The 72089-nt window shown below is 43.3% G+C and overlaps 1 protein-coding gene across 1 annotated transcript; it reads right to left on the bottom strand.

Annotated features, from left to right (window-relative positions):
• Window positions 1-4135: 4135 nt before the first annotated feature.
• On the bottom strand, window positions 4136-47319 carry TMEM154 (transmembrane protein 154). Its single transcript, XM_065878188.1, has 7 exons — window positions 47232-47319; window positions 24341-24598; window positions 24212-24250; window positions 18044-18071; window positions 16773-16858; window positions 14663-14723; window positions 4136-4151 (listed from the first exon to the last, which is right to left on the bottom strand). Exons 1-7 carry the CDS (start codon window positions 47317-47319, stop codon window positions 4136-4138), a joined length of 576 nt encoding a protein of 191 aa, XP_065734260.1.
• Window positions 47320-72089: the final 24770 nt, after the last annotated feature.

The following is a 72089-nucleotide window of genomic DNA, read 5'->3' on the forward strand; positions in this document are numbered from 1 at the left end:
CCTTTAGACTGTTCTCTGAATCCCCTCTCCTCGCGCACCAGGAAACAATGGTCTCTTGCCTCTTCGGCAGGTCCAGACTTTTCCCCGGACTCCTTCCCGGCTAGCCGTGGCACACTAGCCCCCTTCAGGCTGTGTTCACGCCGCCAACCCCAGTCCTCTCCCTGCGCTCTGACCAAAGCCCGAGGCGAGCCTGTCGGGCTGGTGAGTGCCGGTCGGCACCGATCCTCTGTGCGGGAATCTCTCCGCTTTACCCTCCACACCCCTGTTGCTGTGATCTCCTCTGCGGCTCTGAAGCTTTCCCCCTCCACCACCCGCCGTCTCCACCCGCGAAGGGGCTCCTAGTGTGTGGAAACCTTTCCTCCTTCACAGCTCCTTCCCACTGGTGCAGGGCCCGTCCATATTCTTTGCCTTTGTCTCTTTTTTCTTTTGCCCTACCCAGGTACGTGGGGAGTTTCTTGCCTTTTGGGAAGTGTGAGGTGTTCTGCCAGCGTTCAGTAGGTGTTCTGTAGGAGTCGTTCCACATGTAGATGTATTTCTGATGTATCTGTGGGGAGGAAGGTGATCTCTATGTCTTACTCGTCCGCCATCTTGAATGTTCAGTCAACTGATCTTTACACTGGAAAAGATGTCACCTACTGTTTGTAGTATCTAGAGATCATTATCTTATTCCTTTCCATGTGGACCAAAGAAGTGAAAAATGTGATGAATAGGCTTTTTGTAAAAGTCTATTTATTTATTTATAACCTACCAAAGGCCAATGATAATAATACGATGGCAACGAAGGAGGATGATTCACTGAGCCTTCTGCACCTGGAGACCAATGGGCACGGGACACCATCCACATCTGGTTGTCTTAAGCAGGTTCAACATATATTTCTAATCTTGTACAGCAATGAGATTAAAGTCCTTATGTTACTGTAAGTACTTTGGTTTAAGAATTTAGCTTCTTAAAATATCATTTCAGAAAGGGCTTAGAGTATCCACAGAGGTGATTTTAAAAGTTTTATTTTATATAATTTTATGGATTGCTGTCTCATGAACATGACGTATTATTTAGAAAAGATAAGAGGGCAAAAAACAATACAACCCCCACCAGATATCTACAAGAGGACTAAGAGGAAAATAAAATTTGGCTACTAGATAAGACAGTATCAAGGCAAGGTGAAAGAGCTGTTCAAAAAAATAAATAATTCAGGCAATTGGGTGTTTGGTTTTAGCAATTATTAATAACCAATTTGACTACTTCCACACCATACTAATATACGGTGATCTTTTGGTTATTGTAAGAGCAAAGAAATGTAATCTATGAATGAAGCTACTCTGGCCCACCTATTGTAGATATTAAATAGACAGGCCAGAATTCATCCTGAGTGTGAAAAAGCAGCATGTGTAAATTTAATTCAGTAGAAAATGTCAATGTTTTCCTCACAGTGAGAATTTCAGCCATGTCTTCCCAGTGTGAGCCATGTCTTATTGCTCTACTATATTCAGAATATGTACTAATTCTGACAGAAGTTGAAACTAATGTGTACACTTTATGTTTACTCAACATAAGGGCCTTCTTACAGAGATGGTGAAAACTGATAGTTTAAACAACCAAAACAAACGAATAGACAAAAGTATTTTTTAAAGCACCCGTTTACATTGCTAGAGCTACAAGGGTGATCAGAAGCATCTGTCACCCCATGGATGTCAAGATTGATCCGTGCTATGTGTTCGCTGTTTGGATGACAATGACCTTCCCAGAGAGAGGAGTCACATCGCTGAGTTAAGACTGAGATTTTCACATATTTATTACAACAAGTTTCCTGAGGAGTTCAACAAGGCAATGTTGCTAACTTAGCTTACTTAATATGTACAAAAATACAATAAAATGTACACATTTGAAAATATTCTAAAGTCAGATTTTGCTCTGATTGGCTACCCAATTAGGGCAAATTATTAAGATTTTTACTAACAGTAATCTGAAACATAAAAATTAAGATTAGGTTTAAATACAATTCTTGGAATGATCATAATCTATGATGCCTCTTGACTGGACAGTAATAAAAAGATACAGAGCACTGAACTTTGGCTGTTTTGACTCATACTAATGTCATGTATCTTGCCAGAATAAACTCTTCTTTTAAAGTGCTTTGCACGTGATGCAACTATAGAGGTTAGTACATTTTTCAGATATAAACACAATGACATATTGCTGAAGCTTGCTTCTTCTGGAATTTGAAATCATTTCAAGTACTGAATGAGAATATATGTACCATATCATAAAATATCACTTCATCAAAATGAGACTCCAAGACCTCCTATCCTTCTCTGAACCGCTGAAGTCCATTATTTGATAGGGCTGGATGACGCTTACGGGCCTAAAAGTTCAGCAAAAATCTTAGCTACCTAGAGAAAGAAGAGACTCTTTACAGAGTCAAAATGTGGATGAGAAACAAGGTAACAAAACAGCCAGAAACGATGATTTGGAAAGTAGCGATTTGGGCATAAATATCTTGAGAGTCACTATGGACCACAAGTTGGATATGAATATGCAAAACAGCAAGGAAAACAAAAATGCCATATTAGGATGTGCTAAAGAGAATACAACAGACAGCTCTGTTGTGCTTCTGTACCATGAAGACTGCCTTTTGCCAAAGCTCTTTGCAACCCCGGGATGGCATAAGAGCAGTGGTTAAACACAGCCAGATAGTTCTGTCTTTCACTGCGGTGGAAAGACCTCCCTGGCTTGGAACTCTGCCTTTAAAATTGTGGGCATAGTTCAGAAGGCAAGTGCTGGTTAAAAGGATTCTGAAAAAAAAGGACTGTTTTCGTTATGCATTAAGGCAGCCTTTCAAACACAAGACTCCAAATAACAGCAGCAAATATTTGGTGAACCTCAACCCCTCCTCCGTTTATATGCGGGGAGTAAGATACAGTTTTCGTTCTTGGTTTCTTTCCTGGAATAAAACATCAGGTGCCGTGGAAGAGCTGAGGGCTCCTAATTTGCTAGATTGCTTTAAAGGTCAGAATTGGAAAATTAAGGATTAAATGGCGATTGATTTGACGTGAGTGGGAGTGATAACTAGGCCCTTCTGCATTTTGCACCATTGCTTCTAGCAGGAGGATGTCAACAAATATCACGTAGAATGTCATCTCTGATGACCGGTGGTGGCCTCCTGGGAGCTGCGTTGAGGACACGAGCCCTGGTCAGGCTGGCAGGAAAGATCCTGAGTACGAGGAAGGGTACCTGCCTCGGGCACAGACAGAGCCTATTGCTGGTCTGTTTGTTCCAAACAACCTTAAAGATGTCAGAGACACTGAAGGTGGCAGAGGAGGCCCAGCTGCACACATCTATCCATACATCACACGCGAGGGAGTTGTGGTGAGGGCAGGGATGAGCCGTGGGGAAATGTGAACAAGCAGCTTATTTTCTCCGAGAAGGAAAACAGTTGCTCTTTCACTGAGAATTCCATTCCTCCCTCACCTGGCCAACTCAGGGTCAACACGTCCCCAAACAGCATCCCTTCAGGACTGTGGGCTCTCACACTGTGTCTCATGGCAGGTGGAAATGAGCTTACCCACCCCCTGGGATGGGGTCCACATTGAAACACTTGCTTTGTTTGCTGTCTATTATTCCATGACATAACTCACCTTGAGCAAAGCTCCCACTGAATGTAATTGACCTAACAGAGAACTTAACTCACAAGAGGAAATTATCCAAAGCTAGCTAGGTCGCAAGGTGACCCAGAAGGAAACCATAGACAGCTTCCTGATTTGTACCCTGAGGAATGAAGCAGAAAGGTAACAAGGACTTGAGAGCGTGGCCAGGGTGATGGTACAGTCATCTAGAGGTTGGCTGAGCGGAGGAAACACCCACTGATAAGCGCTGACTGCATCTTATGGTTCCTCCACCCTCAGCGATGGATGGCAGCCACGCCTTTGCCCAGCACTTCTCAATCGAGCATTCTTCCAAGTACAGGTGATGCACTGGGCGTTGGAAGAGTGGGCGCTGGAAGCAACAGCAAAAGGTTCTTGTGTTTACATTGATTTGAAATTAATTAAATTCGGATCCTCTTCATCCTCTGCTGGCAGGCCCAGCAGACTCCCTCCGGGGCTGCTTTCTCTTGGAAAACATTAGCACCATTCAGTTTCAGGATTCATTGTCACTGCAAAAAACAGAACAATAGTATGTTTCCAAGAAGCTACTGAGAGCTGGTCGCTCGGCTATGGAGGTGACTCAGGATAACATAGCAGTCAGGGAGCCGACGGTGTCCAGATTACAATTTCTGAAACAAAGGTCAGTTCAGTTTGGATTTTATATCTGAACCCTGAGGAGGAAATCTAGGAAAGCCAAGAAATAATCCCTAGCTCTAGTTGTAATATCCTTCCCCAGGGCTGATGTGGAGAGAACCAGATGGAGCCGGGGTTCCCCCTTTAAAGAAATCGAATCCCATTCTCTATGAATAGATGCCAAACTGCCTTTTCTTTTTCCTTAAAAAAAAAATTTCCATACGTTATTTTCTCTCAAGGCTTTGTGGTCCTGGCATGTTTTCAAAAGCCCATTTTTTTCCCCAGGCACAGAGGATCTGGAAGTGCCTTCTCAGTGTCATTTAGAATTCAATCATCAGGCATCTTCAGGTGTGAGTAGACATAAATTATGGACATGGTGTGTGGACATAACCATGCTAGCGGGCTAATTTCTGCTTTTGTTTCTCACTTGGCTCTCTCAGCCACAGGTCTGGCTCTATAGCTCTTTCCCAGTGAGACCATGTCTCCACCCAAGTCTCGTGGAAAGCAGACTACTTGACCTCCCGCACCTCCACCCACTTTTTAAAAATTTTGTGTCCTTTCACCCAAATTCTAGCATGTCTCCACTTGAAATGACCTGTGTTTCCAAGGAAGTGCCTGAATGACGATCATCAACAGGACCTGGTGTCTCCTTAGCTCAGAGGCTCTTAGAGGCTGCAATAGACCGTGTTTTTCTGACTCCTACTTCAGTTCTCGCCTGCTCAGTGACACACCAGGTGTTTCCAAAAGGTCTCTGAAACAACTTGATAGATGATAGAGAGCCAGCTAGCTAGCTAGATGGTAGAGAGCCAGCTAGCTAGATGATAGAGAGCCAGCTAGCTAGATGATAGAGGGCCAGCTAGCTAGCTAGCTGGCTAGCTAGATAATAGAGAGCTAGCTAGCTAGCTAGCTAGATGATAGACAGCTAGCTAGATGATAAAGAGCTAGCTAGATAGCTAGATGATAGAGAGCCAGCTAGCTAGCTAGATGATAGAGAGCCAGCTAGCTAGCTAGATGATAGAGAGCTAGCTAGCTAGCTAGATGATAGAGAGCTAGATAGCTAGCTAGCTAGCTAGATCTATCCAAGAAAGAGGAGGAGAGACATTGTGTATGTGTTTGTGTGTCTGTGTCTGTGTTGTGAAGACAGGGGGAAGAAGCTGTGACCAGGAAGGCTGACCAATGGGAAGGAAAGGGGAAAGCAGACATGGACAAAAGGACAACTTCTGTAGGAAAACTTATTTAATGGAAACCTGACTGCAAATGAAGACATTCTTTATCTGAAGAACGAACGTAACAACTCGTTTCATAAGTCACACTAAACAGCTCTTAAACTGGGCAAGGAGGCTTCCTTTCTTGGAAATTGGGTGGTAGCAAGATAATATTTCTGAGATCCAGGAGTTCATCTCTATGGAGCATAAGTCTCTGAAGTGCATGTTTTCCTTTTGTGGCCTTATCTTGACATTTCAGCTACTCTAAGCAGACCAAAATACAAGGCTGTACAGCAATGGGCACAATCCCTCTTTTGTCCACAGCGCTAATCTGTGTCCAGCAGTTAAAATAGAAGTGATTTTTAAAGTTAATTATTATAAGACCAAGCCATATTCATTGCTGAAAAAATATAAAATACAAATAAGCCAAATAAAAATACTAACAACCTCACTACAGTTAACATTTTGGTATTTATTCTTCCAAACTTTTTTCTGTGATAATGATATATATTCTTTTTGTACAAAAATGGAATTATGTTATGCATATTGTTCTGTAATCTGCTTTTCTCACTCTCATTCATATATAGACCTCTTTTCTGGCTAATAAATATACCATATCTTTTTAATTGGCTATAGAGCACACCATTGTCTCACATTGTCTCACCAAGAACATTATTTTTAGGCGTATCCTTATTGTTAAACATTTAAGCTATTTCCAATTTATAATTTTTATTTATTATAAAAATTGCTACATTTTTGCATGCTTCCAGTTGTTACCTTTGCATAAATATCTAGAAGAGGAACTGCTAGGTTAAAATGTATGCAATTTTAAAGCTTGACCAGCCCATTGTCCAATTACCCTCCTTCCCTAGAAATTTACCTTCTCTTGACAGTTTCCTTTATGGAAATATCCTTTCCCCAACATTCTAATACTGGATATTATTACTTTTAGCTTTTGTAAATTCAATAGGTGAAAATAATCTAATATTTACCTTAACGTATTCTTGGGTTACTTTTTTTTGTTACTAGGAAGACTAAAGTTTTTTTCAAAGCTCTGTTGGTAATTTTAATTTCTTCTTTTGCCAAACTGCTCATTAATATTCTTTGCCCACATGGGGCATTATCTTTTTATTGATTTATGTATTAAGAATAATAATTCCTTGTTCATCATACATATCGCATATACTTTCCCCCAATTTGTCATTTTCCTCCTAATTTTATATTGTGTTTTTGGAAGTATAAAAATTTGAGTTTTTAATGTAGTTAAGTCTATCCTTTTCTGATATGGTTTCTGACTGTGTGTCATGTTTTCAACCAGACCTCACCTTACAGTTATAACATTTATCTTTAATTTTTCTGGATTTTATTTCTTTCTTTTTCACGTATAAACTTATCCGGAGTCTATTTTAATCTAAAGTGTGAGGTCGAGTTCTAAATTTTCCCTCCAAATGTTAGTCAGTTGTTTTAAGACTATTTACTGAATAATCCACTTGCTATGAATTGCTACTTTTATAATATATTAAATGTTTACATATACTTGAGGCTGTTTTGAATATACTATTCTATGCCAGTAATACTTATTTGGTTCTGGGTATACACAGTTTTAATTATTGGAGCATGTTCCCTGCAAATCCACCTCCCCACACACAATTGTTCTTTTTCCTTCTCTTAGAATTACCCTGACTATCTGCGCACAATTATTCTCCCAGATGAAATGCTCATTGGGATCTTTAAAAGACTCAGTTGAATTTAAAAGGATAATTTTCACACTGTTGAGTCTTTCATTCAGAAACACAGTACGTCTCTCTCCATTTGTTTATATCTTTGTTGTCCCTCCATAAAAATTTGAACAATTTCTTTTTATATTATCCATACATTTTTTGATTAAGTTTTTGCCTAGGTATTTCTCTTCTTGGGCTGCTTCTATGGTTGAGCCAATGCTGGTGTGTGCTCATGGTGGCTTTTTGAGCACAGGGTCAGGAGGGCAGAGCTTAAATCAGGGCTCAGCCACTTTCTCGCTGTGTGACCTTGAGCAAGTTAACATTTCTTAGCTCATCTCATCTGCAAAACATGCATAATAATACCATGTGCCTTAGAAGGCTGTTGGAAAAAAAATCAATGAGAAAATGTAGGCGAAGCTCTATGCCACAGGCCTGCCCTCCAGACACATGAACGGGCATTCTGATTTTGCTAGATTCTATGCTAGCAAATGTTCAGTTAAACACAAGCTTGAACATTGCTTCAAATATCCAGAGCCTTTAAGAAACCATCTTCCAAAACAAACTTTCAGTTTCTGAGGACAGTGTAACCTAAATGCGGTTTGTTTAGAACACTCTACAAACATTATGAAGGCTTAGAGTGTGACACTGCCCACCAACCAGAACCCATTCATTTAAAGCATCAAAGAGCACAGGACCTCACGCATGATATGTGTGGAACTTATGTGTTTATAGATCTGGCCACCGACAACGTGCCAGGCCCGCCACACCAGAGACAGTCCCAGTGTGGGTACAAGTTGCTTCAGCAGTGGGTCAGCAGGTCATTCCTAGTGTCGCAACTCTCACACGTGATTTTCACCGGTGGTGTGATGGCCAACGTGCCTGTTAGTAAGTCAGCAACCCGGGACCTGGCTCCCCACCCATGCCCGAGCCTGGAGGCATTATTCTCCCTCATGCTCATTCCTTTATTGAGTTAGATGTGTTCCCTGCTATCTTTGTGGCTATTTATCATCTCTGTGAAATGATCGAATCAGCCCTGATGTTTCCAGCTCTGGCAAATGCTAGAATTCCCTGTTAAAAATACCTTGGCAAACTGCCACAGAATTGCAACAAATAAAATCAGTGATCCCGCTTCAAACCTCTGTTGTTTGCCTTGATGTTAATTCGTACGGCTTTGGTCACTTATCTGTGACAGCAGCATGAGTGAGTGATTTTTCTCAGAGGGTTATATGTAGATATTTTAAGAATGTGGGGTAGCTTTCCAAAAAGCTGTATAGTAACAAGCCTCCAAACTGTAAAAAACCAATTGAATTGATTAAAAAGCATCATCTGATGATTTTTAAGAAAGCATTTAAGTGGAACGCCACCAGTTAAATGAGGAGGTGCAATTGTAACACCTGGTTTCATAACTGCCCCTTGGTTGCAGTCAGGATCAGATAAGCCATCTTTGTCCTTCTGACCAGTTTACCTTGTAACAATCCCTCTTTCTGACCACAGCTAATGTTGCCTGTCTCCCAAGATGTAATAAACCTATGCTAAACCTTTCTCTAATTATGATGCTCTCTAACTTGGTTTGGGGAGGAGTGCCAAGTTCAGTTTAGCACAAAGTCACGGAACAGTTAGATCATGCTCTCTTCCGCGTCATCAATAGAACGTCCCTTCTCCTTCCCGTAAGAGGCCTGCCCAGGTGGAATTATAGAGACGAGAATCTGGCTGCCATCAGAGCCAGGCCCAGAACTGGTCCAAGACACATAGATCATGCCCATGGTGTAGACACAATCTGGACTAGTATTCAAACGAGGCTGTGGTGTATTGAATTTAGTGCATCTTCTCTCACCCACCACAGACAGGCATAGACACACACACATACACACACCCCTACGTGTTAACCATGTCATTTGAGGTTAGCATCCTGCAGGATTATAAACTGTTACTTTGCATCCCTCATGATACTTAGCTTGGATTTGAGGGAAATCAGTTGGCACTTAATATACTTAATATTTAATACCTGTTGACTTTTAAATGACTAGAGGGACTGGAGAGAAAAAGAGGAAGGAAACTCATAAAGCAATTGGAAGCGGCCACAGAGATTTACTGGAGTGGAGAGGCCAGAACGGTTCACACAAAACTGCTGTTTTCTCGCAATTCATGGTTCAGTCTTGTCAATGTCTGCACTGCATCAGCCACCAAAGACTTTCATAGTTGGCCTCATGGTGGATGGCTTTCTTGCTACTAAGGGTTCTTTTTAAAAGTTTCTAATTTGTCTTTTCATTTATGGAATATCTCTTTTATTTTAACTAATTAGTCAAAGAAAATGAAAATCCAATTTTAAACTCTTCTCTAGATTGAGCTTCATCAAAAACTTGCTGTGCAAGTTTTTAACCTCTCTGATTTCCAGGTTTACTCAGATGGATTGTTTCAGTTTTAGCTGGTTGTCTTGGCATGATGTGGACAATGTCAGGCACATATTAGGCACTCAATAAGTATATTTGAAAAATTACACTGACGATCATACTTTCTCCAAGAAAACACAAAGAGAAGGGAAGAAACAGGGAGAAATTCAAAAAATTCTCTATTAAGCTAACCTGCATTTTCCTGAAAAATACTAAAGTGATACATTTTTATAATATTATTGAGCTCAGAAATGAATCATAAAATGAACAATGGAGGGCTTCCCTGGTGGCGCATTAGTTGAGAATCTGCCTGCTGATGCAGGGGACATGGGTTCGAGCCCTGGTCTGGGAAGATCCCACATGCCGCGGAGCAACTGGGCCTGTGAGCCACAACTGCTGAGCCTGCGCGTCTGGAGCCCGTGCTCCGCAACAAGAGAGGCCGCAATAGTGAGAGGCCCACGCACCGCGATGAAGAGTGGCCCCTGCTTGTCACAACCAGAGAAAGCACAGAAACGAAAACCCAACACAGCAAAAATAAATAAATTAATAAAAATACATTGGTGTCTGAGTCTCACACCCGAGATTCTTAAAAAAAAAAAAATGAACAATGGAATTATTACAAAAGCAGAACAGGTATACTGTTACTTCCCTTCTTTGACTTGGTTAATTTCCTAGGTAGTAGTAGCTAGGTGTCTGGCATCTAGAATAAGTGTCTTATTATTGTTGTTATTACCGTACTTTCAAAGTTATAAATTGACTTGGATGAAATCTAATTCTCCCCCAATCTTTCCCAATGCTGTTACTCAACATAAAATCATCACTGTGGCCAACAGGCATAAAGGGAAAGAAGACGTGCGCTTGGCTAATATTTGCAATTCCTTTTCTGTGGTTATTCACCTAAGCTTGCAGAGGCAGAAACACCACGCTTTCAGGAAATTGTCTAGTTATAAAGGCCTCAGGAAGAAGGAAGAGACTGCCCAGACTGTAAGCACCAAGATGAAAGGAATTCCATCTTGTTTTTGCCACTGTCGAGTGGCATTAGAGAACGTATTGTAAGGATGGGGGTAGACAATAAGGGAGTGAATTCTTTCAAGACAATTTAAACAATAATAAAACCAACTCAATGGATCTGTTTTTTGTTATCAACACACGCTGGCAAGGCTGAACAATGTCGGTGATGAAATTCTCTTCAACTCTAGGGCAGACCTCAGCTCCACCCTGCCCACCCCTTGGACACTGTTCCACTGACACTGTTCCCGGTACCCCATACGTTGCCTGGCACATAACATGTACGAATTATAGGGAAAAATGCTAAGGTGGGAAATAAGGATATAGAATTCCCCTTCCCCCACCATTCCTTTGCTGTCTTTTCCCACTGATTTTTTTGAAAACATGAAAACCATACTTTAAACTTCCCATGGTACTTTGTACATCCCTGGCCCTTATTAAAATCCTGTGCTAAATTTCAGATTCCACAGCTCAAGGAAAATGTCCACTCAGTGAGGACAAGGCAAAGTAATGAGGAACTGCTGGCTAATGGGATGTGTGGGAAAAGTCCGGAAAGACCTGAGCTTATGGACCTGAATAAGAGAAGGTGAAGGGTTGAAGTCTGCACACAATGTAGTGCATTAAGTGTAGGATGGTGACCAGATCACCTCGTTTTTCCCAGGATCAGAGTGGACTTTATGGATAACAGAGGCTCTATGTCACAGTGTCTTTCTAGCATCAAGAAGTAAATGGATTCCAGAAGTCTTAGTTCCCCATCCTCCTGCTAATCCAAGCAGGATGGGGAAGTGTGTTTTCCACTAAGTTCAGTCTGCAGTGACTGTTATATACTTTCTGAAGCATTAGAGTCACCCGTACACTGCTTAGACGGTAGAGGAAGGATGATTCACAGAGGTCAAAACCACTGGGGAACTTTGGACGTAATGATGTGTCAAAATAGGTTAACCGATTGTAACTAAGATCCTGCTCTGGTGGGGGGTGTCAACAGCGGGGAGGGTTGTGCATGTGGGAGCCAGGGGTATGGGGGACTTCTATGTACTTTCTGCTCAATTTTGCTGTGAATCTAAAACTGCTCTAAAATAGAAAATCTTTAAAAAAAAAAAAAAAAGTCAGTTGGAGAGGATGGGGAGAATTATTGCCAGAGCATAAAAGAATTCATTTCATTTGTGTGATGCTTTAAAACTTACAAAGTTTTTTTCTCTCTTGGGATCCTGTGAAACTAGAAGGACAGGTGGCATTATATCCATTTTACAAGATGAGGAAACTGAAGCTTACAGAGTTAAAGTGACTTGTCTTAGTACAAGGAATAAATGATCATCCAAGTCGGGTCTTGAAACCAGTCTTCTGATTCTAAGCCCAGTGACCATTGCACTCACCACCTGTATCTCTAATGATTCACAAGCTTTCAGAAAAAAAATCTTCTATCTGTCCTGGATTCCAGGTTCAAAGTAAATGTTTCATCAATTATCAATGTAATTAAGACAATAAGAGAAAGAAATGTAAATAAAATCACGACAGAAAAGATTATCCAAAATACAAGATAATCCAAACTATGTACCCTTTCAAAAATTCCGGACGGCTGAGAGGACTATTCTGAAATCACCAGCATATTACCTACACTGGTAATGGATGGGGAACCTAAAGGCTCCAGATCATTACTAGGGGATGAAACAAATTGCTCAGGATTGGTAAGTTCCAAAAAGAAGTCCCCAGGGTAACCAGGAGCAAAAATAATGCTCCACATACTAGATGTGCCTGGACCTTAGGACACAGGCTCATTCACCCAAAAGGCAATACGTTTATGTATATCAATTATAACTTTTTATAATAATTAAAAATAACTAATACTTACTGAGAGTTAATTTTGTACCAGGATTTGTTCTAAGTGCTTTGTACTTTTCTGAGTTTTTAGTGAATAAAAATTAAATTTGCTCTGCAATGTCATGATACCCTTTGATGTAATCAGACAGTGTCATCAGCACCAAAGACTGGGGACTTGCCACTCTTGGTTCTATAACCCTGGTCCTGGCTTCATCAAGAGGGAATGCGGTGACAGCTTGACAGCTGTCCTGTGAATTAAAACCAGACCAACAGAGGAATGTAGACATTCCCTTTAAAATCAATAATTTAGCATGAAGCAGCTCTCCGAATAGGTCAAGCCTTTTTGCCTTAGAAGCGGAAATGTGGTAGAGCTTACTTCAGAGACCAGCCTCTCGGTATCTCAAAAACATGATTTCTAAGAAGCTTTTACCACCATACAATTCTCCAACGTTAAGCTTCTTCTATGTTGCCAATAATTTCAAGGAACAAGAGGCGGGTATATAAAAACCAATGACATCTCACATCTTTTTTTTTTTTTTTTCATCTCACATCTTTTGAGGGTGCACATCAGAGATGCAGTAATAAGATATTTATAAGGTTTTGGGGGGTGATCTGAGCCCTAAACTGGACACACATAGATATTCATTTTTAGGTAAAAATGCAAAGGAAATAATTCCTTCGTAATGTCCTCTGTGATACTCCCACTAGCATTCTTTTTTTTCTTTCATCTTCTTGTTAATGTCTGATATCTTCTTTAAATAGGATAGACTATTTTCTGAACCAGTGGTGAATTCTAACATGCAAGTACCCGCAGAGGTAACAATGACTGACATCTACAGTAAGACGCATATTCTACATCAGAGAGGAGGCTCACCTCAGTAAGATTATGGTGGCACGACTTCTCAGGTAAGGCTTAGGGGAGGAAGCAGAACAAGGGTCTGGAAGACAAACATCTGACTGCCCCAATCACTGTCTAATAATCAGTCTTTCCTTGCATCGCTCTGGCTTCAGGAACTGCTTATGACAAGTGACTGCGCTCTGGAAACATTTAAGGTGACTGGTGCAGGGCCTCTGGTTAACTTGGAAGGAGAGACGGTGGGTGGTCTTTATCCTGCTTTGAAAATGTATTCTCTTTGTTCCGACAGAAGTGTAATATCTCAGTTACAGGCTCAGTCAAGTTCCCTACTCGGTCATCTCAGAGTCACCCCATCAGCAATTCTGTGCCCCCCAAATCACAGCAGTGCTCTGTGGAGCAAGTCCCTGACTTACTGAATCATCAATCCTATTTCCTGCGAGCATGTCCCAGGTCCTGACCAAAGGATTCTCTGATCAAAAACACCCAGACACGGTAATTTCTATCCTCACAAAAGATAATATAATTTAAACAAGACTGTGGAAGGCTAAAGGACACACAGGTCCCAGTGTGCTAAAATTTTCTATTAAGCAGAGCCACCTAGTGGTAGAATGGAATATGGTTTTTTTTTTTTAATTCTCATTTAATTTCTCTCATATAACAATCCAATTCAGGCGGGGTTTTCTTTTGTTTTGTTTATGTTCATTTTACTCACTCTTGTTTACAGTTACCCCTTTGAGATTGTCACCTCCATCTGTTTTCCTTACCAAACATCTACTCATCCAAGGTCAACAAACCTACAGTTTGTCATAATCAGAAAGTTTTAGGACTAAAACAGAAGCCAACTCGACAGTGTCTCTTTAGAAGGGCAAAAAACTGTCACTACTAATTTATTTCTAAAGATAAAGAGTCACTAGGATATTTAATTTGTACCTTTCTATTTTCCATAACTCACACTTTCGTTTCTCCATACACCCATGAAAACTGTCACATAAAATTTATAGGCACAGGGACTCTCCTGGTGGTCCAGTGGTAAAGAATCCACCTTCCAATGCAGGGGACATGGGTTCCATCCCTGGTCAGGGAACTAAGATCCCACATGTCGCGGGGCAGCTAAGCCCGCACGCCACAACTACTGAGCTGGCGCCCTGAACTACAGAAGAGAAAACCCGCACACCACAACTAGAGAGAAGCCCGCGTACCACAACAAAGAGCCCGTGTGCCAGCAACTAAGACCCGACGCGGCCAAAAATAATAAAATAAATAAATGAATAATAAAGAAATCTTAAAAAAAAATTTATAGGCACAGAGAAGGTGAGCAAAAGTCCTCAACTGTGGTCTCCAATCTCCCCCTCCCAACCATATATAATCTGTGGTAGAAATTAGAAGTACCTTGGGTTGCTGTGGTTTGGTTCCTTTTCTTCCTCTAAAGTAGGTAAACACTCATAGTTGGCTAGGACAGAATAAAAGCAAGCTCATTGTTAGTCACTAAAATTCTGGTTTTTATCTACAAAACTCGTGCAGTTGAGTATCACATTTCTCTGATCTGTATGGTTAGTTGTGCAGAAATGGCCTCACCAGGGAGTTTCAGAGGTTAAAAGATTAATGACGGCAAGGCTCTTGAAATGGAAAAAGCACTAACACACAGATACAAGACTTCAACGTGCCTCTGGCCCCGTTGGAAAGGGCACAATTCATCACTGCTTGGTTATTCAGTCCCTGAGGAACACCACTGGGGCTCCAAAGGCTAGAATCTGCATGGATCAGAGTAGACACAGGAATAAAACGGCTTCACCCAAGGTCCTGATGTGTCTGCAGAATGATTTCAGTCTGGAGGCACAACAGGAAAGAAGCAGGTAAAGTGGGGAACAGCCGACCTTGTTAAAGTCATCAGAATTCTCTCCTATTACACGACTGCTGTTTCCAAGGGGGAGAAAAATCCACTGGATCTATCACCTATGTGTCAAAGCCATTCTCTGCTTTAGCTGTCAAATGGAAATGGCTTCTTCCAGATTTCTGGTTTTAGTGAGTGTAACAGGATCATGATTTTATATTACAATTTTCTGAGTCACAAAAGCAAATACACCAAAATATTAAGAGAGGTTGGTTCTGGGTGGTGGAACACTTTTCTTCTTCTTCTTCTTTTTTTTGCATTTTCCAAATTCTACTGTGTACGTATATTATTTTTATAAACTAAAAACAACAAAATGAAACTACTTTAAGGACTATCTCAATGACCCACCCCATCCTCAAATGCTTTACAGAACCATTCTTCCCTCAATATTGGACTATGAAAAACTGCTCAAAATTGTACAATTTAGTTAAATGGTTCTCATCTTCTGGAAAGCTCATCTTGATGAGCCTCTGGTACAAAAATTCTAACACCAAGCCTCTGGATTTGAGAACTCCATTGTAGATTGTTGAATCTGACAGCTCCCAGGGTATTTTCTTTAAGATAAATGTTAAAAATACAAGTGATAGGATAATATAAATAGTAGATTGTAGTAGTTTAGCATGAGCATTAAAATAATTTATGTTTTTAAAGGAATTAAAAATAGAAAACACAGCTGTCATGATTTTTACATCTAAATGTTGATTTAATGAAAAGTAAGGGACATATACTACAATTACTGCCAGATATCAATTGGAAAGTAAGTTATAATTGGATATTTATATTACTATCTCTATTAGTGCTGTCCAGTAGAACTTTCTACAGTGAAGGGAGTGTTCTAGATTTGCACTGTCTGATATAATAGCTGTTAGCCACAGGTGGCTACTGAGCCCTCAAAATGTGGCTGGAATGAGTAAGGGACAAAATTTTAAATTTCATTTAATTTTTTAAATTTTAAGTTAAATAGACATATATGGCTAGTGCCTACTAGACAGACAGATCTATGTAAACCATATTTGATAAAGTTTTATATTTATATACAGATTAAAATCACAGATCTCTAGATTCTATAATATATCAGATAATGTCAGATGGTAACTTTTTCCAGAGAGTTTGGTTTCAAGAGATTTCCTTGCTCGAAAATAAGATCATTTTCAAGAAGAAAAAGACCATTTGAAAAACTTGTGCAAAAATACAAAAGAGGGCTTCCCTGGTGGCGCGGTGGTTGAGAGTCCGCCTGCCGATGCAGGGGACACAGGTTCGTGCCCCGGTCCGGGAAGATCCCACATGCCGCGGAGCGGCTGGGCCCGTGAGCCATGGCCGCTGAGCCTGCGCGTCCGGAGCCTGTGCTCCACAACGGGAGAGGCCACAACAGTGAGAGGCCCGCGTACCGCAAAAAAAATACAAAAGAGTAGCAACCATTGATGCAATAATTAAACTGCATATTTAAGGATGGTCAGACACCCTGCTTACTTCGTGCATGTGTCAGATGTAATGTGGGTGGGCTCACAGGGTCCCTCCAGGACTCATGGCATAGTTACAAATTGGGGGCAGCCTTCTCTTACCAGAGAGCACAAAAAAACCCACCTTAGGTTATTCCACACCACATACCATTTCTATTCATGCTGTTCATCCACTTATCCAGCTCTTCCATTTCTATTTCCATCACAGAGGGTGTGTCTTCCTCAAAAATAGGGCTGGAGAGAGAAAATAAAGAGCTTGTTGGAAAAAACAAAACAAAAAACAAAACCAACATGTGTGATGTGCTGAATTTCGTTTGAGGAGCGCCTAGGATGTTGACCGTTGGCTGTGAGGAAGACGAACTTGATTCAGTGTCTTACACTCCAGGGTAGGCTGGGGGTTTGCCCTATTCAAGAGGACCAAACTCTCTAATAGGAAAAAAGGCAAAAACGAAAATAAACCGTCATCCATTACTGATGATGGGCTGAAAGGCAGCCCAGGAGACTCTGCTCCTCCGGAAGGTACCAAGCCCGAGACTCCTCCGGGGAGTTGCCACATTTAGCATTTTAGCCTTGCTCAATTTCACTTCCCTTTCTTTGGGGGTTTTTGAGCAGTGCTCCAGGTCCAGAGGCCACGGTCAACAGGCTACTTTCATCACCTCGCCCTTCCATCCCCAGGCTTTCCTGCCTTGAAGAAATGGAGCCCTTGTGCTAAAAACTCCACCGTCCTCCCTAGCCGGGGCTCAGCGGGGTTCAGGGGAGGAGCCCAGGTTAATGTAGGTGGGGTTGGGGGAGGGGACCACCTGCTCTGACCGCTGTGCTGCGTAGGCGCCACCCTGCAGAGGAAGCCAGCCTAGTGTCCAAATAACCGGGTGTGTGTGTGAGACAGAGGTGGTGGTGACATCGCCCCAGGCCACTCCTCCAGGTGTCATCCTCTCTTCCTCTCTCTCCTCCACCCCGTCCCGTCACCTCCATTCCTCTTCTCGCCCCCTCTCCCCACCACGCACTGCTTCTCAACATACAAACCTCAGGCTTCTACCAGGGCTCCCCTCCCTTAATAACCAGCTAAAGTCTCTTCCCTGGAGAGAAAATTTTTAATCGGAATAAATGAACGGATGTCCTTGAAATACACCCAGCGTCAGCATACTCAACCAACAATGCATTTGGAATCAGTAGCAGTCAGAAAAAAAGTTCTTTTCTGAACAAAGGACCTTGCTCTCCTCTCAGATCTCCCCTGGGGTGAGGTGTGGGCACTCGGGCACATCTTCCTGGGGCTGGGGAAGCCAAAGGTCCCCGGAAGGGGTGTCAAACCCAAAACTCTTGAAAAGCCGGCTCTCTAATCTGTTCATCCCCCGACATCCTGGCCCATCCCGGCCCATCCCGGCCCATCCCGAGCTGGACTGGAGGCAGTGGGGAACTTACAGTTTCATGTTTTCACTTCCCAGGTCATCTAAAAGAGAGTAAATATAAAAGTCATGTTAACTTTCAGTGTGTGTAACAACTTTTTATTTCTAACAGCTGAAATCTCCTCTACAAAGACAGGAAATTACTTCAAGTAGATAACGTTTTGAAAGGAGCAGTAGTTAACCTCTATGTCACACAAGGGCAGACTGCCATATTGAAATGAGGTCCCATCCACGTGAAATCTGTTCTTTTAGATCTGGTGGTCCTCTGAGAGCGCTCACTTCACAGCGGATGTCCATCCCTCTTGACTATTTTTATCCATAGGAAGAGGAAAACAGTGGTAAGATGGAGAAAGGAGGAGTTGAAAAGAGGGCTTGTTCCTGGGCCCCCAGATGTGCCAGTTCAAACCACTGCTGTCTCATCTCCTTGCAACACACAAACCCAAACATGACACTGTCCCTTTGTCCTGGAGTAGGAGGTGGGTTATCAATCACCGGCTCCCCCGGGAACTCTCCTCTCACCCTGCTCTTTGTATGGGTGGATCTCTCACAACTTTCTGGTCTCAGTGAAACCAAGTCCCCCCTAAAACAGAAGGTCCCCTACCAAGTTTATGATTAATCTCTCTATCCAAATCTTCATTCCCCTTCTTGTTCCCTCTGACCTCAGTCCTGTGCTAACTGAACACTAACCAACCAGAGTCAGATGACTAAAACTGCTGTTATCGATAACATTGTTAATGTACTAAAATTGCTGTTGTAGATCTCATCATTAAAGCACAGACTCAGGTTGTTTCTCCAGGGCAAGTGGTGCTCACAGACCCCCAGCCGTGGACCAGAAACCAGAAACGTCCTGACTCCCAGAATCACGATTAAGAAATGTCACAGAGGGCTTCCCTGGTGGCACAGTGGTTGAGAGTCCGCCTGCCAATGCAGGGGACACGGGTTCGTGCCCCGGTCCGGGAAGATCCCACATGCCGCGGAGCAGCTGGGCCCGTGAGCCATGGCTGCTGAGCCTGCGCGTCCGGAGCCTGTGCTCCGCAACGGGAGAGGCCCACGTACAGCCAAAAAAAAAAAAAAAAAAATGTCACAAGACAATGATTAATCTCAGCTTTGTTCTTCTTTAAAAACACCCCTAACTCAGTGATCAAGTTGGACTGGATCTGAGGCGTGTCTCCCACCCCCTTGCTTGGCACCCTGCAATAAATCCTTCCTTTGCTGCAAACTCTGGCTTCCTTTGCTCTTTCAGAGCCTGGCTTCCTGCACCCTGGGCACTCGAGCCCTTTTCCCAGTTACATCAGCTTATACTCTTTCCTCAGAGAGGCCTCCCCTACCTCCTCTGTCTGAAGTAAGGCCCATCTTTCCTACTGCTTCCCAGCTCAGATCCTCGTGTGCTCCTCCATAGTGTCTGCCACAATTTGTCATTGATCGGTTTCTCTGTTTAACTCTTTTTTGTCTGTCACTCCCACTAGACCATAGCTGCCAAAGGGTGGGGATCATGTCTGTCTTGTTCATGGTGGCATCCCCCAGCCCTACCCCATCCAGCTTGCACGGTACCTGACAAACACCCCGTAAATATTTATTGAATAAATGAATAGGTCTTAATCTGGATTGTCCAGCCCTGGGGTTAAATTCGTGCCCAATGTTTTGGATTTAACATTCTCATAATAGTGAAACTTCCAACAAGCCTGCTTTTTGTTGCTGTTAGTTGAAGTGAGTCAGGTAACAGTTTGCAAAATGGCTTGAATGCTGACCAGACTCCAGATGAACACGGGCAAGAATTAGAGCCCAGGGCTCAGACTCTGTTTTGTTTGGCAGGGGAACCAACGCACCCAGAGAAACGAGGCAATGATGGCCAGCGAGTGGATAGCACAGCCCCACTGCACCTTCTATGATGTGAAAACCACTGAGAAGCAAACCACTTTGTAGAGGTCCACTGAATAGTCAAATGGTCTCGATCCTTAGCCATCAGAGGCCGCCTTTGTCTGGCAGGCAGAGGTGCAGGTCCTCAGCGAGGGAACACAACCAGCAGGCACCTGGAACTGAGCTCCTGGCAGCCGGGAGCTGCTGTAATTTCCTGTGGGTTGGCAAGCTTTAATGGCACAGCTAACCCAGGAAAGTTGGGCACAGATGTCAGTTTCATGCCATCACTGCTTCCCTTTGAGGGGCTGTAGGTTGTGTCCTCCTGCCTCTCGGTAGGAATCTGAAGCTTCCTGCAGGTGCCTGACTCCTCAGACACTTCAATTGGGGAAAGGGGAGTATGTTCATCTCATTTTATATCCATGCATTTTTCATCTAAAATGTACAGGCTATTTCCTTAAGGGATTTTACTATAAATAAAGCCCCTATACAGCTGAACCTCCCTTACAGGTGACCCATAACAATGCCCCTGTTTTGTCCCTCCCGCCCTCCCCTCCCTCTTTCCCTGCTTAATAACCCCTTACAGCCCCACTGTCAGGGGGCGGGGGGATTTATCTTTCTAATCTGGGTGCCCGCAGGCTTCACGGTGAGTCAAAGCTAGCCCTGCATGCGGATGATAGAAAAGTTTTAAAAACCCACTACAAAAGTGCTCCAGGTGCACCAAACGTGAAGCTCCTGTAATCGGTATTCAAAGAGAGCAAAAAGCCTCCTGTGGCCTCGTCTCCCCTGCTCCACGGCCATTACCCTTGCCCCAATCGCCATGGCAACGGGAAAACATCTGGGAGAGCGCCCAGGAGCCGAGCATTAAACTGGGAGGGAGACCAATTACCCGTCCTCAGCGATCAGGCCCTGCCCGCTCCACTCCACCTGGCTTCTGTCTCTTTATTAATAGCCACCTACTCCTTCTGCACCGGGAGGCAGAGGCAGGTCTCACACAACCCACGACCCGCATTTGATTCCATTTTCCCTCCCACAGCCCTGCCGCTTCCTGTCGGCCTCCACACTCCCTCCGCCTCCTTCAGTTCCCCCCTGACACCCACTTAGCCCCACGAAGCCCCCTGCCGGCTAGACTCCCGGGTGCACTTGACGGTAGGATTGCAGGGTAGAGGTGGGGACGGGGGACCCAGCAGGGCACCGGCTCTCTTATCTGGTTTCTGTGCTGAACAGTGAGCGAGAGAGTCTTTCTTGAGCCCAGCCAGGTGTCCTGGAGTTAAAGCCTGTTTAAAGGGATGCTTTACTGCCAGCTGTTTCCCCTGCAGCTCTTTCCCAGAGATGCAGCACATCAGGACACCTAATAAATGTTAAATAATAACAACTGCAAATCTAATGCCTGCAAGTCTAGGGAAAAGGACAATAGCTCATTAAGTCACTACACAGCCTTCCCTTTCCTGGACAAGGAACGGACAGGCCCAAAGAAAAAAGGTAATTTCCAAACAGGTGAAGTGTTCTTTCTACAAATATTGGCCAAGTGCTCCCCAGTTGTCAAATTTAAAGACATTTCTTGGTGTGGAAGAATACAGCAGGCTCTATTCACCTGAGGACAGAAACAACGTGTCTATTCCTAACCTGAGACATCACCCATGCCCTCCCACAAAACATTCCTTTGGGAACTTTCCAAGCAAAATGCTGGTCTGACGCAGTATGACAGTTTTATTTTTCCTGGAAAAATAAATTAAAAATATATTTAAAAAAATATATATATTTAAATCAAATTCCGTTAATTTAAATATATTCTCCTTTTATTGACTTGCATTATAATGTTAAATATGAATGGGGGGACTTCAGTGGGCAGTGGTTGTGAACCTTTTCTCTGTCAGTCTGTCTGAAGAGAGAGTCATCAGTTAACCATCTGAATCTATATTAAAGGAGTGGCAAGTAAAAGAAAATATTCCAATAAAGCGCTCCTTACCAAAAACTTTGGTGATAAGCAGTTGCTTTGAGATTCTAAGTTTTCCATTTGTGTTTTCTTAAAGTGAGGCATATTTAAAGTAAAAACGATATGCCAATTTGTATTAAGAATAATGTGCAAATTTACTTTTACCTCTGAGAATAAGTGTTCTCTAAAAAAAGTTCTCACATTCTTTCATCAACTCATTCCTGCAACACATTTATTGAGCAGCTAATATAGGTGTTGGGCTAGGCATTCTGTTAGATAAAAGGGATAATAATAATTAGCTGACACAATATGCTGGGTACTGTTTTTTCTAAGTGCTTTAAACAGATGAATCCACTTAATTCACGCAACAACTCTATGAGGTACGTGCTGAGTTTGCCCATTTGACAGATGAGGAAACTGAAGCAGAGGTCATAGAGCTAGGAAAGGCAAAAGCCAACTAGGCAGAGTATTCCAAAGTCTGTCCTCGCCACACTATTCAACAAGATAAATAAGACAAGTTCTTAGTTCTCTCGGACCTTAAAGAGAACATAACCTCGTAAGAAAGAGAGACCAAAAAAAGGCAAGTCACCAACTTATGCCAGTGTAAATACCGTGCACAATAGGTGTGAACAGTCAAGAGGTGGTGATTAATTTTGCCTGGGGTGTGATTACTCAGCTCTTCATAAAATCCTTAGAACTGGGCATTGAAGAAGGGGGTGGCAGTTTGCCAAGCAACCAAGAAGGAAATTCCAGACGGAAGACATAGCATCATTCAGGCATGGAGGCATCAGGAAAGGGAACAGCAAATACTGCCTGGACCGTGTCTGAGGTCAGTTCTCACTTGTGAATGGCTTTTGAATTTGAGATTCTCCAAATAAAATTCAGTGAAAAGTCCCTTTCTGGATTTAGAGCCTCAGAGCGTGACCATTTGACTAGTCAACCCCGACCTCTCCCTGACCCCATGACTACATTAGGTGAGATCAGCTATAGGCTAGGGTTTGGGCAGGAAATTCTTACTTTCCCTACTTAAAAAAAAAAAAAAACGGGTCCAGGCAGCTCTGTTTGCTTTTTCTCTTTCTCTAGCTTACAAAGGAGCTCCCACATGATGACTGTTACTAGGTCACCCTGAAATTGCAAGCAGTGGAGAAACATATGTATATCTTCTACTTTCTTGGAATCTATTACCCTGCCATGAAAGGTAATGCTCTTCTCTGCTTCTTTCCCAACTCGCATTTGCCCTACCTGCTGGCATAATGGAAAACGACCATTTACAGCTCCACGAGAGCTTAAAGCCTCTCCTGGTACAAGGATGGTGAGGGGGCCCGCAGGCCAAGGGCATGATCTCAAAGCCAGAGGTGCCCTGTTAGTGGATGTGAAGTACACAGAGTGAGTTTTGTATGCACATATAAATATGTGTCTTATCACCCTTGAGTGATTTTTGGAATCCCTAAAGGCTTCAACTTGAAAATCTAATTGGGGCTTCCCTGGTGGCGCAGTGGTTGAGAGTCCGCCTGCTGATGCAGGGAACACGGGTTCGTGTCCCGGTCCGGGAAGATCCCACATGCCGAGGAGCGACTGGGCCCGTGAGCCACAGCCGCTGAGCCTGCGCGTCCGGAGCCTGTGCTCCACAACGGGAGAGGGCACAACAGTGAGAGGCCCGCGTACCACAAAAACAAACAAACAAACAAAAAAATCTAATTGGAGTCACTTTTACCAGCACAAGCCAAAAGAAACCAAGTCTGCTTTGGACTCGGAACTATCCCGACACCTAGTATTTGATAGTCCTGGCATTGGAAGTGAATCCTCTCAGAGTGTATCTCTGACCCCGGGGATGTTCTATCAGATTAGTTTTCCATTGATGATAGTTATCTTTAGCCGATCAGGGATTTCATTCTAAAATTTAGCATAGCTTTAATAGGAATAAGAACCATGCTTCACCCAGGCCTTTTCAAGATTAAATGGGGATGGGGCATGGGGCAGAAAACAGTATCTGTGACAAAGCACAGATGGAAGAATCCTCTTCTTGTGGCGATGAGCCCAAGGACTCCAGCCTTCCCACCCTGTCTGCAATCTGACCCACAGCTTCACCAGCCTGTTTCCTCCAATGGTCGGGAAATGTTACGTTGACCTATTGGCCAAAATTACACAGGGCCCTCATCTAGATTAGACACAGAGATGGCAACTGTGTATTTTAATTTTCAATTTAGGCTGAAAGCATTCTCTCTCTTTTTTTTTTTTAAATAGGAAGGAATATGGCATTTATAAACTCTGGAGAACTTCATTGAAACAAGTCATTCATCACGTATTATTTTATGTAGTTGCTTCACTTAAAAACCTCTCGGTTTCTTTTCCCACACCATCCCAACTCCAGGCAGGTGTTAGGATAATACTTACTTGTCTGTAAAGCACTCTGAGATCCTCGGCTAGAAGGCTCTGTGTGGAAGCAAAAAGTATTGTGTTTTATCGTTTATTCATTAACATATGAAGCAGTTGTCTAGAAATGGGAACAGGCAAAATATTTACCTTGTTTATTCCTTTTTCTTTTACGGTATATTACAAAGAGTATCACGGAGAAAAGTAGGACGGCCAATAAAATCACTGGGATCAACCCCATTAATATAAACTGTAATTGGCCTGCATCTTCATTAATAAGGGTAGGACTCATACTGACAGTGAATATTTCTGTGGTCACCGCAGCAAATATGCTTGGAACTGTAGCCTCTCCATCACTGCTTCCCATGTCTGTGGGTATGTCTGCTGACAGTTCTGTTTCTTCCATTTCTGTGGGAACACACACAAAATTGAGATTGTCATGGAGACAAAGTTAGTATGGTATGTTTTCAATGATTTGAAATTTATCCTACATGCATCCAGTGATAAACCTGATCTGCTGGCTTTGGTCTTCCAGTTCAGTGTGACACAGAATACACAGATCGAACATAAATGGAGCTCAACCTGGGAGTATATTGAACATGGATCAGAGCCCAGAGATAAACCTCCCACAAAGGCTGGCAGTTTAGACGCACTTAAGCCAAGGGCGTTGAGAAGCTTTGTTGTGTCAAGGGCGATATTCCAGGATATCCTATAGGGTATTTTAATAACATTTCTGAATAAATCTAAATTCCCTTTTACTGAGAGTTAAGCACTTGGCACGTAACACTTTTAGGTAAAAGGATTTGCACTACGTCCTAATTTTTTTTTTTTAATAAAAGTTTACCTACCAATGGAAAAGAATTCTTTGAAATCAGGGTGACTGATCGGATGTCAGTGTAGGCCTCAGTTCTGCAGAGAACTAAGTCGCCTCTGAAATGATCCTACAGAAATCCTCCTGGACTCTAAATAAAAATACAGTGTGTATCTCATTTGTACAGTGAAATTCTCAAGGGGAAGTTCCCTTAGAAACTAAGGAAACTACACCAATATTTAAATTTATTGAATAACATGCATCTTTAGAACTTTCCCTATTAATAAGCTATATGCATGTTTATTCTGTTGGGACCTCAGATTGTGTTCAGAAACATCCATGGTTCATCACAGGATAGGAAAAGACTAGTAGCTAGATGATAATTTGAAAAATCTTTCCTCACCCTGCTCTGTAGTGACCATGGTCAGGAGAGCCCAGGTTTTCTTCCCAGCGTGTTGCCTATCATTCAGGTGGAGTCCAATGAGAAAACCAGCATATGAGCTGAGGCTACAGACAACTTATCCAATGGGATAATTTATGTGAAAGTTCTTTCTGAGGTGAAAGTTACTCTGCAAAGGAAGATGTCCACTTCCTGAGGCCATGTTTAGGCACGCTAGGCCACCACCCAGAGGGTTACCGACTGGGCATGGCAGGGTCAATTCCGTCCTTAGCTCTCCACATGACTGCGTGACAATGATCTATAAAAGGATTCCTTTGATCACAGTCTAACTTTTCAGTTATATAAACACTTCAATTTCTCCGAAGGCCAGGGGATCCACTTGGTAATCATATCTGTCAAAGCCACCCCCAAACCCTCAGAATCAATTACAAAATGCAGAGTCTAAGTAACTGGTGTTCTTCTCGTGTATATACTGAACGCAGGATTAAAAAATATCTACCACTTATTGACCTCTGCCTTCAGGGTTAAGTGACTTTGCCCTATATTTATGTCTCTGAAATAAGGTAAGTCAATAACGTATTCACTCATTTGTTAAAAGCTTTGGTATGTCACGTATCACTCTGGACCAGGAAAAGATATTTGTCCACCAGGACAATCTCCTCCTTAAAATCACCCTGCTTGCAGAACTACTGGGACCAAACAGCATTCTTCACTGGTAACCCAGGCCAGCAAAGACTGGAAACATTTGGGGGGGACGGGTGGGCAGTGGGAGCAGTGGCACACACACAAATGCAGTTGGTGACAATGGCCCTATTCCTTGAAGTCAGTGCTGATGGACCTTCCTCCAATAACCAGACCTCCTTTTTATTTCTTCTGTTTATTTACTTCTGCTACTGCTATAGCTGCTGCTATGATTTCAAGTTACCTTTTCAGATAACTTACTAAGAGCCAAGCCCTGTGCTCTGCCTTGTACCCAGATTATCTCATTTTGTCCCCACCATTTTTTCAGATAGAAACCGGGCAGGGAGCTTATACAACTAGCACACAACCACAAAGCTATCACAGGGCAGTGAAGATTTAAACTCAGGAGGGATGATTGCAGAACCTGAGCTTGGAACCTCACACAATATTTTCCTTCCCATCAGGCAGGAATAGAATGATTACGAATCATGAAGTGGTAACCAAGAGAGGGAAACTTGTGTTCTTGCCCCTCAGCCTACAGGAAGGTGGATTTCTGGCACAAAGGCAATGAGGGGCTCTCATTGGACTCTTGCTAAGCTCCTCAGCCCAGGCAGCTGTGAGCAGAGCTGCACAGAACAACAGGATCTTTCCAGCCTCTCCACGGAAGGCGAACAATTTCCCAGTAGAACACTCAGAGCTCTGAGTCACACTTGACCTGTTGCCCCAGAAGAGGAGAAAATGGGAAAGGAAATAAGCTAGCAAGAATAATGAGGGTGTTTGGACAATCAGGCATGAAAGAGAAATGGAGAGAAGCACACAGATGGTCCTGGGTTGTGCACATTTATTTCTCAGCACAAGGGACAATGCTGGTCACAGGTGGCTCTTAGTGGCATTTTGGAGTGAAAAGGACTGGAAATTTTCTCCACAATATCCCTCTTACACACACCCTAACATATGTTTTCCATGTTAACCATCATTTACTCTCTCTGATTCTCTAGTGACTACTTAAATAAATGAGAGTCAAGGGTTCTCCGTGTGTGTTTTATTTTTCTTTATTCTGCAAGCCTTCATCTCCAGACGCTCCTGTGACATCCTTCCTCACAACCCTCCCTTCCCAAACAAGACCATAATAGCTCCAAATAACAAATAACAGTCATCTATCAGATGCTGATAGTACATGCTAGGTACTAGGATAAACATGCACCATCTAACTATCTTCACGACAAGTTCATTGTTCACAGTACAAATAAGGAAACTGAGTCTCAAATGTCTCACTCTGTGGTACAACCCTGATATTTACACTGTCGGCTCTACTGATACACAGAGTTCTTTTTAAATTTTATTGAAGTACTGTTGATTTGCAATGTTGTTCATTTCTGCTGTACAGCAAAGTGACTCAGATATAGATAGATAGATAGATATAGATATATATAGATATACACACACACACATATAATATATATATATATATTCTTTTCATATTCTTTTCCATTATGGTTTATCACAGGATATTCAGTATAGTTCCTTGTGCTATACAGTGACCTGGGAAGAGCCTCTCTCGCCTCCAACCCTCCCTTTCCTTTTGTTGTTTACCCATCCTATATATAACAGTTTGCATCTGCTAATCCCAAGATCCCAATACTTCCCTCCCCCACTCTCCTCCCCCTTGGCAACCACAAGTCTGTTCTCTATGTCTGTGAGTCTGTTTCTGTTTTGTAGATAAGTCCATTTGTGCCGTATTTTAGATTCCACGTATAAGTGATATCATGTGATATTTGTCTTTTTCTGACTTATTTCGCTTAATATGATAATCTCTACGTCCATCTATGTTGCTGCAAATGGCATTTCATTCTTTTTTATGGCTGAGTAGTATTCCATTGTGTATATACGCCACATCATCTTTATCCATTCATCTGTTGATGGACATTGAGGTTGCTTCTATATCTTGGCTATTGTGAATAGTGCTGCTGTGAACATAGGCATGCATGTGATATGTAGGGTTTTGAAGGCTGCGTTCCCTTGAGCATAGGTGCCAGTGACGGTGAGGGTTCTAGTCACTTAGTGGTTATGGAAATTTGGGCTCAATGTTCTAATCTGTACAACTAAGGAATGAGACCCAAGGTCCCATCTATTTCCACATCTCTATGTTGATTCTAAAGCATTTATCTTGTTTTTAATTAGACTTTTTGAACAGGCACTACACACATGGCACTGAGCTCAGAGAGGACATTTCACTACACCCTTTCCCCAGCCACTCAGTTTTCCTCCCCAGAGGTAATCACGGTTTCTGCCAGAAAACTCTCTGCATGTACAAGTGTAAGTATCATTTCCTGTTTCCTTTTTTAACACAAATGGTAGCAGAATTTATATACTGTGCTGCCCCCTGCTTTTTTCACTTAAAATTAGATCCTGAAGACTATTCCTTGTCTGTATACAGAGAGCTGCCTTTCCCTCCATTATTTGTATATATCACAACCTATTCCTATCGATGGGGACTTAGGCTATTTCTTTTGTATTCGTAGGTTATTTCTTTTGTGCTTCCCATGATGCTGCCACAGTCGCCCCTGCACACCTGTCAGCTTGCACATCTGCAGTGTATCTCCAGACTAGGGAGAGGAGGTTGGGTGCAGCACCGAACTGCTCTTGGGGGGTTCTGCCCTCACAACTGCTCCAAGACAACTCCAGCCAGTCCCTGCGCAATGAGAATCGGCAGAAACTGAGTTGGAGAAGGGCTGGGTACGCAGAGGGTCTGTGATGGAAAAGTTGAAAATGTTGGGGATCAGCCCAAGGGCCTGTGCCAAGAGCATCAAATGTCATCAAAGGGGGAGCCGGAAAACCAGGGCGGGACCGGCCTCTCTAACCAGGAGTGAGTCGCCAGGGGGACAGGAGTCCCAGCTGTGAAAATGCTGTGTGTTCCACAAAGGCCCACGCTCATGCCTGGTGTTGGTAGTTTGCTATTTCCTCCGTCCTCTGCCCACTCTGTTTCCCCATCTCTAGACTGATCTGTTCTCTGTTGCCCAGGAGACTAATCTTTCCGGTATAACTTCTTCATTTTGTCTTCTTATCTAAATGTGGACATATTTCATGGAAAAAGGGGTGCAGCCAGGGGTTGGGGGGTGGTAAAACTGAAGAAGCTGCAGAAATAGAAAGAGGACCAAGCGTGAGAGTGGAGAGATGGGAGGCAGCCAGCGAAGTGCACAAGAGAAGAAGCAGAAGAAAGAAGGAGGACCGTTGTCGACAGCAGAAGGGCTGTGTGAAGGGCAGCGGGCGTGGCTTTGAACCCCGCCTGCACTGGTGTAGGGGCTTGAGGGCGGGTCTGCCGGGACCCCTCTTCCCTCCAGGGGCCTTAGTCACGCTCTCTCCAGTGACCCCAGTACAAACCTCCCGGGATTCTCCCTTTCACTCTCTCTCTCTCTGCTCAGATAATGGAGCATTAGTAGCAGATAATGGGAGTGGTCGTGTGAGCGATGAAATTAAGCTGCAATACTTCCCTTTACTTTTAATCCTAAAATCCTAAAATGGCCAGATAATTAACCGCACAGTGTAGAGAGTCACTTAGAAACGACTATTGACAATATCCATGCAAACACAGCTGGGATGCGTATTTCACACATCTGGTGGGGACCCTGGGAGGGATCCTCATAAGTGGGAAAAGAGGGAAAATGCTTGAGGTGAGCCTGGCAGCCCAGCAACCGGGTGGGCACCTCGCCCCTTTGTCACCACTCCGAGCATCGTCCCCCAGTGGACGTGACTCTGTTTCTCGATGAAGCAAACTAGCTGACTTCTCCTTTTGAAAATGGAACAAATGTGCGACCAAGCTCTAGTTCTTAAAGTTAAAATAAAAGTCTTATATAGCAACTGCAAGACTGCCACACTGATATTACAATGTAAAATAAAACAATGAGGAGAAAATGTTATTAAACTCAGAATATCGGGAAGCATGTTAGACCTCAATCAGACGCCCCATTCTTTCACTTGTTATGTCGACTCCATACACAGATTGTTGAAACTATCTTATAATTCAGGTAGTGAAACGAAGAAAACACGGCAGGCGTCAGGTATTCAAATGCTGTCCTGCTCGGTGGAGAAACTGGATTTAATATGGATTTCAAGATGCTCAAGAAACCAAACCCAAGAAGCCTGCCCACTTTCCATTCCCCCGTACCTCTGTCTACAGCAAAGAGATTCATGTTAAAAGGAAGAGATCAAACCAAACCAAGAAGTCCTCCAGTGCTTTTCAGCCTTGGTCGTACATTAGAGTCACCTGGGGCCCTTTCCAGCCTCCCAATGCCCAGGGCACACACCCAAACCATTACATCCGAGTACCCGGGGTGAACCCAGGCCTCAGTATCTTTTACAGAGTCCAGTGTACAGCCAAGGCTGAGAACCAGGGCTCCAGACCCTGCCCGCTCCTGGCCCTCCCCTGTCTACCCCTCTTTCTCTCTGTTCCTTCTTGGTGAACTGGAGGAGAATCAGGCCAGGGATTTGGATCCCAGCTCCCAGCAGCTGCCCACTCTATCACAAGAACACAGTCGTTTAAAAATCATCACTGAAGGGGCTTCCCTGGTGGCGCAGTGGTTGAGAGTCCGCCTGCCTGTGCAGGGGACACAGGTTCGTGCCCCGGTCCGGGAAGATCCCACATGCCGCAGAGCGGCTGGGCCCGTGAGCCATGGCCGCTGAGCCTGCGCGTCCGGAGCCTGTGCTCCACAACGGGAGAGGCCTCAACAGTGAGAGGCCCGCGTACCGCAAAAAAAAAAATCATCACTGAAGTCTTGAACCCCTGAGAGCCACTGGCCGGGATATATTGAGAGAGAGTTGTGACAATCGTGCCTTATTATTCGAATAAGTTTGAATAAGGGACTTATTAATAACAGAGATTGTGCTGGAAGTTAAAAACCACGTCTCCAGCAAAGGTCACTGCTGGCAGAGCGGCTTGGAGGTCTGAAACAGCAGTCCACCCACTTTGGTGTGCTCCAGAATCATCGGGAGGGCTCGTCCCACACACATGGCTGGGCGCCACCCCCAGAGCTTCTGATTTAGCAGGTCTGGGATGAGGCCAAGAACTTTCACTTCTAACAAAATGCTGATGCTGCTGGTCTGGGGGCCATACCTGGAGAACCATGGGTTTGAGTGGCCCAAACAATCTCACGGAGTTGTGTTTAATTATCAGTCATACCTATTGCTGTTCACGGCACTTACTGTGCACCAGCGTCATCTGGTATTTTAAGCTCCGCCCAGATCAGTTACTTGAGGACATCCGAGGTTGTGGCCCTGAGCAACGGAATGTTTTTAAAGCTCCCTAGATGAGTCCATTAAGTGTTTATGCTGGGTTGAAAATTACTGAGTTAAATCATAATTCAATTGACTTTAATTTGCTGTTATTCATGAAGATAGTCCTATTAGCTTTAAAGATGACTGGAGACTCCTACCCAGAAAGAAGCCTTTGGGAGCAAAATTAATAAGGTGTATTTTGGCATAGAAATTGGAAGGAAAGAGTAAAACTGTCACTATTTGAAGATCACATGATACTTTATTTAGAAAACCCTAAAGTCTCCACCCCCAGACTATTAGAACTAATAAATGAATTCAGCAAAGTTGCAGGATACAAGATTAATATACAGAAATCTGTTACATTTCTATACATTAATAATGAACTATCAGAAAGAGAAAGTTTTTAAAAATGCCGTTTAAAATTGCATCAGAAAGAAGAAAATACCTCAGAATAAACTTAACCAAGGAGGTGAAAGACCTATACTCTGAAAACTATAACACATTGATGAAGGAAATTGAAGATGATACAAAGAAATGGAAAGATATCCCATGCTCTTGGATTGGAAGAATCAATACTGCCTAAAGCAATCTACAGGTTTAATGCAATCTCTCTCAAAATACCCATGACATTTTTCACAGAACTAGAACAACTAATCCTACAATTCATATGGAACCATAAAAGACCCAGAATTGCCAAAGCAATCCTGAAGAGAAAGAACAAAGCTGGAAGCATAACCCTCCCAGACTTCAGACTATACTACAAAGCCAGAATAATAGAAACATTGTATTGGAACAAAAACAGACACGTAGATCAGTGGAAGAGAATAGAGAGCCTAGAAATAAACCCAAGCACCTATGGTCAATTAATCTAAGAGGAGACAGGAATATACAATGGAGAAAAGACAGTCTCTTCAATAAATGGTGCTGGGAAAACTGGACAGCTACATGTAAAAGAATAAAATTAAAACATCCCCTCACATCATATATAAAAATAAAGTCAAAATGGTTTAAAGACCTAAATGTAAGACCTGAAACCATAAAAGTCCTAGGAGAGAACACAGGCAGAATACTGTTTGACATAAATTGTAGCAATATATTTTTAGATCTGTCTCCTAATACAAAAGAAATAAAAGCAAAAATAAACAAATGGGACCTAATTACAAAAAGCTTTTGCACAGCAAAGGAAACCATCTACAAAATGAAAACACAACCTACAGAATGGGAGAAAATATTTGAAAATGATATGGATGACAAGTGGTTAATATCCAAAATACATAAACAGCTCATACAACTCAATATCAAAAAACAAATAACCCAGTCCAAAAATGGGCAGAGGACCTGAACAGACATTTTTCCAAAGAAGACATAGACATGGCCAACAGGCACATGAAAAGATGCTCAGTATCACTATTAGAGAAATGCAAATCAAAATCACAATGAAATATCACCTCACACCTGTCAGATGGCCATCATCAAAAAGTCTACAAATAACAAATGTTGAAGAGGGTGTAGAGAAAAGGGAACCCTCCTACACTATTGGTGAGAACGTAAATTGCTACAGTCACTGTGGAAAACAGTCTGGAGGTTCCTCAAAAAACTAAAAATAGGGCTTCCCTGGTGGCGCAGTGGTTGAGAGTCCGCCTGCCGATGCAGGGTACACGGGTTCGTGCCCCGGTCCGGGAGGATCCCACATGCCGCAGAGTGGCTAGGCCCGTGAGCCATGGCTGCTGAGCCTGCGCGTCCGGAGCCTGTGCTCCGCAATGGGAGAGGCCGCAACAGTGAGAGGTCCGCGTACCACAAAAAAAAAAAAAAAAAATCTAAAAATAGAACTACCACATGATCCAGCAAGTCCACTCCTGGGTATGTATCCAGAAAAAATGAAAATCCTAATTCAAAAAGATACATGTACCCCAATCTTCACAGCAGCACTATTTACAATAGCCAAGATAGGGAAGCAGCCCAAGTGTCCATCAACAGATGAATGGATAAAGAAGGTGGGGTAAATATTGTGGGGGCCAAAAGGTTCATTCAGTTTTTTCCTCAAGATGGCTCCAGTAGCACTTGGTTGTCTTTAACTTCAATCCAAACAGTTTTGTTAGATTGTATAGTGACAGCTGTCATATCAGCATGCATTTTAAAAAAGACTTACCAAAATTGGTGAATTTTTGTGCAGCCATTTTAATATTGAAGATGGAAGAAAAAAAGCAACATTTTCAGCATATTATGCTTTATTATTTCAAGAAAGGGAAAAACGCAACTGAAACGCACAATAAGATTTGTGCGGTGTATGCAGAAAGTACTGTGACTGATCAAACGTGTCAAAAGTGGTTTGCAAAGTTTCATGCCAGAGATTTGTTGCTGGACGATGCTCCACAGTTGGGTAGACCAGCTGAAGTTGATAGTGATCAAATCAAAACAATGATTAACAACAATCAGCGTTATACCACGTAGGAGATAGCTGATATACTCAAAATATCCAAATCAAGCATTGAAAATCATTTGCACCAGCTTGGTTATGTGAATTCCTTTGATGTTTGGGTTCCACGTAAGTTAAGCGAAGAAAACCTTCTTGACCATATTTCTGCATGTGATTCTCTACTGAAAAGTGATGAAAACGTTCTGTTTTTAAAACAAATTGTGATGGGCGATGAAAAGTGGATACTGAACAATAACGTGGAACGGAAGAGATCGTGGGGCAAGCGAAATGAACCACCACGAACCACACCAAGGGCCAATCTTCATCCAAAGAAGGTGATGTTGTGTGTATAGAGGGACTGGAAGGGAGTCCTCTATAATGAACTCCTTCTGGAAAACCAAATGATTAATTCCAGTAAGTGCTACTCCCAATTAGACCAACTGAAAGCAGCACTCGATGAAAAGGTCCAGAATTAGTCAACAGAAAACGCAAAATCTTCCATCAGGGTAATGCAAGACCGCATGTTTGTTTGATGACCAGGTGAAAACTGTTACAGCTTGGCTGGGAAGTTCTGATTCATCCACCTATTCATCAGACATTGCACCTTCGAATTTCCATTTATTTCAGTCTTTACAAAATTCTTTGAATGGAAAAAATTTCAATTCCCTGAGAGACTGTAAAAGGCACCAGGAACGCTTCTTTGCTCAAAAAGATAAAAAGTTTTGGGAAGATGGAATTATGAAGTTGCCTGAAAAATGGCAGAAAGTAGTGGAACAAAAGGGTGAATACATTGTTTAATAAAGTTCTTGGTGAAAATGAAAAATGTGTCTTTTATTTTTACTTAAAAAACTGAAGGCAGTTTTTGGCCCACCCAATATATACAATGGAATACTACTCAGCCATAAAAGAGAATGAAATTCTGCCATTTGCAGCAACATGGAATCACCTAGGCAATATTATGCTTAGTGAATATAAGTCAGACAAAGACAAATACTGTATGAGATCACTTATATGTGGAATCTAAAAAGTAATACAAATGAATCTATATGAAAAACAGAAATAGACTCACAGATACAGAAAACAAACTAGTGGTTACCAGCGAGGAGAAGGAAGGGGGGAGGGGCAAATTAGGGATATGGGACTAAGAGATGAAAACCATTATGTATAAAATAGATAAACAGCAAAGATATATTGTACAACATGGGGAACTATAGCCATTATCTTGTAATAACTTGTAATGGAGAATAATCTATAAAATTACTGAATCATTATGCTGTACACCTGAAACTAATATAATAATGTAAATCAACTATACTTTAACAACAACAAAAATAGGTGCATGTACCTGTCAAGCAGTCTATCTCTTCAACTCTGACATTTTTTTTTTGCGGTACGCGGGCCTCTCACTGTTGTGGCCTCTCCCGTTGCAGAGCACAGGCTCCGGACGCGCAGGCTCAGCGGCCATGGCTCACGGGCCCAGCCGCTCCGCAGCATGTGGGATCTTCCCGGACCGGGGCACGAACCCGGTCCCCTGCATCGGCAGGCGGACTCTCAACCACTGCGCCACCAGGGAAGCCCTGACATCTTTTTACAAAAATCAGTTGTTCAGTATCTGTGACATCTGACTGTGATGTGGCCAGGGGTAAAACGGGAATACAACAGGAACAAACAAACCAGACTCCCCAGGCCCAAGCTGGGCTGCAGGAGGATGACTGTGCTGATGCAGGGGGTACTAACGCTGAGTGGATGGACCACCTCCTCGGTGCTGGGGTGCTGGCGTGGACCAGACGGTGCCACTGGGACACCATCCTGCATAAGGCACAGGGGGAGCTCTGAAGGGTTCTGCCCTTTCTCTAGTTTACTTGGTTTTGAAACAGTACTATGAGCTGTTAATTACCTGAAATGATTTCCTCCTTGTACTATTTGCTTATTGTCTGTGTCCTCCTTTGTTCTGCTCTGTATCTATCTCCAGCCCCGGGAACCGTGTCTGCTGTATGGTTGCTGTTCACTGAACAGCTATTTAGGAAAAAGGCCAGATGAGTCGGAGGTAAAGTGGTAGACAGGCCTCTCGCCTTTTTATCAAGAGACTGATATCCTCCTCCCTCAATCAACCTAACCCCCTTCCAGGAACACACACAGTGTGTTCTTAGTCACAGAGAGAAAAGAGATCTACGGTGGTTGTCTCAAAAACTTATCTGAATTTTAAAGAAAACACTGGGAAATGAGAGGAATTGTTTAGTGAAAAGATAAGACTCTCTAATGATGAAATTTCACGTTTCTAGCTTTTTGGGTTTTCTTTTTGTTTGCTGGTTTTGGTTTTGGTTTTGGAATCAGGTGTGTCACAGGGTTCCTCACGTGTATAGTCCAGGCACCTGAACTCTCTCTGGGGTGCAGGACTAGTGGGGGTGGACTGTTATTTCCTCTGTAAGCTCTGTTGTACTAGGCATCTGACCATCTTTATTAAGTGAATATGTTCACTTAGTATGTTTTTTTCCTGACATTATAAATCGTTGGGTGAACAGGCTCAGTGCAAAATCAGCGAAGGTTAGTGGCAGATTGTAAGCACCGAAGGGCAGTCTAGGTAAAGTGGTGTCTGTGTTTCGTACACCCTTTCTCTTCAGCCATCAGATGACGAAAGGTGACAATGCCTCATGTAGAGAGATCATTAAGAAATGCCTCTTTTGCTTATTTTGAGCAGGGTCATCTGATAAAAGGCTTTCATACAATAGTCTGCTCTGGGAAGCACCCGTGAAGCACCATTGTGTTTTACCCCATTGCCTTGAGAAGCACCCTGCAATTGCAATTTACTATCAGATTACAACACGCCTGTCATATGATATCACTCATACGTGGAATCTAATTTTTAAAAATGATACAAACGAACTTATTTACAAAACAGAAACAGACGTACAGATATTGAAAACAAACTTATGGTTACCAAAGGGGAAACGTGGTGGGGAGGGAGAAATCAGGAGTTTGGGATTAACATACACACACTACTATATATGAAGTAGATAACCAACAAGGACCTACTGTAGAGCACAGGGAACTCTACTCAGTACTCTGTAATAACACATATGGGAAAAGAATCTTAAAAAGACTGGATATATGTTTATGTATAACTGAATCACTTTGCTGTACACCTGAAATTGACACAACATTTTAAATCAACTATGCTCCAATAACATTAAAAAAAAAGAGAAGAAAGGAAAACATGTCCCACCATGGAGGCCCACATGCTCAGATGCATTTTTCATTTTATACTTTTTATTTGGTGTCTTTTTCAGAGAAAGCTTCCTTGTTTTGAAGCAGACTTGCCCAGACCCTAAGGCTGTCTCTGGTTTGAAGTTACTCACCTCTCCAGCTGCATTTTTGGCCATCTGAGTACCTTTTCAAACACTGGAATCCTATCCTGGCCTGTCAGTACCTGGCAGTTTTAAGAAATGTATATATTTTTATGACACAGAGTACACTTTTAACATTTAAAATCTCTTCCTACCATCAGTGGGATGATAGATACAAAAGTACTTTATTGTTTTAAATTTTTATTTTATATTGGAGTATAGTTGATTTACAGTGTTGTGTTAGTTTTAGGTGTAGAGCAAAGTGGTTCAGTTATACATACACATATATCTATTCTTTTTCAGATTCTTTTCCCACATAGGTTATTACAGAGTATTGAGTACAGTTCCCTGTGCTATACAGTAGGTCCTTGTTGATTATTTTATATACAGTAGTGTGAAAAATTCTTTACAATGAAAAAAAGAAAGATTATTAAGTGATAGAAAAGTATTCAGGTTAGTAATGATAATTACTACTTTTATTATATTTCTACCTCTCTTTTGAAGCCAATTTCAAAATTACAATGGAAAAGAGTAACGTGAAAACAAATGTTCCTCGACCTGCCCTGCCCTCCCTGGCTGCTGTGTCAGCCTCCCTCTGGGTGGATAAATGAGGGGAACTCTGGTGCAGGTCACACAGGTCTCTGTGCTGGCCTGGCCTCCTTGCTCAGGTCAGCACAAGCTCAGTGTTACCAGAAGCCACTGCAGGAGAGACAAACCAAAACCTAAATGGTAGCTGCATGCTTGTGATCATCAGAGAAGAGGAAGGCAGGGGAAGGAGATGTGGGGGCCCAGGAGCTGCAGGAGGGAAGGGGGGAGGGTATAACCAAAAGTTCTCCGTGCCAGCCTTTGGGGCAGCAGAGGGCCAGAGTGTGTTTGCTGTTGGAAGTTTTCTTACAGGAGGCTCAAGAAGGAATCAAGTTCGTGAGGTCTTCCAAGTGGCATCTGAGCGGAGAAAACGGTGGATGGGATTTTCTAGGGTCAGCAAAGCCACTTAGCAGGTCTCTAAGGCTGGCCTGGCTTGTGATCCTAGTTTACCTCCAAAGAGAATCAGTCCTGCCCTTGCATCCAAGATCCTTGCCCATCCATCTAAGTCCTCAGAATTTCAGTATCGCAGCTTGAGCTAGCTTCTGGGCTATTCTCACTCTCTTTTGTCAACCTCTTTCCTGCATTTATTAATACAATCCCATGACTTTTTTCCCATTTAGTTTTTTAAAAATTTAGTTATTTATTTTATTTTTGTCTGTGTTGGGTCTTGGTTGCTGCGCATGGGCTTTCTCTAGTTGCGGTGAGCTGAGCGGGGGCTACTCTTGGTTGCAGTGTGTGGGCTTCTCATTGCAGTGGCTTTCCTTGTTGCGGAGCACGGGCTCTAGGCGCATGGACTTCAGTAGTTGTGGGGCACAGGCTCAGCTGCTCTGTGGCACATGGGACCTTCCCGGACCAGGGATCGAACCCGTGTCCCCTGCATTGGCAGGCGGATGCTTAACCACTGCGCCACCATGGAAGTCCCTCTCATTTAGTTTTTGATGTGACAAATTACATGAATAGATTCTCTAAAGTTGATCCACTCTTGGATTCCTAGTTTTAGTCTACTTAATCACCAGGGGTTGGTTTGTTTGTTTGTTTATTTTTTAGTGATAATTCCTTGTTATTTGAATGACTGATCTAGGACTCAACTTAGATATTCTAATATTTGTTAACTGGCTACATAGCCAAAATGTCTCTGGTCTTCGTGATGCACCAATACAGCAATGGTCTTTGCCTGCCAAAACATCATCATAATCATAAATAGAGTTACTAGATAAAATACAGGACACCTGTTAAATTTGAATATCAGGTAAACAACAAATAATGTTTTACTATAAATGTGTCCCATGCAATATTTTATGTATACTCACATTAAATTGCATGGGATGTACAATAGTTATACTAAAAATTTTTTGTTTATTGGAAATTTACATGTATCTGAGTGTTTTATATTATTTGCTAAATCTGGCCATCTGAATCATAGAAAAATAAATAAGCATAATCTTTAGAAAAGAATAAATAGATGTTAAAATTAATAAACAGTGTTGTCCGGGGGAAAAAATGTCAACAAACCCTCCTAACAAGTAGACTCCTGTTTCTGAATGCCACAATGGGGTGGGGAAATAAGAAATAATAAAGATTGTTTTAATTCATATAAAATAAAGAAACATAGAAAAAAATTCAGATTGCACCAAAAAAACTAGATTCGCTGGTTTTGTTTTAAGGAAGCAAACGCAAAACACCACAACCCATGAGATCCTGCTGGGGTGGATAGCTCTCCTTTCCAACCACCTCCTCTAATTTCTCAGGAAACGCTTCTATGCTGTCTTAGGCACCAGAGGCAGACTTTTCTATTCTTTTTATGTTACATAACTTTTTTTTCAAGTTTTCAAATCAGCTCTTACTGGCTTGAAATTTCATGTCTATGAAACTAATATTCCCCTTTTTTTTTTTTCAAAAATACTTCCCCAGGGACTTCCCTGGTGGTTCAGTGGTAAGGACTCTGTGCTTCCATTGCAGGGGGCACATGTTGGATCCCTGGTCGGGGAACTAAGATCCAGCATGCCGCGGGGCACGGCCAAATAAATAAATACAAAAATAAATATGTAAAAAAAAAAAAAAAGTACTTCCCCAAAATGTCTGTAACTACCTGGCTTTTCTGCAAATTGTCATGCTGCTCAATGCCTATCTACTGGGTCTGAACTTCCTCTATATTCTGAGAGGGAGATGGACAGAAGGCTCTCTCGGAACTACTCATAGGTACAGCCACGTAGCTTTCTCTACAGAAGAGGGAGCTATAGCTGTTCCCTGTTTGGTTTGAGGAGCCAGAACTGAACTATTCACACACAAAATGATTTGGGAGACTTTTAACATTTCAGAACAAAATAAAACTGGATTAACGAAAAGTCACATTTATCCAGGTATCACCACAGTTTCATTGCATTATTGAAATGATTATAATTTTGTCACAAACACAAGTAAGTCTTGGGCTATAGAATAAATTTCATGTCATTCATTCCTTTAGTCAGTGAGTTGTGTGCCTGTCATGTACCAGGAACTATTCTAGAGACGTAAGGGTGAATGAGACCAGGCCCCAACCTCCCTGGGAAGTGACTGGTAAATAGGGACAATGGCATACAAATCAATAATTACATTACAGTTTCATAAAAGCCATAATATGTTTGGGCACAGAGCATCACGAGGATATGGGAGGGGAAGGCATTCATTGCATCCGGGGTGGAGGATTCAGGAGAACTTCCCAGAGGAGGTGACCACTGAGTTGAATCTCAGGAGTTCGTCAAGCAACGATGGCAAGGAAGGCACTGCAGCTGAAGCACAGCTATAGAAAGCTCCGTGGCCCGACAGAGGTTGGCACATTCAAGTACTTATATCATAGGATGCATGGCGGGAAGTGTCTAGTAGGAAAGGAACACAGCACAAGCTTACACGGGGCCTCTTAATGAGGCTGAGGGGGCTGGAATCTATCCGAAGGAAATGAAAAACCACTGAAGGGGTGAAAACAAGAGAAAAATAATCACAGTTTTGTTAGAGAACCATCACTCTGGAGGTTATGTGAAATTGGGTTGGAGAAGAGACTAAAGGCAAAGAGACTAGTTAAGAAGTTAATGAAGTAACCTAGGTGAGAGCTAAGAAGGGCCTAAACCAGTAGGGAGCAGAGAAAGAGTTCCGTTTTGGCCAAGCTGAGCCCAGGGCTCCTGGGACGTCTCCAAGGAAGACAGATGATGAATATGTAGGGCTGGAGCTAAACAGACATCCCTGATTGGAGTGATCTGGGGAACCATCAGCCCAGGAGGGAGATAAAAATGATGAAAGTGTGTCACGACCCTGAGATGATGTAAGGAGTGAGAAAAGAAAAGATAAATACAAAAGGAACAGGTGGGAGAGAAAGATTCATAACTCCAAACGGGAAAGGAACAATCAGAGTCCTAGGAGACCAAGAAGAAAATGGCCTCATAAGACCCAAGGAAGAGGAGGGTTTCAATAATTGATTATGTTAAGTGCTACAGAGAAAAACAGAAGATAAAGATGGAAATGGGTCCTTTGGGTTCGGCTATTAGAAGGCACCGGTGACCCAGACAGAGCAATTTGAGTGCGGTGCTTGACATGGCAGCCAGATCGCAGGGGGTTGAGAAGTGAACGGAGAGTGAAAATGAAGATGTGTTGGCTGTCTTTCAAAGAGACTGGGAGTTATAGAAAAGAAAGAGGGAGGAGGGCTCGCGGAGACTCAGGAGAGCTGGAAAGGAGCCCACAGGCTCTCTCACTTTTCATTATGAATGTATACCTACCAAAGGGAATAGAGACGAATGTAACAAATGACAGGGGACCAACCCTAATTATCTTCTATTTCCCCATAATGACTAGAGCAGAGGTTGGCAAACTTTTTCCTAACAGGCCAGAGAGTAACTGTTTTAGAGCTTGTGGGCCAAGAGGCAAAATACAGGCTATTATCTGTTTTTATATAACCATTAAAAATATAAAAACCATTCTTAGCTCAAGCGTTGGAAAAAAGCAGGAAGCTGGCTGAGTTTGGCCCATGATTCTTGGTTTGCTGACCCTGGACCACCATGTATTTTTCTGAAAGAAACATAACATTGTAAACACAGCTGAAGCCCTCCTTCCCCCAATCTCTTTCAAGTTACCGGCTCTCCTCAATTAACACGGATCAGTCCCACACTTTCCAAATACACCCGTGTCCCTAAGCAATAGAAGCAGAATTTGGAGTGTTTTAAAAACTTTAAATAAATGTAATTATTCTGTAATTATTCTGTAATTATTCTGTAATTATTAATCTTCCACTGGTTTTTGTCAACATTACATTTGAGACTCATTTATCTTAATACATTTGGCTGTAGTTCATTAAGTTTACCTGCTCTATGATATCTCATTCTGTGACTATACCAAGTTTCATGTATTTTTCTTTTGTTAATAGATATTTAGATTGTTTCTATTTTTACAAACAATGCTACAATCCACATCCTTGGCCATGACTCTTTGAGGTCGTACATTTGTGAGTGATCTGACAGTGAACTGTTGTAGTTGTAGGGTATGAATATCTCCAGTTGACTAAATATTTCCCGATTGTCCTCCAGAATGGTTGAATCGAAAAAAATTCCTTTTCCGATAACCTCATATAGTTAGTAACCTGAAAAATTCGCCCAGTATGCAGCACCTAGAAATACTGGATGAAATAGAAGAAACAACTTCTTGAATGTATAAAGAAATAACAAAAAAGCAAGGAAATCCCAAGAGCCCAGAAAATATGGAGAAAGAAAAAAAAAACTTGTAGAGGAAATTTAAATTCAGAGCCATACCTACCCACCTATGGGGACTTGCCCAAATCCCACAGGATATGAGAAGCTATATAGTACTCTCAGGCGTTCCTGTCTACCTACAGGGTCAAAAGTGAAAGCTAAAACACCAGTTCATGGCTTTAAAAAAGAAAGAAAGGAAAAAGAAAAGCAGCTGCAATGATTCTGGCAAAGTTCAAAGTCAGCTCCACTTCCCCCAGGCTGACCTCACCATCATCCTGACACTGTGGACCCCTGACCCATGGCCTTGTTTTGAATTTGTTTTTGTCTACTTTTTCTCCTTGGCAGTCACTTTCTTTGGTCTCTTTGGTCACCTGCTTCTGGTTACCGGCTTGCCTCTGCTGGCCTGCACCTCTAATGAGGTTTTGGTACCTCACACAGCTCTTGGAGGCTGATCCCTGAGGTCTCCCTCTCCCCAACCCTAGGCTGGGGTTTAAGCCTGAGGTCCAAGCACCCGCTCTCCTCGAGCCCAGAGCACACCCCTATCTGAGTTTCTTCCAAACGCTATTTTGTGGTGACAGGACTGAGGCTGCCCTGGGAAAGTATTTACAGTAGCTTGGTGACAGGATCAGAAAATCTGGGGTTCTGTTAAATAGGGTGGGCCAAGCTCTGTGGGCTGGGTTTTGCCCTAATTCCCCCAAGATTTTCATCATGATGGGAGGTGACAGATACAAGAAGCAACAAGATCTGATCTACATAAACTTCAGATAAAAATTATCAAATAGTGAATAGTATGTTTAAAGACATAAAAGAAGGAATAAATAAGGAAAAATAAAACCAAGACTCTCTCTATATATTGTACAATATTCTAGGATTTTCTAGAAATGGAAAATATGGTTACTTAAATTCAAAGCCCAATGCATGGGTTCAGCCGCAGGAGACACTAGAGGACTGCACTGATCTGCCCTCCCACGGGCGGTGCCTGGTTCCTGTTTCTCCACATCTTTGCCAACAGTTGAGGGTGGTGCAAACTATATACACAGGTAGGCAAATTGCAGGTTGCACTGTTTCTTTACAGAACTGAGCCTATCCCAGACAAAGTCCTGCCCTCTCCTGGTTTCCTGGGTCAGCCTTTTAGACACAGAAGAACTTTAAGCCTTAATAAAACCCTCTCTGCTTGTTTGTTTTTCTTCTTTTCTCTTTGCCCCTGAGGGCTGTTTGGTCCTTGGGGTCAGTTCTTAGCAGGGCTCTCCCACGGCAGTGACTCTGCCTGACAGAGGGCTGGGCTTTCTCTCCCTGGTTCCCACACCCCAAAGCCTCTTACCCAGTGACTTCAACATTCTGTTTTTCCTGCTTCTGGTCTTAACTGTGCTAATCCCCAGATTCTCTGTTGCTCACTCTGTACCTTTCAGCCTCTCCCTTCCCCTCCACAGGCCGAAGTTTAACCCAACTCCACTATCCCTTTTCCCGTCAGCCAGTCTCTGACCCAATCAAACAAATACAGCTCCTTTATGAACATGTGATAAACTTACCGCCCAGCCAAGAGTTTGTATGATACACCTACACAGTCAGGAAGGCACCAGAGACATACTTTTCCAAACCTAAAACTAGACACATAGCCTGGCAGAGCCTGAAAACCCAGAGGTAATACAGTGTATTGTTAGAGCGTGGACTCCTGAGGCTGAATCTTACTTAGATCCACTACTTAGCTGTGTGACCTTGGGCAAGTCAGTTAACCCCTCTGTGCCTGTTTTCTCATCTGTAAAATAGGAATAATAGTAGCCACTGTATAAGGTTTGTTATGAGAATTGAATGAGTTGGTCCTGTGTTCAGAACAGGCATATACTGAGCAGTATGTATGTTGGCCATCATCATTTTTACTACTTGAAATTGGGACTGTCCCAGGAAATAGCAGATGGCAGTCACATTCACTGAAATAAGAACAGTATCAGAAAGTGCAGTTTCATCTTTGCAACCCATATTTTCTTCTCTTCTTTCTCTCCTTCTGAAGGTTCGTCCAATAATTATATGATCCTTACTGTTCTGAAACAGCCCAGAAAAATCTCCTAGTCCTCTCTGTCAAATTCCATGTTTAGCTCTGGTCACCAAAACAGTTACAGAGGACTTATTTCTGCCTTGTGACTTTTTGCTCTTTTTTCTACAGACCGTTCTGCTTTTAGCAGCTAATAAATCCCGTGCTTTTGGTATCTGGAAGTTGCTTTTAGCTTTCTGATAGTGTTAAGCTGACATTGAGAGGGCACAGGGTAAGGAACGAGGTGGCCCTTCATTCCACGGGCAGAATGTTGCCTTGAGTCTGAACTTTCTTAGCATCCTACACTGGCCAAGATACCTAGGCTCAGAGCTTTTCTTTAATTATTCTCATCTGTTTTGTCAAAATCCCAGAAAAGCTATTTTCTCATTTCTCTCACTTCTAAGTGGATTATTTCACTTGTGATAGTAATCAGTTCTGCACCACACTCTCTATCTACATAAAGCAAAAATGATGCTGACTCAACCGTAATGATGCTGGTCTCAGGTAACTGCAGTTATTAAATAATGTTGCCTATTTGTGGTTAATAAAGGCTTGACTTGAGATAAACCTGGATTATGCCTGCAAAGGAGAATCAGGCTGTTCAGTAGATCGGATTCTTTTACCAAATACCTCCAAGGTATTTTTTGAAGGATTCTAAGAAATAGATACAACTGTGACACCTTTAAACGAACTCACGTCCTAAAGTCTCAGGCACCATTAGCTCAAAAGGATATACCTTATTTAATTTTACAATATATATTCAGTCCTTAATTTAGAACAGCCTTTCCCTTGGCTAATCTCAAAGTAATAAGCTTTGATTATACAGCTGCTTGCAAGTGGGCAGTTTTGCATTTTCAGGCACTGGGAATGGAGACAGGTGAGTGTGTGGGATGATTCAGATAATCCCTGTGCTCCCCTGAAATGCAGCTTTTCACCTTCCACTTCTCCTGACATCCTAACACTACCTGCTCTCAGGAGCTCATCAGTCTTTAGTGATCAATCTCATACCCATTCTAGGATGATTTTAGTATTTATCAAGAATAACTGAGTTTCTCATTTATGTTGACCCCTTACAAGATTTGGGGAAATCAAAGATGAACAAAAGGGGATTTTCTTTTCCCTGGAGGTGCTCACAGCCTGGTGGGAGGCATGGACACAGACACAGTTATGATTCCAGGTGGTTAGCTGGGTTTACAGAAGTTTAGGTCTCTGGGGGCATAACAGGCAGCGTGCCAGGGAAGGGGCAGTGAGAGAGACACCAAAGAAAAGGTAACATTCAGTCTGAGCATAGGCATAGGCATAAGGCATTCATTCAGTAGAAAAAAATGGAACTTGTCATCACTTGTGGCCAGAGCCCCAGAGGCCTGGAGCATACACTCTGTACCGTGACTGAGGGGCTGCAGCTGGGGAGCAGAAGGGAGACAGAAGGAGATACCGTGGAAAGGAGGTTGCAGTGAGAGGCCAGGGGCCATAAATGAGGAGCCACCGGAGCTCTTTCAGGGGAAGAGTCACTGCTCAGATAGGGGTCTCAGAGGGACACCTTTCACTGAGTCCTTTGCATCTCCTGAATTGTAGACACTTTGAGTCAATCATTTTCAGATGCTCAAGAAACTACTCAGGCAGGTTAAATGTCATTCTCGGGAGTGTGTTTGAGGCAAGTGTGGTGGCTGTGAGAGTTAAAAGAGGTGAAGAGGGGTGGCTGGGCCCTGCTCCCGTGGGTGCTGAGGGACGCCCCTCAGGGAAAGGAATATGGTCCAGAGGTCCAGGCAGGGGGCGTGGTCGATCCCCTGCGGGGAGAGGGGAGAGCCTGGAGTCTAAATCAGGAGAGCCGACTGTCGGTGGGTCTCACCTTCCTCCACCTCAGTTTCTTCATCTGCACCCCCAGAACAGCTGTACACTCAGTATAGCTGCACCCCCAGTACAGCTCTACACTAGCAGCAGGCAGTGTTCACTGACAGGAACCACAGGCAGCTAGCTTACTTACCCAAGGGCAAACCCACACAACTGCAAGAGGCAATGGAGGGTGATTGTACTTGTCGTCAGGGTATAAATCAACTGCTGCTCTTAGCTCATAATTATGAGATTTAATATTTTGTCTTTTCTGGTACCTTTGATTCACTACAGTCACATTACTTTTTTTTTTTTTTGTCACGTTACTTTTTAAAACAAAGCTTCATTAGTCACAATCAATACAAAGAAAATCTCTCCCAAAGTAACAAGATCAAAGGAAAGCAGATGAAAGACTTAATAAGTTACAGTGGATGCCTGGTAATTCCTCAGATAATTTCCTGTTTACTTTTTTTTTAATTTAATTACGGTGTTTCTTTAGTCTACTTTCCAGTAGTAAATGTCCATACTCCAGTTTTCCAGGAATTTTTGGAACCAGCAGACTTCTCAGCCCACATTATTAAAAGTAAATTCATAATTTCTCTGTTTCAGCTGATTGAAACGTTCTTTTACAGGAACTGCCAAAGAGTTGATCATTTTCTTAATATGCCCATTAAAGCCGGTAAATGACTGGGACCGGTAAATTACATCTTAGAAAACAAAGACTGCGGGAAGGGCGTAAATTCAGTGAGTGAGCTGGAGCTGGATTAGCCGGCTGCAAACGAAGCCAAGTCCCTCCTCCCTCCTTCCCCCCGAAAAAGACAGTTCGACTTTTCTCCACTTTTTTCACAGGAAGGCTTAGATTTTTCCGGGTGTTACCCTCCCCGGCAGAGTTCTGTAGCCTCGGCACGAGACAAGCGTTCATTATCCTCCTCGCCTGGAGTGGAAAGCCTAGGGGTGCTTACCCTGCGCCTGGCGGGTGGGGAGGAACGCGATGACCAGGGCGAAGATGAGGGCGGCGCGGCGAGCCTCGGGATACGCGCGCCCCGGCATCGTGATGCTGCGCGCAGTTTCAGCCCCGCAGAAACGTGAACGTTTCCTGTTTCCTGCTTGTTTGGGTCGGTGCTGACTTGAAGCAGAGGTGTTTGCCTGTTTTTTAGGAAGTGATGTAATTCGGCAGGAGCCTGTCAGACCAGCAAGAATTGCCAAAGAGAAGTTGCTCTTCAAGCACTGATTTAGTTAACACGCCTCTCGAGCCCTTCTCTGTCCCAGCCCCGCGTGTGCCTCCGTCTTTTGACATTGTCCCCGTGGAAGCAGTGTCCGTTGCTCAGATGTCATTCAGAATCTGGGACTGGGGGTCGGTTCTCGATTTGTGATTTTATTGATCCTCAGACTCCAGGTCAGCCTCCAGGGCTGCCTGGAGTCTAGAGCAGCGCTCCCCGGTAGAACTTTCTGACAGGATGGAAATGTTCTGAATCTGAGAGGTCCAATACAGTAGCCATTAGCCACATAGGCTGCTGAGTACTCGAAATAGGGCTAGCGAGAAGTGAATTGTTCGTTTTTATTTTTTTTTAATGTAAATTTAAGTAACTCCATGTGGCTACCATATTGGACACCAGACAGCAGGGACACCTGTGCTGTCAGGAGATGGTCATCCCACTTCTCTCTGGCCAGGCACATGCATGCTCCTCCTTGGGCCCCCCACAGCTCATCAGAAGGGAAAGGACAATGCTACACCCATGCCTGAAGGGTGTGCTCTTCTTCTCCAGAGAGAAATCACCTTTTTAGGTTTGGTTGGTTTATCTTTTTTCATTATAAAGACTTTATTTTTTAGAGCAGTTTTAAGTTCACAGCAAAATTAAGAGGAAAGCACAGAGATTTTCCATGTACCCCCAGTCCCCAAACATGCACAGCCTCCCCCATTATCAATACCCCCTGCAGAGTGGTACATTTGTTACCATTGATGAACTTACATGGATACATCATAACCACCCCAAGTCCATAGTCCACATTAGAATTCACCCTTGGCGTTGTATATGCTATGGGTTTGGACAAAGGTATAGTGATGATATGTATCATCATTATAGTATTATACTGAGTAGTTTCCCTGCCCTAAAACTCCTCTGTGCTCCACCCGTTCATGCCTCCCTCACCACCACCACCGCTGACAACTACTGATCTTTTTACTGTCACCACAGTTTTGCCTTTTCCAAAATGACAGATAGTTAGACTCATGAAGTACATAACCTTTTCGGACTGGCTTCTTTCACTTAGTGAAATGCATTTAAGTTTCCTCCATGTCTCTTCCTGGCTTGAGAGCTCATTTCTTTTTAGTGCTGAATAATATTCCATTGTCTGGATGGACCACAGTTTATTTATCCATTCACCTACTGAAGGACATTGAGGTTGCTTCCATGTTTTGGCAATTAGGAACAAAGCTGCTAGAAGCTTCCGTGTACGGCTATTTGTGTGGACATAAATTTTCAACTCCTTTGGGAAAATACCAAGGAGCTCGATTGCTGGATCTATGGTAAGAGATAAATGATCTTTTAAGGGGCCTATTTCCAAAGCAGAATATGTTCTCAGGGAGGAAAAAATTCTGTATTTTACCTTTCTTCCTTCTTGAATGACTATTTTCTCAGAGGTTGTTAACAACAAACAAAATAGAACTGAGTTGGATTAGAATGGAGGTGGAAATCTTACCCAGTTGAAACAATACAGGAAGGAGGTGATAGTTCATAGCAGTGTTTGGGGCAATTAGAGTAGGTTAGGTTTTCTGTGTCCTATTGAAGTCCCCTTGGTTTAGGTCTAGGTCCTAAACACTGCAGAATGGAATTTCATCATAAACGTTGAGCGTTTATCTCACAAATATCATAAGACCGTTTTGAGAAATAAAGTTTATAGAAAAACCACAAAAAAAGAATGGAATTTCATAATCATGTTTGTTATGGTGCCAAGAGAGACAGGCAGAGAGAGGCATCGGACACCCATCTCATCTCTAACCCTTTGCCGGTAGCCTATCGTGAGTCACCAACTTCTGGTCCATACCATCTTCACTGATCCAACAACTGTGAGAGCACGAGGTGACTGGATTCTTCAGCCCCTGACATGGCCATTAATTTTTTGTTTAGTGCATTGCTGCTCTTCACTGTCATTAGTCACTGCTTATCTCAGTTTTTAACTGTAGAAATAGGTTGACGATTCACGTGCTAATCCGTGTTAATGGATTTACAGTCTGCATTTCGATATTTTAAACTGGCAGTTAAGTCAATTCCTGATAAAATATGCTTTTGCGCTCTAGGTGACAATACAGAACAAACAGCAGAAGAAAAGAGTTCAAAACTGGATGATCGATTTGAAAACAAAGGAGGAAGACCTGTTAATCAGACTATCGATGAACAAATGAAAAGACCACTGGCTCCAAAACCCTCTAGTGCTAAGTTTGAGGGCTCTAGCAGGCATTTCTCCCGCTGCAACGCATGTGTGCCAGAGAGAAGACCCAGGGCTTGGGAGATCTCTTCATTTTGCCATTTACGCTCTATTAAAACAATCTTGGATCCTAGGCTTGAGGCATGTGTTTGGCAATAGCAAGGTGTGAGCCTTGGTTTCCTTGATTTTTCTTTGATTTTAAAATACAGCTTGCTAGAGGCTTTGCAGAGTCAGGTGTCTGCGGCTGGAGCACAGACCTCCGTGGAGCCTACACCCTGCCAGCCAGTGTCTCAGTCTCTCTAAGGGTGCCCGGTGTTGCTTCTGAGCAGGCAACACTACCTCACTTAGAATGATGTGCAAAATAAGCCGCAGAGAAACCCTGCATCACCCTGTACTTTTCTCTTGACTCCTGTGCACTCTAAGACCCTTCGAGTGATAAGCTGACCTCCAGGAGAAGAAAATCACCATCACTGATCAGAAAATTGTGGCACCTCTGTGATCTCTTTGCTGCAGTTAAATCCCAGGGTGACTGTGCACTAGGTAAAGGGCTGTTTACCTTTGTTCTAATTTTACCCACCATTCATTTTGGCAGTGGCCTCCTGGCCTCAGATTAAATCCTGATACACTCGTGGCAGGAAGTCAGGGCCCCAGTCACAACTGTGAGGCAGCGGGGAGCCTCAGAGAGAATGGCAGGCACACGGGCCAGGGGGTGAGGTCAGCGGTGCCTGCCTTCGGCTCTCAGCGCAGGTAGGAGGAGGGGAGGTAAGGAGGTAGGGTGCCTAGGAGGTGCCCTGAAGGCCCCTCCTGCTCAGGAGGGCAGGAAGAGAAGCCCGTTACTGGTTGGAGGTGCTCTTTATGACTTTCACACAAGAGCCTGGCTTTTACAATCAACTCTCATCCAATTCCTCCTCCCTTCCCTTCTGCCCCTCCTCGTCAGCCCTAAAGGAAGAGGGACTCCAAGGGAACAGCCCAGAAGTGATAAGGTCTTGCAGGGAGTGCACCCGCCCCCATTTTCCCCCTCTAGCTGCCAACCTCGCCACGTCCAACACACAGGCACACCCCCTACTCATGGACGCTGTGGAAATACAGGAAGGCCAACCAAATGATGGCAAAGGCCATTTATCGAGAGCTTGCTACAACAAGGGAGTCGGCCACCATCACTTGCATTACGCAAAAACTCAAAGTCTAGCAGAGGCGTGGGAAAGCTCTACAGTGGAAAAAAGGGGAGGTTTCAGCACCCTGATGGGAGCTGTTGGCATGGGGAACTAGAAGCCAGTTCTAGTGACTGGTTCCAGTGACTGGTTAGGCGTTACATATCTGGCTTCTCCTAAATTAGGAGCAGAGCAATAATTAGGGTCCACTCTTACTGGGATTGTTGCTCAGTTTCTTGGACCAGTTGCTAGAGGTAAGGTCTGAGCTCTGTTTTCATGTACATATATATGCCCTGGCCGTGGTCTGTATACAGTCTCTCAACACCCACCCACACGAACACTCACATCCTCATAAATGTACATGCACACACACAAACTCACACTTGCACACACTTTCTGGGGCTCCTTTCTCTGTCTAAATGCTAGCTGGTAGTAATGAAAGACTCTGCACTGTTTGCTCAACTAGGGGGTAGGTCCTCAGACAATGTAATAGTAACATCAGGTGGGGCCTGTAGATCACTCTAAAGCCAGCTAGGAGGGTACAGGTTAAGGTCCCAGGGTCTAAAGGAGTGCCCAGAGAGATGAGTGGGCAGGGCAAGGGCTGGGGCAGAACTCCAGAGCATTCAGAGAATCCCAGCCAGGAGAGGGCCTGACAGCACTTCCACTGTGTCTTAGTCAGCTGGGCTGCCATGCAGAATACCATAGACTGGGCAGCTTAAACAACAGGCACATTTTCTCATAGTTCAGAGGCTGGAATTCCAAGATCAGAGGCCAGAACATCGAGTCCTGGTGAGGACCCCCTTCCTGATCTGTAGACGGCTGCCTTCTTACTGGGTCCTCACACAACACTGAGACAGAGCGAGCTGTCTGGCATATCTTCTCACAAGGACACTAATGTCGTCGTAAGGGCCTCACCGTAACAACCCCATCTAATCCTAATCACCCCCCAAAGACCCTGTCTCCAAATACCACCATATGGGAGGTTAGGGCTTCCAATCTGAATTTGCTGGGACATGAGCATTCAGTCTTTAGCATGCTGCCTTTGAAGCTGGGAGTCCACACTGCCAGGTTCCTCTTGACCAGCCCCTGTGACCCATCAGAACCCTCAGTGGCTCTGTCGCTGCATCCTGGCTGCCGACACTGGTCACTCACCCTTCAGCTGGTCACTCCGAGAAGCTGTTGCAGGATTTGGGGAATTCCAGCAGCTTCAGCCTGGACCTCCTCTGTTACTGAGTCTAAGGTCATACTGCTGGCTGCACGACAGGCCAATAATCGAGAGACGAGTTGTTGCGGCAAGGAATAACGACTTTATTTGGAAAGCTAGCAGACCGAGAGATGGTGGACTCATACCCCAAGGAACCATCTTGCCTGAGTTAGAATTCAGCCTCCTTTTATACTAGAAGGGGAGGGAGTAAAGTCAAACACTTCCTGGTTCCCATCAGCCTCCAGAGGGGAACGTGTTCATTTCTTCCTTCCTGCAGTCATTCACTGGTGGACCTGATCAGGATGTTTCCTGTGAGCCAAACAAAGGTATTTTAGCTTGATGCTCATTACCTGGGAGGCAGGATTCCTGGAGATAGGCCATTATGTATAATTTAAGCCTATAGGCAACATCCCTTTTGTGATTAACTTGTAATAGAATACAAAAGATTCTTCCCTATTACACCTCCACGACAGAGTCTTCAGGGCCTAAGCAGATGGTCTGGTCACCAAAAACGAAACTGAGAAGGTTTGAAGTTAGGAGCTGAAGTGGCGCGTGGGCTCTGGTCTGAAGGGTCCTGTGCGGAGCGCCTGAGGAGAAGAAGCTGGCTGGTCTGGAGATTCAGGGCCCTCCTCTCAGTGATCAGCAAGCCCCTGTGGGCAGGGGGCTTCTCTGTCTGTTTCTCCAGTCTAGCCACAGCATTTAGGACAGTGCATGTCTTGTTCTGTTTTTTTTTTTTTTGCAGTACGCGGGCCTCTCACTGTTGTGGCCTCTCCCGTTGCAGAGCACAGGCTCCGGATGCGCAGGCTCAGTGGCCGTGGCTCACGGGCCCAGCCGCTCCGCGGCATGTGGGATCTTCCTGGACTGGGGCACGAACCCCCTGCATCGGCAGGCCGACTCTCAACCACTGCACCACCAGGGAAGCCCTGGTTTGTTTTTTTGAATGAATGAGTAGGCAGATAAAAAATTCCCTTTACAGCAGTATTTTTTAGGTGGGCTGGGGGTGGGGGCACCTACCCCAGAATTATTCGGGGAGTTTGTTCAAATGCGTAGCCTTGGACCCCACCCCAGCACTACTGAGTCTGAGTCACTGTAGCTGAGCTCCAGAACTCTGCATTTTTAATGATGCTTGGGGGCATTTTCACACACAATAAAAACTAGAGAATCACTATACTGGCGTTTCATTTTTGGTTCCTAGAAAATTATGTCCCCTTTGTCACACAGTAAGAAATAAATAGCACGATGTATTTTTGTTTTTGCCTTGTTTGCCAAAAAACCTGGAACTAGAAGTAAAGCTTGGGTGTAGAACTTTCATTAGCCCAGGTTTCCTTACCACTTCTATGGACATTCCTTTCCCTGACTAACTCTCATCCTTCAGGACTTAGTCTAGGAGACATCTCTACCAGGGAACCTTCTCAGAAGCCTCCCCCTGCCCCCAGCTGGCTTAAGGGGCCTTCCCCCACCTCATCCCACAACACACATCAGAATGTACCAAGAAGATCCGGTTGGTCATTCTCCCCACCTGACTGCCCTGGTGGCCTCCCACACCTGTTAAAAGGAGTTAAACTTCCTTCCACTGCTGTTTCAGTTTTGATCAAATCATATCTTGATAGCTTTTCTTTCTAAGTCCCTTCAAGTATTTTTGAAGTAGGACATACATCACTAATAAATACAGAGTATCTATATCAAACCCCACTTGAGAATGATAAATGCAGATGAGTGACTTCAGCGCTTGTTCTTTTATTTCTTTTTCTGTTTAATTTGACTTTCCAGATTCACAGTTGATGATGTACTGGCCAACTAAGTCCTCAACACCAATGAAACTGGATTATACAAAGGCACGAAGATTTGGGGGAAATAGTAAATTATAATGGAATAAAGAAAGACACCACGAGGAACAACTCCAGTGCCAAGGTATGTGGGTCATGCCAAAAATAAGCAAAAACTGGGAGGATATGAATCAAGTGGGAGAGAGTAGGGGAGGCTGGGAGGTAATTGTTTTTAAATTAAATAATATATTTTTAAATTGCAAAAACAGTACATGTTTATTGTGGACCTTTTTTTTTTTATAAATTTATCTATTTGGGTATTCGTTAACGCACACGGGCTTTCTCTAGTTGCGGCAAGTGGGGGTTACTCTTCGTTGCAGTGCGTGTGCTTCTCATTGCAGTGGCTTCTTTTGTTGCTGAGCACGCAGGCTTCAGTAGTTGTGGCACGAGGGCTCAGTAGTTGTGGTTCACGGGCTCTAGAGCGCAGGCTCAGGAGTTGTGGCGCACGGGCTTAGTTGCTCCGCAGCATGTGGGATCTTCCCGGATCTGGGCTCAAACCCATGTCCCCTGCATTAGCAGGCAGATTCTTAACCACTGTGCCAGCAGGGAAGTCCCTATTGTGGAACAATTTTAAATGCATATAAGCAAAACAAATGTATTTCATGTTTAAATCCTTCAGATCTTTTTCTATAGATATTAGCTAGCAGTATCACTTGTACTTCCACTTGCAGCACTAGCCATTCATGTCGTTATCCTGCCAACAGACTGTAGGTACAAACTCGGGTGTGGAAAAATGGTAATTTGCTCTATTTTTCTATTATAGCATCAATTTCAAATTTCAGTTCTGGTCGTGGTAAACTGAATACAGTCACAGATACAACCCGTCATCTCTCTCCCTCCATCCTCCAGCTTTCTCTGAGATTGCCTTGGGAATGCCAGAGCTGGTAGGGAGGGCTGTCTCCTTCCTTGGGCCTTTAGAAGATCACAAGTGATTGACTCTTTATCTTTGTATTTTAGCTGAGTACTCCTTTTCCTAGACCAAATAGTAGCCTAATTTGCTAGTTATGGGGTCCTTAGGCAGGTGTGTAAATGGAGTCCAGAGCCCCCCGCTCCACATATTTTTTAAATTTCATCTAGTATCCTGCCACCATGTTCATGATAATTTCAATAACAGTGAAACTAACTCCCCTGGAGGGAGGATGGATGTGGTGGGACACTGGCTCCACTGGACTGAGAATCCCAAGTTCAAGGCCCCAGTCTTAGTTCTTTCATGAACTAGATTCTCTGGCCTCATTTGCTTTGCCTGTGAAAAGTGGGGTTGACTAGATGATTGCTAAAGCCCATATTCTATGAGTCTATGAGGTTCTTTTGAGAGCATGTTCTTTTAAAAGTTCTTAGTGGAGGGCTTCCCTGGTGGCGCAGTGGTTGAGAGTCCGCCTGCCGATTCAGGGGACACAGGTTCGTGCCCCAGTCCGGGAAGATCCCACATGCCACGGAGCGGCTGGGCCCGTGAGCCATGGCCGCTGAGCCTGTGCGTCCAGAGCCTGTGCTCCGCAATGGGAGAGGCCACAACAGTGAGAGGCCCGGGTACCACAAAAAAAAAAAAAAGCTCCACCCTCATAACCTAATTACATCCCAAAATGTCCCATCTCCAAATAAAAATAAATAAGTAAATAAATAAAAGTTCTTAGTGGAGAAGTAGACCTCAACTTCTAAAGACAGGACCTGCAACAAACAACCCAGCCCATTCTCAAGCCTGTCCTTCATCACTGAGCTCCAGAAATGTAGGCAGGTATTTACAGCAACGTTGCAGCCCTGGGCTGAATGAGAGAGGAGGGCGGAGGACCTCCAGAATTGCCAGACAGCTGAGTAAGATGAAGTTGAAATGGAGCAGCTGTTAACGTGGGGGTTGGAGCAGCATGACAATTGTGGATCTGGGGCAGGAGGAAGGAAATAAACCAGCAAGTAACACCGGTTACTTTAAACATGAAATACATTTGAAGCAGCAGGTGCAAGACTTATCTGAAGGCGGGGACAAACGTCTTCAAGTCCCTACAGTGATGATCATTTCAGCTACAACCACGCAGGGGCACTGGCACTGGTGTCTCAGCACCCACGGGTCCGCAACAACTCCACTACATGGAAAGAGGTCGCTTACTTCTAGATCTCATTGTGAGGTTTTCTCTCGAGGAGAATGGCAGTCCCTCATAGCTGATTAGATAGGAACGACAGGAATTTCATCCATGCCCTGTAACTTGGCAGTTTCTCCCACTCATGTAGGCAACATTTACTGCCCCGCCTTCTCCGTCTTGACCCAGGCCACGTATGACTTGCTCTGACCAAAAAAATACGGGTGGAAGAGACAGTGTGGGCTGAATTCTTTGAGAGCCATCACACAGTCTGGCTCGCTGTCTTGAGTTCCCAGGATCTTGCATTTCTGTGATCTGAGATCCTGAGGCCCGTAATGCGAAACAGACCTCAACAGGATCAGCAATGTGGAATCCCGTCCAGCTCAGCCTGGATCAGCCAGATCTCAACTGACTGACAGATCCATGAACATAAATGTTTATGGTTGTAAGCTATGGAGAGATTTAGGGTTGTTTTCACATAGCATCAGTGCAGCGATAGCTGACTAATACAGCCCGTAAGATTCTTCATTCACAAGTTGCAGACCTGAATAGAAAATGTCAGGGAAGAAAATAAGAGCTGCTTTTGGAGAAGTCGTGAAAGCACTGAGAAATGTGGCTGTCACATCATCCTGTAAAGAGTAAAGATAAGGCTTGTGGAGATAGAGCTGTTTACACTTAACTCGCCACTGTCATCTTCCTGCCGGCCACCTGCGGGGGGCCAGTGTTCAGTCCAGAGCCAGCAAATGTACATGGCTGAGTCACGCTGAGCGATCACCCATGGCCTTCCTGGATCTCTGGGTCCCTGGACAATTGTGCTGGAAACACTGTTCATGGCAGTATTTATTGCAGAAGAAGTATACTGATAGCATCTGCAGCATGTTGGCTGTACTCGTGACCTTTATCACATTATATTTGGATTATATAATTTATTTATTTTTTATTTTTTTGCGGTACGCGGGCCTCTCGCTGCTGTGGCCTCTCCCGTTGCGGAGCACAGGCTCCGGACGCGCAGGCTCAGCGGCCATGGCTCACGGGCCCAGTCGCTCCGCGGCATGTGGGATCTTCCCGGACCGGGGCACGAACCCGCGTCCCCTGCATCGGCAGGCGGACTCTCAACCACTGCGCCACCAGGGAAGCCCTGGATTATATAATTTAGACAATCTCTTTCTGCCCTGATGGACCATGTGCTTCTGGAGAGCAGGATCCATGTCTGAATCAACTTGATGACTTCCGTCTCCTCAAAACTCTGCCCCACAAGACAGCCTAAAACTACTGCATACATGTTGAATGAACAGAGGAATTAGAGGAAGAATCTAAAAATGGCCCTTATTCAAATGCGATTTTTAAGACTCTCTTCTTTGTCCTTGGGCACCTGCATTTGTAAACAGTCATGAATTACTGAATCAGCAACATCTCCCAGCCAGGAATTTAATCATAGAGCCTTTTCAAAGGAGCACAGTCCCTGGAATGAGTCCCAATAACACCCTGCCTAATTCTCCTCCTCTGGTGTAGCTATTTTTTGCCATTGCATAAACCTGTCTGTCCTCTCTCCTCAGGCTCCTTTGCAAAATGTGTTGCTTCTTTAAAAAAAAAAAAAAAAAAGAATCAAAGAGAATGGAATGGAGGTCTTCATGTGTGGGTTAGGGTGTGAATACCTGAAGGGGGTCGCCTGGCTTTGTTGGGCTACCCAGTGGTTCCGGCACATGTAGCTGCTCCCGTGGGGCTTTGGCAGGAGTGGATTCTATTTTTGATGCCTGCAGAGCACTAGTAAAACCTCTTTGACCATCTTTAGGGATGGAGAATTATTCTGGCCAGACACAGAATAAGAGAAAACTCATCGTCATCGTATACAAACATTAGCATGTTGAAAAAGCAGTGAGGAAAAAATATGCTTGCATCTGGATAGAAAACTGGAGGATAAGATCCACCAGGAATTAACAGTTATCTCTGGAGAGAGACAGTGAAATCCGGGCGGGAGGGGGCAGGGGGAGGGGGAGGGGAAATCAAGGGGACAGATCTCCTTTAATACACTTTGGTACTATTGGAAACAATGTAATACATGTATTACCTTCTTAATATTAACAAGCAGAGCAAAACAGATGTGTGAGGAGAAAAAGAGACCCACAATGATGGAATGACTTTTAGGCCTACAGGTAGGTTGGAAAAAACTTGGATTTTTAAGAGAAATTGTGTGTCAAAAGTAGGATTGTCTAGTAAACAAAGATGGAAGGATGAGTTAGAAAAGAGGAAGTGTTTTTCAGTTCAGTGTCCAGAAAATGAAGTTTTCTTCTGGGAGAGTCTGTGGACAGAATCCAGAGAAGCTACTAAGTCTGCACATGGATAACTGCAAAAACATCTTTATAAAATGTTGGCAGAGAGTGGGAGAAGGCATCGGACATGGAATTTTTAAAAGCCTTGTTTATCTGATGATGAGAAAAGACTGTGAATGGGGCTAGAGGGAACAGTTTAGGGGGAGAGATGGAAGGGTGACCAGAATACAACTCTAAGGACTTCCCTGGTGGTCCAGTGGTTAAGACTCCATGCTTCCAATGCAGGGGGCATGGGTTCAGTCCCTGGTCAGGGACGTTCCACATGCCATGTGGTATGGCCAAAACAAAACAAAACGAAAGAACACAACTTTAAAAATTCATCCTATACCAGGGGTTCTCACCAGGGGCACTTTCTCCCCAGGGACATTTGGAAATGTCTAGAAATATTTTTGGTGATGCTACTGGCATCTAGTAAGGAGACATCCTGCAACACAGGCCAGCACCACCACCAAAGGGATCATCCAGCCACCCAAGATGTCAATAGCACTGAGGCTGAGAACCCCTGTACTAGACTACAGTGAAAATTGAGATTGAGACGTGAACACCTCACCCTGGATGTGCTTTACAGCTTACAAGGTGTTTTCACACCCATTTACTCCTCATCTCAAACCCCGAGGGAGGCAGGGCAGGCATCCTTATTTCCCTGAGGCAGCTGAGGAATGGAAAGTCTGGGACTGACCCAAGGTCACAGAGCTTGGAATCCAGGTACTGGGCCTGGGCTCCATGCTCGTCCGACTTTCTCATGGTACCCACATGGCACACCAAAGTCCTCTTGGAACCAAATGGTTGAGTGAATATGTGCTATACTCCAGGAAAGGGGTTGCCATTGAAGCACAAAGTAGGAATGTCCCAATTCCAGGGTGTGGTGATCAGAAGAAACTGATGGAAAATTATTCAAGTGTCAGTGAAATAGCTACAGAGTTTTCTCCTTAGTAGTGGCTCTTAGTCACGTTTGTTGTACATCCGCAAAAGGAATTTTTGATATACAGAGATCTGAAAGTGCTCGGTTTCCTCAGGGAAGGGCAATCTCACATGGTCAGAAAGTGGGGTGTATCAAGAGACGTGGTGGGCGATAAGGTTAGGGAGGAAGCTAGGACGAGGGCTGGAGACGGAGTGAGGAATGGAATTGGATTCTGTCGGTGACAGGGAACCCTGGACATTGTTAAGGGCAGTGGTGACACGACAAGACTGGTATTTAGTAAGCCTGCTCCATGAAGAACATTGTCTTTTAAAGAACATTTATTGTTCCTGCCCATATTACAAAACAGGTTGCTTTCGAAATCATTGCATTTGATGTTGGTGGGTTTTCATTGAGGACTGGGTGCTTTGCCGCAATTTGGATGAAACCACTTTCTGAGAGACTGGAGCCAGATGAAAATAGCATCTTGCACAGCTGTCCGTCTGGGTGCCTATTTAAGTACATAGTAAGTGAAGTCATGGCACAAATACTCACATGACTAACCATCATCTGAACTAACCCAAATGGGTTTATTACTCCAATTCTAAATTCAAATGCACCAAAATAGGCTCCAGTGTGTTCCCAGGGTATGTGGTGTCATTTACACGTGCTAACTCTGGAATGGAGATCATCATACTCAAAGGCATTAGAAAAGAGAGCCCTTATTTACTTACTTATGGCACCATGCTGGCTACTAAACCAAATAAGTTGCTGTCTTTGCCTTTTAATTGCTTCCAATTCATATGTTAATACAACATTTATATATTTCTCAGGTGATACATTCTCACTGTAGAAACATTAGAAAATGCAGATAAGTAGATGGCAGAAAATGCATCGCCAACTAGTTCTTTCTAGAGTTTTTTTCAAATTAATAAAGATAAGTTATCATTTTTTTCAAAGAATAATTCTGAAATCACACTTGTGTTTTCCTGTTTAAAAATTAAATCTTGGGACTTCCCTGGTGGTCCAGTGGTTAAGAATCCGCCTGCCAGTGCAGGGGACACGAGTTCAAGCCCTGGTCTGGGAAGATCCCACATGCCGCGGAGCAACTAAGCCCGTGCGCCACAACTACTGAGCCTGCGTGCCACAACTACTGGAGCCCGTGCGCCTAGAACATGTGCTCTGCAATAAGAAAAGCCACGGCAATGAGAAGCTGTGCACTGCAATGAAGACCCAGCAGCCATCAATAAATAAATAAACAAATTTATTTTTTAAAAAAATTAAAATCTTCCATTTAAGTAAGTACATAAACCTAATCTATCCTCCAGGTAACTCTTTTTCTTCTTGGTGAGGTTTATGCCAATGTGATAACCTCTCTGGGAGTATAATTGCATGTACAAAAGTATTTGCCCTTAAAAATCTACAACATTGCCTCATGAATTGTTTTTATTTTTAACTAGTTAATTTAACATTTCTAAATATTCTTAGTCTTTCAGAAATTATTACATTGTGGATTATTTGTTCCTATAGAGCACATTTTTGTTTCAGCCCTGATAATTCAATTTTCATTTCTTTTCCCCAAAACGGGTTAAAAATCATTGCTGATTCTAAAAGAGAGACTTTGATTCAATTTTACTTCGTTCTTTAAACCTGCGGTGGGGGAATCAGTGTGTGTCACTCATTCACAGCTCTCCAGGACACGGAGGCACAGTTAGTACCGTGAGGGTATCGCAGCAGTGACTGAAGGTTCTAGCTCTAGAGTTGTTTTCTAAATCATCCTTTTAAACATGCAAGGCATGGTGCCTTTCACTCCTAACTTCCTCTTACAGTTTCAGGGAAGATATTTTATTGTCTTGAGGTTGTCACTGTCATTGTCACTCTAGGGGGCCCTTGATCCAACGCTGTCCAGTGACCCATAAGGTAGTGGGTCTGAGGGCTTTTGCCCTGTAAAGGTGATCACAAGCTAATCAAACTTTGCCCCTCTGAAATGAGGACTAAATGATTTGTGGCCCTTTGGCCAGTAGGTAGTGAAAGGAGAAGGCAGAATTCACAAGCAGAGAAAGAGAGGCCTATGCAGGAGACCACGTGGGTCAGAGAAGCTGGAGGCAAGGAGAGGATGGAGGAGCTGTGAGTGGTCCATCCACGGGCATCCTTATAATAAACCTCCTTTCTCTTTAAGGGGATCACATGCCTTGTTTTTGTTTTGAACAATCAAAAGTGCTCCATGCTTATTTTCATTCTAGAGTTCATGGTGATTAGCATAAGCTTTACACAAAGTGAGTCTTAATGTTTATGGAAATAAATAATTCATTTGTTCTCTCCAACAACATTGTATTCAAGACTTTAGAAAAACTCCACATAAAATGTCATGATTCTGAAAGACAATATGAAGAGAATTGGCAGACAAGACCCAGACTGGGAGAAAATACTTGCAAAAGACATATCTGATAAAGGACTGTTATCCAAAATATACAAAGAACTCCTGAAACTCAACGATAAGAAAACAAACAATTAAAAAAGGAGCCAAAGACCTTAACAGACACCTTACCAAAGAAGATATACAGATGGCAAATATGCATATGGAACGATGCTCCACGTGTCTCATCAGGGAAATGCAAATTAAAACAAAGAGATACCACTACACACCTATTAGAATGGTCCAAATCCAGAACACTGACAACACCAAATGCTGACAAGGATGTGGAACAACTGGAATTTTCATTTATTGCTGGTGGGAAAGGAAAATGGTCCAGCCACTTTGGAAGACAGTTTCTCACAAAATGAAACAAATTCTTGCCACATGATTCAGCGATCATGCTTCTTGGTATTTACCCAGAAGAGTTGAAAATTTTATGTCCACAAAACAACCTGCACATGGATGTTTCTAGCAGCTTTATTCATAATTGCCAAAACTTGAAAGTAACCAGGATGTCCTTCAGTCGGTGAATGGATAAACTGTGGTCCATCCAGACAACGGAATATTATACAGCACTAAAAAGAAATGAGCTCTCAAGCCATGAAAATACATGGAAGAACCTTAAATACATATTACTAAGTAAAGGAAGCCAATCTGCAAAGGTATACATACTTTGTGATTCTAACTATATGCCATTCTGGAAAAGGCAAAACTATGGAGACAGTAAAAAGACTGGTAGTTGCCAAGGGTTGGGTGGGGGGGGGCGATGAATAGGCAGAGAGGAGTTTTTGTTTTTGTTTTTTGTTTGTTTTGTTTTTTTTGCGGTACGCAGGCCTCTCACTGTTGTGGCCTCTCTCGTTGCGGAGCACAGGCTCCGGACGCGCAGGCTCAGCGGCCATGGCTCACGGGCCCAGCCGCTCCAACAGCACGTGGGATCTTCCCGGACCGGGGTACGAACCCGTGTCCCCTGCATCGGCAGGTGGACTCTCGACCACTGCGCCACCAGGGAAGCCCCAAAGAGGAGTTTCAAGTCAGTGAAACTACTCTGTATGATACTATCATTGTGGACTTATGTAATTTACATTTGTCTAAACCCATAAAATGTACAGCACCAAGAGTGAACCCTAATGTAAACTATGGTCTTTGGGTGATAATGATGTGTCAATGTGTGCTCCTCAACTGTGACAAATGTACCACTCTGATGGCAGATCTTTTAACAGGGGTTGGGCGTGCTATACATGTGTGGGGCAGGGAGTATATGGGAAATCTCTGTACCTTCTTAATTTTGCTGTGAACCTAAAACCACTCTAAAAATATGAAGTATTTTCTAAAAATACAAAAAAAAATCATCATTCCTGATCTCAAGGAATTTTTGAGATATACACACAAATATCTGCAGACAAATAAAAATATAGTAATTTTAAGATGGCTAAAATAACGTATAACATTTAGGATGCTTTTGACCTCAGCAAACAGAAGACCTAACTTAAATAGCTTAAACAAAGAGAATCTCACATAACCAGAAGTCTGGAGATAAGGCACCTCCAGAGTTTGTTGGTTCAGTGGCCCAAGGACATCATCAAGGAAGGACGTGGGTTCCTCCCATCTTTGTGCTCTGCCATCTTCAAGGTGTTGACTTCGGTCCTGAGGCTTGTTCCCTCATAGATGTCAGATGGCTATTCCTCCTCCAAGTATCAAACCTCACATAACAGTCTGAAGACTGGCACAGAGAATGTTCCTGAGTCCTGTTCCAAGGGAAATTTTCCCAGAGACCTACCAGCTGACTTCCCTTCACGTTTATTGCCATTTTTTTTTTTTTTTTTTTTTTTTTGCGGTACACGGGCGTCTCACTGTTGTGGCCTCTCCCTCTGCAGAGCACAGTCTCTGGACGCGCAGGCTCAGCGGCCATAGCACACGGGCCCAGCCGCTCTGCGGCATGTGGGATCTTCCCGGACCAGGGCACAAACCTGTATCCCATGCATCGGCAGGCGGACTCTCAACCACTGCGCCATCAGGGAAGCCCTTGTTGCCATTTTTTTATACCAGTCACTGGCAGAGGAAATGGAATTACCTTTATTGGTTTAGCCTAATCAAGAGTCCCACCTGATTATACTGTATTACAATAATTGAAATTTGCCAAGCAAAATGTTCTTTCTCTTTCCCTCCCTCCCTCTCCTTCTCTCTCTCTCTCTCTCTCTCTCTCTCTCTCTCACACACACACACACACACACACACATGATAAATATATAAGATGTCGGATGTGTTAATTAACTAGATGGGAATCCTTTCATAATGTATACATATATCAAATCATTACAATATACACATTAAGTATCTTACAATTTTATTTGTCAATTACACCTCAATAAAGCTGAAAAAAAGACTTTAGAGGGGCTCATGAAGTATATGACTATCCAATCCCTCAACCTAATAGGGGTCTAGTAAACAGGAGGTAGGCGGTATAAAATGACTCTTGAGTGGGCGAGAGCGTCTGTCACATGGATCAAAAAGGCAAGTTAAAAATACTGATAGAATAAAATAGAGGATAAATTAAAGGTAGTAAGAAAAATCTAGATAAAATATAAATTAAGAAAAAAGATTAAATACAACATAGTTTAATGAGAAGAGGAAAATAAAAGCTGAGGAAAATTAAGATCTAACTGAAACAGTAAATCCAGACAACTAAAAGACTGAAAGGGTGAAATGATAAAACAGGTTAAGACCAGCAGTTCTCAAAGTATGGTTCTTGAACAGGCAGCAGCAGCGTTACCTGGGAACTTGTTAGAGGTGCAGATGATCGGAACCCACCCCAGGGTTACTGAATCAGAAACTCTGGGGGTAGCGCCCAGCATCTGTTTTAACAGGTTCTCCCGGAGATTCTGATGCAGCCAAAATCTGAGGACCCAAAAGGGAAATAGACATTTTCAAACATTAAGAATTATAAAACCGAAAAGATCAATAGGCAAAAGGGCAAAATAAAAACCAGCACCTGGACCAATTCCAGGGTTAACGGTCCTCTGATTCCCTTTAGCACAGCCGCCCTTTACCATCCCTTCCTGACCAACCACCCATTTGGTTGCCCAGCCAAATCAGAGGTTCTCCCCCACTACCCTTTAGAATCACCTGGAGAATATTTAAGTGATGTTATATCTCAGATCCCACCTCAAACCAACTAGGTTGGAATCCCTAGGGGTGGGGACCTGTCGTCTGTTTTCTTAAGAAATCCTTAGGTGATTCTATTGCATACCCATAGCTGTGAACCACTGGCTGAGAGCCTCCGGGCTGAGAGCTGAGGGTCAGAGAGGCTTCCTGCTCTCCGTGGCTCCCTTGACCTCACGTTTGCTGCTCACATCCCCAGCAACCTGACTAAGAACATTTGGGAAAAGATGAAGCAAGCATGCGTGCAACTCATTTCCCCAGCAGGTCTACACATCCTGCCCTACCAAATAACTCCATTTGGATTCTGGGTTGCTCAGCGTGGGAAAGCACAGGCCGATGCTGGAGTCCTTCATGTCTCTTGTGTTTTCTAAACACCTGCTGCGAACACAGTGTCCTCCAGCTAGGCAGCATCCCATCAGTGCAGCTGCTTTGGATGGGCAGAGCTTGGTCCCCACGGAGGCTGGGCATGGCAGTTAAAAGCAAACCACACTGGCCAACAACTCATCCAAGCACTCCCTCAAAGAGCGCCCCTCCCCAGGCTGATCTGGTGCTCTGCTCTCTCACCGAGAATGCAGCAACACTTTTATCTCAATCTTGGGCAGGCGTATTAGCCAGTTTTCCTTCCTGGCTCATTTTCGTCCCCTCTCTGACATGGATCGCTTGATCCTTCAGCGATCCTTCAGCCCGTGGCCCACACCACTGACCACTCATTGAATCAGCAGTGCTTACAAGGTAAGACACTTCCTGTTCACTTGGAGAAAGATTTCTGGAGTCCTGAGCATTAAAGGGCCACAGTGCAGGCCTCTGGTCCATTCTTGAGTCATCTCCCTGAACTTCACATCTCTACAGACAGATCCCTTCTCCTCCGCACACCTTAGTGCCTGTCTGCCCTTATCCTCTCTGCAGAGAGGACCTGTTGACTCGTTTCCCCTATGTGTCCTTCAATCAGCAACCTTGACCCCCACAGTCCCCTCATCATACATCTTAAATATCTGAATCAATGATTCTCAGTCATGGCCAGACTCCCCTGGGAAGATCATATACATACATGGGACTTCCCCGGTGGTCCAGTGGTAAAGAATCCGCCTTCCAATGCAGGGGACATGGGTTCGATCCCTGGTCAGGGAACTAAGATCCCACATGCAACGGAGCAACTAAGCCCGCACACCACAACTACTGAGCTTGCGTGCCTCAAAAAGAGAGACTGTGGGCAGCAAAAACTACAGAGCCCACGCGCCCTGGAGCCCACGCGCCACAACTAGAGAGAGAAAACCTGCACGCCACAACTAGAGAGAAGCCCGCGAGCTGCAACTAGAGAGAAGCCTGCGCGCCACAATGAAAACCCGACACAGATAAAAAAAAAAAAAGAAAAGAAATAAAGAAGATTATATATATACATATGGATAGTGCTTTGTGGTGGTGATGCTTCTCAAGAGGGTGAGTGCAGAGAGGAATCAAAGAAGGGTCTAAGGAAGGAGCCTAAGGAAACCTAAGGAAATTGTGTGTGTGTGTGTGTGTGTGTGTGTGTGTGTGTGTATATATATATATATATAATTATAATATATAACATATATAATGTATAAAAGAATTAATACAATACATATGTAATGTATGTATAAAAGAATTTATATATGCTATCATAACATATAATATGTAAGTTCATATATATAAAGGAATTTACATATATAATATAATCAAATACAATATATAATCATATATAATTAATATAGTATATATTATATTGATTACAATATTATATAAAAATCCATTTATATACTGTATGTAATTATAGTACATATGTAATTATATATACATATATATGAATTTCTATGAAATTTTATTATATATATTTACATACAATATAATATCCTATTATATTATAATTAATACAATACATTATATATTATTTATATATATTAAATTACATGTTCCATGTAATTATATCATATTAAATCCCTTTATATATTATATGTAATTATTATGCATATACCTATATATAAATTCCCTAGGAATTCATATATATGTAAACTATTATAATTAATATGATATGTAATATTGAAAGGAATTTATATATAACGTAGTTAATATATTATATATTAATTATATATGATTACATATTATATGCAATTATATATAAATTCTTTATATAAGTTCATATATTATTTATAATAATATATATACATTCCTTCAGTTATATGTAATTACTTTATATTATATAGATATATAAATTCCCTAGGTTCCCTTCTTAGAGATTCTGATTTACGTGGTCTAGGTCGGGGTCTGAGAATTTTAGAAGCTTCTCAGGTGATCTTCCTGCACAGCCAGGGTTGGGAACCACCAATTTAGAGTGAAACCTCTGTAAACTCAGATTTCTAGGTAAGGTAAATATAACACATTTAAAGCAAAAGGGAGAAATACAGCTAACAAAAGTCCCCAAGTAATTCATGTCCAGGGGAAGAAGCCCTGACTGGTCACCTCCTCTGCCCTCACCCACTTGAGAAGCATCACCACAAAGCACTATCAGTGGCCCCTGAAGACCACACGGACTCCTCCACTGAACCTTCATCTTCCATCCTGGCCCAAAGTCTTCGCTCGCACTCCTCCCCACCCCCCGCCCACCGACCTCCACACCAGTAGGGAGCTCCGTTCAATCGCCTCTTCACACCTGCCTTTACTGCTAAGTCTCCCTGGAACCAACCACACAGGTGATGCTCCTGAGGCTTCTTCTCGTCTTCAAGACCATCTTTGCTGAACCTCCCAGCAGTGGCAAAGCAAGACACATGAGAGGAATGGCCCACAAGGGCCGGCAAGCGGCAGTTCAGCAGAAAAGAGGACTGGGAGGTAAGTGACCAGCTGTCCTGGCTTGCTTGTTTCAGTGCTAAAACTGGGACAGTATTAGACAAACCAGGTCAGTTGGTCACCCTACGGCTTTGTATCCTTCTGGAATGGAAACTCAGGTGGGGCAGTGAGACCTTCCTTAACACAAGCATCTTCTGTCTTCTTTGTTGCCCTGTACCCATGCAGGGAGTTATTTTTCCAATTTTATTTTTGCTTTTTCAAAAAATTAAGCAATTGATGTGTCAATCATAGAAAAATTTAAATATCCAGAGAAGCAAGAAGAAAACAAATGAAATCGCTTGTAATCTCATTCCCCGAAGTAAACGGCTTTTGAGATTCTAGCGTTTCTCCTCCCAATCTTTTTATTCATATATATTCTAAGTTTCTATGCATATATAAATCTGTTAAATTTATTTTTCTATTAGAGAAATCAAAGCTGTCGAGAGAGTAGAAAAGATCATTCAGCACAAATGAAAGATGGCGCACCAAGGGAAATGAAGATGAAAACATGAATGACTCGGTAAGTTTAAGTGGAGAGCATTTGAGCTTTGCCAGAGCCATGGTTTTGTTCTGAGGCATCGGGGTTGTGCTTTGTCTGTGAGGGAGACGGTTAGAGCCATGAGGTCATTCTCCTGGCATCCCCTCTGATGGTGACCAAGGTTCTGTGTACATCCTAGGCTCCAGAACTCAAGGGGACTGTATGGCGCTTTCACAAGAGGCAGTTGCTATAGCACGTGGAAAGGGCTCAGAGAAGAGAAACAGGGATGGCTAAAGGGAGCACAATGAAGCCTGCGAACAGAGGTGAAAAAGCAGAGCTCTTCAGCCTGAAAAGAAAGTGAGGTGCAACTTAATAGCACCCTTCATGTAGATGAAGTGTTTGCCCCACAGGCTGACCTGCTGTTCTCCATCTTCACTAAGGACCAAAAAAGGAGAACAAATAACAAATGTTCCTCTCCTGCGTAAGGGCTTTTACTTTGCCCAACGCCTTTCCTTCCCATTGGTTGATATCATCCTCAGAACATCTCTGAGATGCTGAAAGAGCTCACACAAGGGATTTAGTTTACACAAGAGAAAATGACGTGAGGGTTGTTAGAGCACCCAATGAGATTTTCCACGGAGGTCACAGATTCTTCTTTTAAAGGTCAATGAAAACAGAGTCATTTTTCATCAAGTAGGGATGCTTTATACATCACCGTGCCTAAGGGCAAGGAATAATAAGTATGCCTTCCATTTATATAATACATTTAAAAAATATCTTTCACCTTCCTAAACTCATACTTTCTATGAAAGAATCATTTGAGGTCACAAGGAGATATTACTTTCCCATTTTCCAGATGAGAAAATGGAGGTTTAAAGAAATGAAGTGGCTTGCCCGAGGTCCCATAGTGAATTGGGGAGGTAGAGTATATTCTAGACCTAGTGGTTCTTGATTTCCAGGTCTCTTGCCACACTAGTGGTCCTCAGCCTTTAACACACATCGGAATCTCCAGAAGGGCTTGTTAAAGCACAGGTCTCTGAGCACCCACCCCGCCCCTGCCCCCCCCCCCGCTCCCCCGCCCCCCCCCCCTCCAAGTTTCTGATTCAGTAAGTCTGAGAATTTGCATTTCTAAGTTCCTGCTGGCCAACTAGATGAGTGATAGAAAATAATGTCAGTAAGGCCTTAGACCCATAGAAGCTGTGTTTAACTTCAGAAATTGTCTCCATGGAAACCATTACCTTCTGACTGCCTTTACAGCTGGCCCCTATGTCATCAGAGCAAAATAGCACATATGTCTGCTCACAGTGTAGGGGTCCAGCTCTCCTTCCCAAACAGTGTCTCAGAAGAATACAACCCAAAGGGTAGAAGTAGAGCAAGAAACCAAGACATTTTGGGCACCTATTCTTTTTTTTTAATTATTTTAAATTAAAAAAAAAATTTTTTTTTTTAATTTACACCTATTCTATTCTGTGACAAGCACTCTTCAGGTCTTTTATAATAAATTACTTTACATTTGCAGTTACTCTTTGATATAGAAACAATTATTCCCATTTTATAGATTAAGAAAGTGAGGCTCTGAAAAGCTATGCAACTTGCCTAAGAATTAGAATTTTCAGCTTCGAAACTATATTTTTCTTTGACATCATAGATTTAATTATTTTAGATCCATTACCTGATTTCCATTACACTCAGCCTAATTCTTTTAGGTCCTCAGCATATTACACAATGGTTCTTTCCCCTACTCTACATGGTTAGTAATTTTCCCCAGCCTATGGCATTATACTTAATTTCTTTTTAGTTCATCAAGTTCTCTTCTGGACCTTGGAGTCAGAATCATTTAGGATTCGTTAGTTGGCTGATTAGTTTGATGCAAAAGACATGTCTAGGAGGGAATTAATTGGGATATTGTGGTACATCCATACGGTGATGTTTTATTTAGTACATATTGACATGAAAAGATTGTCATGATATATTTGATTTTTTTTTTTTTTTTTTTTTTTTGCGGTACGCGGGCCTCTCACTGTTGCGGCCTCTCCCGTTGCGGAGCACAGGCTCTGGATGCGCAGGCTCAGCGGCCACGGCTCACGGGCCCAGCCGCTCCGTGGCATGCGGGATCTTCCCGGACCGGGGCACGAACCCGTGTCCCCTGCATCGGCAGGCGGACTCTCAACCACTGCGCCACCAGGGAAGCCCGATATATTTGACTTTCTAAAAAGCAAGTTATAAAACATGCACAGAATGCTATTTTTGTAAAAAAAAAAAAAAAATTGTATGTAAACACAAACGTGCATATGCAAATGCACATTCCAACATATACACTCAGAGCGAACATCCAAACGTTAACAGTGATTAACTCAGAACAAGGGGATGATGGGTGACTTTTTAATTTTCTCCCATTTGCTTTTCTGAATTTTATAATTTCTCTTCCATGGGTATATATTATTTTGTGTAAGAAAGTCCTCTTTGCCCATCCTTAAAATTTCCCTCTTCTCTCCGCACACTACGTTCTTTATGTGTTCCGGGTGTTTATTCTCCTAATTAAATACTTAGCTCTATGTTATTCTCTATACCAGGAAATAATAGTTCTTTGGGAGCAGAAAGAAAAAAAACCAGCCTCCCACCCATGTCCCATTCAATGAGACGGAAGGCAGCTACTAAATCTCCCCTTGGACTCCCATTTTGTACATGCAGTGAGAGTGCTACTCAAAGGCATCTAAGAAGAGAACGTATGTAATAATTGTAAGGTCGGATCTTAACAAACGGCACCACGAAACAGAGGAAAGCTTCAAGTGAGCTTTATTAGGGAGTGCTCCCGGGCGAGGTTCACTGGTCCGAGAGAAAGGGGCCAGAGAAGTCGCACCCGGGCGAGGGTTGGGCAAGATTTTATAGGAGAAGAAGGGAAAGGGGTGTGGTGAATCTGGGAGGGCGCAGGGTATTCCTTATTTGGTGCTCTTTTCGGGTATCCTGGGGAACCGTTAGTCCTGCCCCTCGAAAGGCGGGAAGGCTGGGTTGGGTTCAAAGTCCCCAGGTCAGTTCCTGGAACTGGGTGGTCCGGATTGTCTCCAGGGCGGTTTCTGGAACTGGGTGGTCCATAGAATTTCGGTCTGATGCAACCTGTGAATCTGATTGTGTTCCCCTGCCTTGGGCCAGTTGGCCTTACAATAATGATTTCTTCAGGATTCCAGGGCTCTGGAGGGTATGCCTAAGAATTTATTAATTATTTATACTTACCAACTCGTAAATCTAAATGATTAATATCAACAGCAAATACACCATAATAAATACTTATAGGACTCAATGAACAAAACTTGCATGTTGCAGCAGTGCATAAACAATTAATAGCTGATGTTTGAAGCTCTCTGTAAAGTAGTAAATTCTCTGGCATTTCTCTGCCCAGGTGACTCTGTTTGAGACCCCCGTACAATGGGGACCAAAGCTGTGCAGGTTTGAGGAAGGAAGATTCTGCAGTGTGAAGCCACTTGAGGAACAAGCCTCGGGTCCAGGCCTCTTCCAGTGAAGGCCTTTCTCCAGTGAAACAGGGACCACAGGTGATGCCCTGGGTTGGGGAGTACTCAGTCCGTCACACCCGATGCCCTGGGTCAATCCACCCACCCAGTTAAAGGGAGTAGATCCTCAAGGACACAATCACCTTTGACCTCTACTGTCTCTGGAGCCAGAAAGGGAAGGAATGTGTCTTCTTTCATGTGAGCTTCTAGAAAGGACAGGATCTGCAAGTGGGGAGTGAGGGGACAGGGAATCATTCACTGCACAAAGACAAATATTTGAAACTAGGACGTCTCTAAGCCTGCAAATTAAAAAGAAATCTATAAATCTTCTGAATAGGATCATGAGAGTGAAAACATCCTCTGGTCCAGGTCCCAGCCCCTCAGTGCTGCGTTGGGACAACCCTCCTAAGGAAAGCAAAGGAGTGACCCATCAGGCCTGCTGGGCCCGGCCTGGGGGCTGGTTGCTTAAACAATGACTGTCTTCTAACGAACTCTCAGGGAGAGCAAAAGTCACGCAAG

This window comes from Phocoena phocoena, chromosome 5 (assembly GCF_963924675.1).
Source record: "Phocoena phocoena chromosome 5, mPhoPho1.1, whole genome shotgun sequence".
NCBI lineage: Eukaryota > Metazoa > Chordata > Mammalia > Artiodactyla > Phocoenidae > Phocoena > Phocoena phocoena.

What these genes read in the sequence shown, in the direction of transcription:
- TMEM154 (XM_065878188.1), bottom strand. Translation starts at nt 47,319, where the DNA reads ATGCCGGGGCGCGCGTATCCCGAGGCTCGCCGCGCCGCCCTCATCTTC. An exon ending in AAGAAAAAGGAATAAACAAG is followed by an intron (nt 24,251 to 24,340) that starts GTAAATATTTTG and finishes GCTTCCACACAG; the next exon opens with AGCCTTCTAGCCGAGGATCT. An exon ending in TCAGAGTGCTTTACAGACAA is followed by an intron (nt 18,072 to 24,211) that starts GTAAGTATTATC and finishes ACTCTCTTTTAG; the next exon opens with ATGACCTGGGAAGTGAAAAC.